The 72,089-nt window shown below is 38.1% G+C and overlaps 1 protein-coding gene across 2 annotated transcripts; it reads right to left on the bottom strand.

The window, feature by feature from the left end:
* Nucleotides 1-19,109: 19,109 nt before the first annotated feature.
* Nucleotides 19,110-69,041, bottom strand: ttc39b.L (tetratricopeptide repeat domain 39B L homeolog). Of its 2 annotated transcripts, NM_001094701.1 has the most exon segments (19): nt 19,337-19,756; nt 21,280-21,396; nt 22,245-22,362; nt 24,057-24,168; nt 25,436-25,556; nt 26,142-26,233; nt 26,963-27,124; nt 28,029-28,088; nt 28,788-28,855; nt 28,996-29,104; nt 29,619-29,684; nt 30,759-30,867; nt 30,949-31,013; nt 33,070-33,137; nt 34,950-35,026; nt 35,557-35,688; nt 36,726-36,830; nt 52,471-52,505; nt 68,906-69,041. In NM_001094701.1, coding segments are annotated over 19 exon segments (1,761 nt in total). In that variant the 5' UTR covers nt 68,942-69,041; the 3' UTR covers nt 19,337-19,647.
* Between the last annotated feature and the right edge of the window lie 3,048 nt (nt 69,042-72,089).

Here is a 72,089-nt window from a genome sequence, read left to right as displayed (position 1 = left end):
ATGAAATATTATGTTTGCGCTGTGTTTCCTTGATTCTCTTTCATCTGATTTTCTTCTTTACTTGAAACAAATAATAATCAGGTGATTTCATGCTCGCTGGCAAGAACTCTGCCCCACCAACAAATCGGGATTTACTGTGTTATCCTAGTGAAGAATAATAACCATGGAAACAACATTCTATTGAAAATCTTTGGACATTTTATAAATATTAAATGTTTTTTTAAGGGCAAAGTTTATTCCAGGTCTACTAACCAAAGCTATGCGTATTGTCCTTGAAGCCCCTGTTCCAAGGACAAGTTGCCCTTCTTTGAATAAGGTACAGTTTATGCTTGAATTCTGAGAAAAGAGCTTCATTGTGGTAAAAAGTGAATGGGAAGCTGTGCTCATTTTATTGGCCTAGCACTTTACCCCATTTAAAGGAAAAATATACCCTCCCCCCTTTTGACAATCAGTTCATTTGATTCAGTTAGGTTTATGTACATAAACACTATCTGAACTCCCAGAAAAAAAAATGTGAATTTATTTTTATACACAGGTATAATGATTCCACGGATTAAAAGGAAACCATGATACTCTTGACACTTCCTTAGGTCAGTGCTGTCCAACTTCTTGGTAAAGAGGGCTGGAATTTTTCTTACCCATGTGGGGGAGAGCCAATAATGGGAGCTTGTGTTGACCATTCCCTGTTTTTAAACCACACCCACTTTAAACAACATCTATGTTAACACAAGTACTTTAATCCACATTAATGGTGTTAACACACCAAAAAAAAAACAAATGATTAATGCTCACTGCATGGATATCACTCATATGTGAAACATATAACAAGTTATATTAAAACAAACCCTAAATTCACATGCCTCCTCCTCCCCTGTGTATAATACAGCACCCCCCCCCCCCCAGCACATGACTGAACACCTTAGGGGCTCCTAACAACAAATTACAAATGCTAACAAACCCCCAGAACAAATCCTACCAGGCTCACATCCCACAGGTAGTGTAGGTTAGGCAGAGTAAGGCACACACACAGGGAATATAGAGCAGACAGATTATGGAACACACAGGCAGAGTAGGGCAGGCAGAGTATGGCACACATGGGGAGAATAGGACAGGCAGAGTATGGCAAACACAGACAGAGTAGGGCTGGCAGAGTATGGCACACACAGGTAGCATAGGGCAGGCAGAGTATGGCACACACAGGCAGAGTAGGGCAGGCAGAGTATGGCACACACAGGTAGCATAGGGCAGGCAGAGTATGGCACACACAGGCAAAGTAGGGCAGGCAGAGTATGGCACACACAAGGAGCATAGGGCAGGCAGAGTATGGAACACACAGGGAGCATTGGGCAGGCAGAGTATGGCACACACAAGGAAAATAAGACAGACAGAGTATGGCACACACAGGTAGCATGGGGCAGGCAGAGTATGGCACACACATGGAGCATAGGGCAGACAGAGTATGGAACACATAAGGAGAATAGGGCAGGCAGATTATGGCACATACAGGGAGCATAGGGCAGGCAGAATACAGCAGAAGACAGGGTCTACAGTGACACTGCTCATGGGCACCATCAGCAGTTTGTGTTGTGTTGAGTTGTGAACAATGTGGGCACTTTGTCTGGGTTTGAGGTGTGAACAGTACAGGGCTTTAGGGGTGTGAACAAAAGAGGTGTTACAGGTGTCAACAATGCAGGGGGATTACAGATGTGAACAATGCAGGAATGTACTGTCTGAATTTGAGGTGTAGATTATGCAGGAGCCAGTTAATCTCAGTACTCCTACTTTTTAATGCTAATACAAGGTAAGCAGTCGGCAGGCAGGCTTTCATGTAGGGGGCCACAGAAGGGGGGTCGTGGACCAGATTGCGCTCAGTTGGACAGCACCGCCTTAGGTTAATAGTGTAATGCCACCCCACCCCACCCCCATAAAGCTTACAGTGTTATGCAGCCCCCTCCCTCATTTTGTTTCATTGTGAAGTGATGGATTCTGGGATCTGGAGTCCCTCTGCTTGTAGTCCAACAATCCATCACTTTACAATGGAACAAGGTGCAGGTTGCATTACACTTAAGGAGGTAGGGTTTAAACCTGTAAACAGAGATAGACTATCATGGTTTGATATGTTTGTGTATAAGAGATAATTTTATAATTTTTTCATATAGTGTTCCTGAACCTTCTCTACATAAGCCCAGCTGAATGAGCTCATGTCCAAAACAAACATTTTTTGAGTTCAAATGACTTTATTGAGATAGTAAAAAAAATATATGGCATATCAGAAACAATCGTAATCCTAAGTAAAATGTTTCCAGTCTTTGTCAATTCCAGCTAAAAGTAATGACAGCCTCCCCCTCTTTAAAATTAAGATGTGGTCTCAAAACATTGTTTCAGCAAACATCCCAGAAAATGATCACATTCCTTACTTGCATTCAGATAATACACTTTCATGATTTAAATTCTTTTCACAAATGCCCATGCCTTTATTTGTACTACTGATTTATTCCATGCACTGCAACTATGGAGGCACATCTTCTCCTCTGGTATCTGTTTAACATCTACATTCTTGTCTCACAGCTCAGCTCCAGCTCATTTAACATCTTTGCCCTGAGGAATGTGGGAAGCCGTGTCTTTTAACAACAGTTTGTATTAAAATGTAAATAACTTCTAAAAACTAAAAACTTCTAAAAACGGTTCAAATTCTTTGGTCTAGGGGTGTGGACCAATTGGGTGGAAATTGCTGAGGAATTTGTGATTTGAAGCTACTAGAATTTTACAGAGACATTAAGAAGATGAGCAATAACAGAGGTTTTATACCTATATATATATTTTACCTAAATTAGTGCAGCCTGAACATACCTAGGGTACCAAAGGTGAAAGGGTAAGACAACTTGCAACAAAATTCAACCAAATTACTATTATACAAGTGAACAGAGCTTTAACTAAATCTACAAATCAGGAAACTTCGGGCGACTCTCGAAAACGAATCGCCGCGTGGGATTAGCGCCGCCATTTTTCCAATTTAGCGGGCGCAGAGTCAGGGAAGGCGTTTGTGGTGATTGGTCACCGCAAAAACGAGACGATTAGTCGCCAGGCGACCAAATCTCCCCAAAACGCCCAGTGTGGCCTGACCCTTAAGATGGAAAATTTCCTGTACATCACGCATTGTGCTTCTGAGCCAATCAGTATTCACTGTCCTCCCCACCCCCAGAGTTCTAACCGGGCCCCGCTGTGCTGCAGCTGCAGGGTCTGCATCCTCTATAGTTATCCATCTGATAGCTGAAGTGAACATACTTCTTCTGTATATGGAAGTAGGGATATTCTGAATACATAATTCTTAATTTTGGGGGTTTGGGAGTTTTTTTCTACCTTGAATAAACTCACCACTGGAATGTTTGCTTATTTATGAAAAAACTCGAAAAACTCGATTGAATGCAGGCGGAAAACTCGAATACTTGAATTGATTGCGCTATCGGCGAAAAAAACTTGAGTACCTCGAATTGATTGAGTTTTCAAGCGCAAACCACGACAAAAACCCCAAAATCGTGAAGGCTAAAAATATCTTCAAATGGTTCAAAGGAACTCTGCCATTGAATTTTTCGGGAAAAACACAACTCAAACTTTAATATATAACCCCCTAAATGTTGTACTAAATTCAAACCTTACTTGGCTTATTTTAGGGTACTTATAAGGGGGTTCTTATGTGCATTTGACACATGTTTGAGACTCAAATAAACTCATCAGCTAACTGATTCCATACTATTCTGCCTGATTGTATTTTTGCATTTAGAATTATATTATATCACAGTTGCCTTTAATTGCATTTTTTTAAATACAACATATTGCATTTGTCTTATTTTGACACGCATAACATTGTAAATAATACAGTAAATACAATAAAAGAGAAAGATGTGCGTTGAACTTACAAAAATGTTTATAAATGCAATATATGTGTTCTCTCACTCTAAACATGCATTTTAAAGTATATGAGCCCTTCAACTTGTGCAGAACCCCCCAATGCATAATTTTAAATACATTTGCTGTATTTTTTTTAATTAAAAAGTTCTTTAAAGTAATTTCGTTAACATGATTATAACAGCTAGAAATTGTAAAACTCCAGACTTTTTTGTGTAACTCCTCCATGCCATGCTGGCCTTTTGTGCTGACCCGTTCTTCTAAAATATTTCTCCATCTAATCACTTTATCCATGGTGTGGTTTAATTTACAGCAAATAAAAATGAGTGACTTTGGCACTGCCCTGAAGGCACAAGAAAATCATTGTTCAGCTCTATAGCAAGAAAAAAACATGGCTTTTTTGTAGGATTCTTGCTAGAATTGACTTTCAAGAGATTTAATTGCGAAAGGAAATAATGTGACCTTGCCCAGGAATAGCTTTAGAAGCCTTGCTAGAACGCATACAGAGTTAAAACATTAATGGTTGCTGAGGAAACTGGTCTTGTTTTATTTGGCCCAGTAATTATATACTAGATCCCCAAAATGTTAATTACACTTGCACTGTATCAAATGGCTTTGTTGCTTTTTTTAAACAGCTAGAATGAATTCCTTAGTAAAAGAATAAGGGGGGGGGGAGTAACTCATTTTAGTAATAATACATGGACCTGTGCTCAGCGTGACTTTTTTTATATTTAGGAACAATCCAAAAACATAAAGAAAATTTGAGGGACTTGTGAATTCTCCTTGAGAGTAGATTAAAAAAAGATCAGAAGCCTTTACTTAAATGTTTAATTTTTGTAGACCTAATTCCTCAAAGTATCTCCATGCCAAACTTGAGTTGTCTTCAATGGAAGGTGAGTCTGCTGAGCTAGTGGAAAAGGCAAAGGGAGTGTTTGAACTAGGCATGGATTGGATTAATATTATTATGAACATGTATTTATATAGTGCCAACATATTGCGCAGCGATGTATGAGCTAGAGTATTATAAAGGAAGCTAGGGTAGACGGGCAGTGGGATTAGTAAGGGGTCATTGGAGTGAGGAGGGACAGTTTACCAGTGAAGGAGATCCCTCTGTTACAAGGAAAACAGGCTAATAGTAACCTTTTATCTAAATCTCCAATATGAAATATAAATATAAGAGGCAAAAGTAGTAACCTGCAAGTTGGATACCTGCACCCCCCCCCCCCAGCAGCTCATCATCAGAACAATAGGAAGGTAACAATATAATAGCTCCTGCATTGCTAAAAATGCCTCCATGGCCCACTTAGTGGTCAATATGAGAATAGCACTCAATAGCGAAATACCTAAGTTCATCCCTGACTCTTCCAGGAGAAACAATAGCTCACCTGAAAACAAGTGTTAACTCTTTCTGAAAGCACAGCAATATTGCAGGAAAAAAAATACATTTGCTGGTTCAGGAATAACATTTTATATGGTAGAGTAGATTGAATCATGACAGTATCCCTTTAAGTACACCATATATATATATATTATTAGGAAAAATCCCAAGTGTTATTTGTTCTTCTCTTTTAGTTTGCCATTTGTAAATGAGTTACTGTATGTTTCAGATTTAAATACTGTGAGATGTATTGTACCAACTTAGTCTATGGTGTGCCATATTAAAGAGGTGGTTCACCTTTAAGTTAACTTTTAGTATGTTATAGAATGCCCAATTCTAAGCAACTTTTCAACTGGCCTTCAGAATAAATTTTTTATAGTTTTAGAATGATTTGCCCTTTTCTTCGGACTCTTCCAGCTTTTAAATGGGGGTCACTAACCCCATCTAAAGATCAAAGGCTCGGTAAGGCTGCACATCTATTGTTATTGCAACTTTTTATTACTCATCTTTCTATTCAGACCTCTCCTATTCATATTCCAGAGTCTTATTCAAATCAATGCATGGTTGCTAGGGTAATTTGGTCCCTAGCAACCAGATTACATTATATAGAAATAGCAAACTGGAGAGCTGCTGAATAAAAAGCTTAATAACTCAAAAACCACAAATAAGAAAAAATGAAAAACAATCGCAAATGATCTCAGAATGTCTCTCTCTACATGATACTAAAAGTTAACTCAAAGGGGAACATCCCCTTTAAGCACTGCACTATTCCATCATCATTGCCAGGGATTGCAGAAGTTTTACTGACATGCCCGGTCCAAGTTTTATTGTTATGTCTGGCTATTCAATGCAAAAGGTATTACAATCCAAGCCATGAATACCATATATATATATATATATATATATATATATATATATATAGAGAGAGAGAGATATATATATATATATATATATATATATATATATATATATAATACTCAGGACCTTGTGTTTTCTGGATAATGGATCTCTTTATAATTCTGGATAAACTAATCTCTCACACTATAAGTTTACTAGATAATCATGTAAATATTTTCTACAGTGCGAGCTGTAGGCAGGTGCAGCTCTGGCTCCCACTGGGTTTTTACCTGGTGTCCTGCGGGCCCAGTCAAACCCTCAATACAAGGTACTGTTTTATTGCTACAGAGAAAAAGGAAATCATTTTAAATATTTTGTATTATTGGGATAAAATGGACTCTATGAGAGACAGCTTGTCTGTAATTCGGAGCTTTCTGGATAACGGGTTTAATGGGTTTCCGGATAACGGATCCCATACCTGTATATATACCTGTATATAACAGAGCTGTTGTTTTTATAGCACACCTGGCCTGGCTAAGCAATACGATATGGCACCATAATAGACAGGACACGCAGTTTTACCTGTATACCTGACTACGCAATGCTTTATGGTGTTGTAAGAGGTAGAATATATAGTCGATGATTTATTTCTGATAAAGAGTATATATAATATATAAAAATATGGCAGCACAGAACATTATTGCTATGCCTACTTGGTAGCAAGTTATGACAAGAGTTACACTATATATTAGAGGGTATATTTATCAAACTGTGTAAAATGTTTTACAACAAAGAACTGGCGTCAAAGAAAAGTGCCGTTTATGAAGCTGTGATGTTCTTCTTACGCTTGATTTCATTTGGCACCTAAAGAAGGTGGTATTGCAATCAACAGTCCAGTGTTTAGTGACTGAGAAAGAAAAAGAAGCTGCAGTTCCGGCTGTGAAGCAGAAGGAGGGAGAGAAATGATAGATAGACAACATGGCCTGCCTGTCATTTTGATGACCTTCCAGAGAATGAAACTATAGTGTAAAAGAGTGAAAGCTTGATGCATCTGTTCCCATTGACTGCAGTACAGAATCCCATAAGTTTAGATTTTGTTTCAAGGAGTGCAGAAATATGTTGAGCTATTGGTGGATGGCCCCCTGCTGTTGCTGTTCCAAGAAAGTTGCAGAAGGAAAAAAAATTGAAATTATTCTGAATAAACAAATAATACCAGATAAAAATGAATTGAATTAAATGATCTTATAATGCAACTTTGTACTTAACACAAAAAGTTACTTTTTTCGATGAACTGACCTCTAAAGGGACAAAATCGCTTTTCTACAGTGTTTAGTTTGGTTTGTCCTCTGAACTCCTGTTAATGCTGCTCATATATTATCTGGCTGCAGTTACCCTGTTTATGTCTTCATAATTTGAAAAGTGCTTTAGGTCCAAAACAATATCAAACGCAGTTTGAACTCTGGGCTCTCGGTTTTTTTTGCACCACTAATTATTAGCTATAAATCAGTTGACTAACAAGGCTCCTGAACCAGCCTGCACACATAAAAAGAAAAGGGCAATTATGGAAGTATTTCAATTGATAGCGGTGAAATATAATAAAAGCCTGGACGATTAAGGAAATAAGAATTCATTGGCCAGATCATTTGCACTATGATCATTTTAATCCGGCACCTTTCCCAGTACTTTCAATGTACTTCAGTTTATTCCAAATGGAGGAATTTAGCTGCACAATAAACATAAACCACATGTCCCCCTTCGAACCGGTAATTAAATGGCGCGCATTTGTTTGGATGATTTTTTAAATAACAAATCTGGTACCAGGGTTACAACATATAGTTTAAATCAAAGGGGAACTGTCAGCAAAATATTTTGGCTGAACGTGGGAGGAGGTAAAAGCAAAACATACTACAGAAACTCAAATGTCCGCAGTCTCTTTATAAAGACCATATGGAGCTCTAATAAACAGCAAAGGTCATTCAAAGCAAGAGAGGTACTTAACACTACAGAAATGACTTACAGACACAAATTATACCATAACTGTAGGAAACATAATCCATGTTTACAGTGCTATGCCCTACAGTTACATCCTGGTTAGTGATGGGGAAACGTCAAAAATTCACGAAACGGCGCCGGCGTCTCGTTTTTGACGAGAAAATGCATCGGCGTCCAGAAAAACCGAAGTCCATTTTTTGTTTACGCCAGCAAATTTTTTAGAATTAAAAACCAATTACAAATTGTTTCAGAAAATCACTCTCTGCATCATAATAAAAGGAACCCTTTAGGTCTATAATGATGTAAACATTAAATAAACCCAATAGGCTGGTTTTGCTTCCAATAAGGATGAATTATATCTTAGTTGGGATCAAGTACAAGCTACTGTTTTATTATTACAGAGAAAAAGGGAATACTTTTTAAAAATGTGGATTATTTGGATAAAATGGAATCTATGGAAGTCAGATTTTCCATAATTTGGAGCTTTCTGGATAACCGGTTTCTGATCCCTTCTGATACCTGTACTAGAAAACTTCAAAATGTGCCATGGTGCTCTTTCAACTTCTGGTAGTGGGTGCTGGGTAACTTGTGGTACTTCTCATTCTTCTTAATAGAAAGACAAAAGGTGACTATCAGTGTTAGAAACACTGCAATCAAACTGTTACATGCACTAAGACTTTTAGTCAGTGGCATAGGTTGCGATTTCATGTGTTTTTTTGGTGAAAGTAACTGGCTTTCCAGCCAAAAAGAACAGAACCCTTGTTTTTCTTACTTTTTTAGTATATATATATATATATATATATATATATATATATATATATATATATATACACACTAAAAAAGTAGTGTAGGTCCCTGCCAAAGATCTTATAATCTATTAGGATGAGGCAACAACTAGAGATGTCGCGAACTGTTCGCCGGCGAACTTGTTCGCGCGAACATCGGGTGTTCGCGCTCGCCGGAAGTTCGCGAACGTCGCGCGACGTTCGCCATTTTGGGTTCGCCATTGTTGGCGCTTTTTTTGCCCTCTCACCCCAGACCAGCAGGTACATGGCAGCCAATCAGGAAGCTCTCCCCTGGACCACTCCCCTTCCCTATAAAAACCGAAGCCCTGCAGCGTTTTTTCACTCTGCCTGTGTGTGCTGAAGAGATAGTGTAGGGAGAGAGCTGCTGCCTGTTAGTGATTTCAGGGACAGTTGAAAGTTTGCTGGCTAGTAATCGTTTTGATACTGCTCTGTTATTGGAGGGACAGAAGTCTGCAGGGGTTTGAGGGACATTTAAGCTTAGGTAGCTTTGCTGGCTAGTAATCTACCTTCTACTGCAGTGCTCTGTATGTAGCTGCAGTGGGCAGCTGTCCTGCTTCTGATCTCATCTGCTGACTGCTGCAATAACAGTAGTCCTTGTAAGGACTGCTTTTATTTATTTTTTTGTTGTTTTACTACTACTACTACTACTACTACTATAAGAGCCCAGTGCTATTAGTCTAGCAGTGTTGGGGAGTGGGACTGGTGTGCTAATCTGCTGCTCCTAGTAGTTCAGCAGCACCAACTTTAATTTTTTTTTTTTAATATTCATTTTTTTTTTATTTTACTTTTTTTTATTTTACTACCGCTGTAGTAGTGTATAAGTTGACCTTTTAGGCATTATTTGCCCTGTAGGCATTATTTGCACACTGTTTTCTTCAACCCGCCATCGAGCTGTGTGACCTTGTTCACATTCTGTCTAAATATCCATAATATTACCGTCTCCAGAAAAAACACCGGAGTCACTTTTTTCAAGCAGCCATAATATATTTTACGTAATCCGTATCCACCGCTGTAGTAGTGTATACGTTGACCTTGTAGGCATTATTTGCACACTGTTTTCTTCAACCCGCCATCGAGCTGTGTGACCTTGTTCACATTTTGTCTAAATATTGATAATATTATCGTCTCTAGAAAAACCACTTGAGTTACTTTTTTTCAAGCAGCATTCATATATTTTACGTAATCCGTATCCACCGCTGTAGTAGTGTATACGTTGACCTTGTAGGCATTGTTTGCCCAGTTTTTTTGGCCACAGCCACTGAAGCACAGAGGCCAGAAAAAATATGCCATATAAATGCTGAAAATAGTCATTTTTTGCCATACGTTGACTCAACGTATATGGCAAAAAATGACTATTTTCAGCATTTATGTGGCATATTTTTTCTGGCAACTGTGCTTCAGTGGCTGCAACCAAAAAAACTGGGCAAACAATGTCTACAAGGTCAACGTATGGCGAAAAATGACTATTTTCAGCATTTATATGGCATATTTTTTCTGGCAACTGTGCTTCAGTGGCTGCGTCCAAAAAAACTGGGCAAACAATGCCTACAAGGTCAACGTATGGCAGTTGTTTAAAGAGAACAGTAGATTACTAGCCAGCAAAGCTACCTAAGCTAAAATGTCCCTCAAATCCCTGCAGACTTCTGTCCCTCCAATACAGAGCAGTATCAAGCAGATTACTAGCCAGCAAACTTACTATCATCTGTCCCTGAAATCACTAACAGCTCTCCCCCTACACTATCTCTTCCAAGCACACACAGGCAGATTTTTCAGATACATTTTTGCCCTTGATCCCCCTCTGGCATGCCACTGTCCAGGTCGTTGCACCCTTTAAACAACTTTAAAATCATTTTTCTGGCCAGAAATGTCTTTTCTAGATGTTAAAGTTCGCCTTCCCATTGAAGTCTATGGGGTTCGCGAACCGTTCGCGAACCGCTCGCATTTTTGCGCAAGTTCGCGAATATGTTCGCGAACTTTTTTTCCGACGTTCGCTACATCCCTAGCAACAACAAAAGAAATAAAAAGGGGGTAGAGAGCAGGTGCATAAAGGGGTTGTTAGTGCAGAGGATGTCTAGCTAAGTGCTTCCTCTAGGAAATAACATTTAAGGAGTAGGTGTTAGAGCAGGGGTCCCCAACCTTTTTTACCCGTAAGCCACATTCAAATATAAAAATAGTTGGGGAGCAACACAAACATGAAAAAGTCCCTTGGAATGCCAAATAAGGGCTGTGATTGGCTATTTGGTAGCCCCTATGTGGACTGGCAGCCTACAGGAGGCTCTACTTGGCACTATACTTAGTTTTTATTCAATTAAAACTTGCTTTCATGCTTGGAATTCAAAAATAAGCACCTGCTTTGAGGACCCTGAGAGCAACATCCAAGGGGTTGGAGAGCAACATGTTGCTCACGAGTTACTGGTTGGGGATCACTGTGTTAGAGTCTATTTTTGTTTTTATCCTTTCAACACGAAGTTTATGAAAAATACACTGCATTCTTTAATACAGGTTTGTTGATTCCATAATAACACAGCCACTTCCAGTGTACAGATGTTGGTGATGGTCTATTCCAGTGCACTTATTTAGTCATTCTATTTGGCTGTTTGGTCATTTTTTGCCACCAGATGCCTCCCATCCAGGGTTGAACTGGACCTGTGGAAAAAACCCAATAGGCCCCACGATCCAAACCCGATTCCCACCTGCCCTCTGCTGTTGTACCCCAGCTGACCTCCACAAATCCTGCCAGAAGTAAGTAAAGGTGTGAGCAGGGAGGGGACTGTCGGTGTCTAAGTGGCCGCTCGGTGGGGGCTCCAGAGGGGGTGTGAGGGCCCCTGGGGTAGGAATCCCAATGAGCCTGTCACACCCCAGTCCAACCCCGCTCCCATCCACTTTAGCAAGGTCATAGACTTATGTTATGACCACAATCATATATCTTTTCTGTGCAGTTAAATCAATATACTGAACTGTATGGCCATCTGTTCATGTGTGACTTCCTTAAATAATTAATGTGGCCATTTATTCTCGGGAGGTAGAGTAACATTCAAAATAGAAACCCAGTTCAACTGATGATGTGCATATTTATATCAGGTCATTGGTTTGCACTATCCATGATGCCTTCAATATGATTGGGCAGCTTGGGCTAATATCAGGCCCACTGAATGTTGACTTGGATATTCCTCTTCTCAGCCCATGTGAGACCAGCTTTAGAGCTGCATTTCATCAGTAGGACTCTTTAACATCTGACATCTTAGCAAAGCAAATAATTGGAGACAATGGAAGCAGAGTGCTCTCACAAACACGTTCGTTTTATGGAATTCAGCAGGATGTAACTTATTAACTTTATAGAACTTGTGTTGTCACTTTTTTCCTTGCACCTCATATAAGATCTGTGTGTGTGTGACCTTAAAAGTTAACTGACTCATCTTGCTTTGTTCCCATAGCAGACAGCTTTCATCTGAAACTCATTACTTGGGGTCACTGCACACTGCTGTTTACATTGCTCACTTCACTTCAAAACCTGCAAATGCAGCTTCCCTCTCATATTATTGATATGTTAAACATTTTAACTGATTTGCTTTACTTCTAGGGAATGCACCCCACTGCCGAAAAAAAACAGAAAATGTCCTCAATTTAAGGGAAACAAGATTTATAGAGTAGGGGGCAGATTTATCAAGGGTTGAATTTCGAATTTGAAAAACCTCGGAATTCGAATTCAAAAAGACCAACTGAAATTAAATTGGTTTTTTTTGGCCGTTTTCGATTGAATTAGAATCATATGAGAATCATATGAAACCTTAGATTTTTCCACTAACTGATACCAAATAGGTTCTAGGAGGTCCCCCATAGAATAAAACAGCAATTCGGCAGGTTTTAGATGGTGAATGGTCGAATTTTTAAAGAGGCAGTACATGATAAATTTCTAAATTTGGACTATTCCCTAGTCGAAGTACACAAAAATTAGCTTGAAATGTGAATTTTTTTCATTTGAATTTTCACTTCGACCTCTTATAAATCTGCCCCTAGGTGTTTGTTACAATACTGCAGTCGTTTCCAGACTGTGTGGTTTCTATCCTGGAGGGAGAGGGAGGTTAAAAAAAGTGAATGGGATATCCTCAGAATCATAGAAAGGTGATTGAAAGGTGCAAAGGGATCCCCTGACCTATATTTAGTCATGGTACTCCTTGATCACTTCTAATAGGCTCATATTTTACAATAGGAGGTACATTTTTGTAAATATATATAGTATATAATAAACCTAAAGGGGTTCTAAACCCTGCTACATTTGCACTGCTCAACCAAACTTTACTAAGTTGTGGCTGGACTACAAATCCCAGAATACTATACTATATAATGAAGTGAAGGAGAAGGTAGGATGAAACTCTGCACACCGTATAGTAGGGTAAAAGCCAACAATCTTTATTACCATATATATTTGAGTATAAGCCGACCCGAGTATAAGCCGAGGTACCTAATTTTACCTACGAAAACTGGGAAAACTTATTGGCTTGAGTATAAGCCTAGACACAACTAAGACCGTTAGACAAGCAAAACGGTATCTTCAGCACTAGGCTGCCAGTTGGTGCCTGAGGCACAACAAAGACTGACAGGCAGGCATTTTACTTATTTACAAAGGCTTGGTATTACAGGTTATGATACAGAATCAAACAAACCTATCCCTTTGTAATCGGATTGTAGGTCTACTACACACCTATCATGATCCAGTTGCTTCTTTCTCATTATGACCTGAGAAAGCCGAGATAGACTTTTTCAGCACATTTTGGGGCTGAAAACGCGGCTTATACTCGAGTATATACGGTAATCAATTTTAAAAGCATGCTGCATAGTAGCTTGACGCGTTTTGGGCACAGCTGCTCTTAATCATAAGCACTATATAATGAGGCATGCTGGGAGCTATAGTCCAGCACTATCAGGGTTGTTTTCTTAAAGCAACATTGCACAATTCAATTTTTCCAAAACTTCTCCCCAGATAACCATGGCCAGCGGCTGCATTAATATGCAAAACATCCACCAATGAGAATTCCAGCTGATCTGTATAACTCTGGCTCTATGTTCTTTGTTCCAGCAATTTGAGTTGGAAGCTTTAAGCAGAGTTTCCCAACACTGACCAAGTCTGTCCTTAATTCCATGTCTGATTCCAGTGTAATATAATGAATAAAAAAAATCTCTATATATAAGATAACAGGACATGCCTGACATACTACTGGAAATCGGCATTCTCATTGGTCAATTCTCTTGAATTGAAGTTATTTAATCAGTAGAATTCTCATTGGTGACTTTTCTTGCATCTATAATTGTTCTTTAGCAACTTCTTTTAAAAAAAAAAAATAGGGGGCGCTGTGGGACAGTGTAACTAAACTTTGTTCAACAGTATCATGGCCTACAGATGCCTACCTGATAAGCCCTATTTATAGCCCCCACTGTGACTTATACTGCGGCAACTTTTATCCAATTAGCTTGCAGCCCAGTTTTCCCACGTGATTTTTAACAAGACTGGCTGTACCTACTGTAATTACCCCTTTTTTCCTCCATCCTATGCATGCTATGTGCCAATATTTTTGGCTCTTCGCTGTCCTTCTTCTCTTCCTGGATCTTCATATATTTGCGTGGTCCCCAGGAAAACATAAAAGCAGGGTTCCACTGTATTGTTAAATATCAACAACTGTAGTATAGTATAAGTACAGTATTACTGCTATACATTTCAGCAATAGTGGATAGGTTTAACAGTTCTTTTTTCTTTTATAAAATGCCTATCTGTGCAAGTCAATGACACTGAGTAGTGTTTTAACCCTGTCCTGCTTGTAATAAAGTTGAGGACCTAAAGCACCAATCTTTCTCACTTATATGAGCTTAAATATGAGCAGTAGCTGGAGAGTGGAGGCTATTGACTCGATGTCATTTATTAAATCTGAGTCACATCTTTAAGGGCGCCATGTAGAATAAAAATGTTGCATTTTGCAATACCAGCTTGAAGGTGGTACTAGTAAAAAATAACTGATTTTTCCAGTAAGGTGTTTTATTACATGCGATGTATGACGGCGCAATTGAAACCCATGTAAAGGAGTGTTTTCCCTGCTGTTTATCGTTACCTGTGAATCGATTCTGGTGAAATGTTTTATCGTAACTAACAAATTATTTTGGAATACAGGGATCTAGAGGTCTGTTTTCTTCCTCCAGTCAAGCAAGTAAGAATGAATTGTTACCTTAAATATCAGCATATAACCATCATGATACCATTGCCTGTGTTTACATGTGACATTTCTGCCATCTAGTGGATAGCATTGCAAATGGAGTGATTTTCTGAACTATTTGGTAGGTACATAACATAGGTGCTTTGTAACAATTACATCGTGGCATTACTGGCATAAATAGTATATTTCAAATGAGGAATAGTATATGTGCTGATAACAAGTGCAGGGGGGATTGTTTTACCTTCCCCAAATGCAGAAAGTACTATTTAACACATTTTGACCCTGTCAAGTTTTCTGGCCACACAGCAAGTTTCAAGTACAGGGGCATTAAATACTGTAGGAGTGTACTACTATGTACTACATAAACATGGCATTTTTATTGCTAATGTAACTTGCATTTAAGTACCCCCTAAACACATGGGCAGCAGTAGTCTTGTACCTATTAGAGGGATTGCATTCAGGTCCATTTTAAATGCTGTAAACATACTGTGTCTATGTGAAATGTGATTGAACATGGCACAATGTGCCCAAATGTGTTTGATGTAGGTGCAGTATTTTTACTGTGTTTATAAGGCACCAGGCACCCATAAATCATACATTGAAATGCTTGTATGCTGGCGAAGGCCTAAAAAGTCAGCATTAGGGAAATTGGGTACTAATGTTGGGGATCAAGCCTGGCCCACATCAGTTTTCCAATTCATCCCACAGCTGTTCAGCTGGATTGGGGCCAGGACTCTGTGCTTCTTAAGTTCTGCAACTTCCATTTCAGCAAATGCTTTCTGTATGGACCTTGCTTTATGTGAGACTGGCAGTGCAGTGCCAAGTCAGTCGGGCATCCTACACTACCCAGCTCACCCCACACCAGTCTCACTCAATAATGAGTATACATGTGCAGTGATGTTGAAGCAAGTGTGCATGCGTGCTGACACTAAAAGTATCAGGAGACAGCTGGCAGCCAGGGGAGTAGAGTCTGGAGTACGGTTAAGCAAAAAGAAGAGCTATGTACCAACACACTTCCCACCATTACACCCTACCATTGCACCCTAGGCACATGTCTCTTCTACCTACCCCTATTTCTGTCACTGCAAGGGAATAACAGAAAAGCCAAACTGTTCCCACAAAGTAGATAATATGGAATTTTCAAGAATGTCATTGTACACTGTAGCCTTAGGGTTTGCTTTCACTAGAATTGGGGGTCCAAACCATGAAAACCAGCCCCAGACCACTACTGCTGTGGCAAAAAAAAGAAGGTGCACTTTTTTTCTTCACTGGCTGATAAATAATTTCACATTTTGCCAATACGCCCTCAGTGAATGGTAGTGATACCAAAGTTGCATTCACCCAGCTTTTGCTAAACCACCAATCATTCTCAAAGAAAACCCCACTGAATGTCTTTGGCTCTCGAATTGCAGCTTAGGGCCACGGGTAAAGCTGTGGAAGCAGGAGAAAGAGGGATCAGGCACAATTCACATCACATTAGAATGTGAAAGGAACGAGTAATGGAATAGAAGCAGGGCTGGAACTAGCGGTAGTCAGAAGAAACACCTGCTTAGGGCACAAAGATAGGGGGGAGCTGGGCAATTAGCTGTCAATGGGTCTTCTGCCTACCCCTAGTCGCTCTCCCCTCTGCTACTGGGGCATGCGGGGGGCGGGAGCGTGGTGTTCAGATCAGAAATAACGTATTTTTACAATTACTTTCTATTTTCTATGTGTCGCCGTTTTTCTAATATTGAAGTGTAATATTCTAAAGCAGCTCTGGGGACGTGGGTCGCCGACCCTGTAAACTGTTCTAAATTGATACGTTTAGTTGATACATTTCTTATCTTTGTCCCTGCTGAGCAGAATCTCTGGGTTTCATTACAGTCAGCTGTTAGAATTGACACAATAGTTGCTAATACTCCAGAGATGCTGCTGAAAAATATAGCAACTAAATGTTGCAAAATTGTAACAGTTCAGAATCTGCGCCTGAATCACTGAACTGAACAAAAGAGACACGAACATTCAACTTTATACTTCGATTCTGAAAAAACTAAAAAATAAATAATTTTAAGTAATTGAAAAAAAGGTTTTTAATTCTGGGTAACAATCTTAAAATAATTGAACTGAAAAAAGTGTGAACAACCCCTTTAAAGGAGAACCAAACCCTTTTATTAAAATCACCTAACCCCCTACCCTACACAGACCCCTCTCCCTGCCCCCCCCCAGCCTAAGTGTTACCTTGGGTAAATTCCCCTAATTCTTTACTTACCCCCTTGTTGCAGATTTAGGGCATCGGAGTTCACGGGTGCCATTGTCTTCTTCCGGCGCTTTGGCCAATTCTGTGGCTTTCGGGGGATTCACAGTTGTTTGGGATTGGATTGTGCCAACAGCGCATGTGCCAATACACCGCTCTCTTCCCAAAGAGAAGAAGATAGCACCCATGAACTCCGATGCCCTAAATCTGCAACGCGGGGTAAGTAAAGAGTTAGGGGCATTTACCCAGGGTAACAACTAGGCTGGGGGGGAGCAAGGAGGGGGTCTATGAAGGGTAGGGGATTTTAATAAAAAGGGTTCGATTCTCCTTTAAGAGAGTTCAATATAGCATCACTGTGCATAGCTTTATACAGGCTGTACAGCTATATCTATAGCAGTAAGGATAATAACATTGTATAGTAGCTAATGCTACAGGGCTTTTTAGTTTAGATGTAGAACACCATGGTCTCATGGTGCCATTATTAACATGTATTTAGATAGCGCACACACATTTTGCAGCTCTGGCCATGCCATGTAATGTGAATCTCAATTACTTATCAGTGAATGTGAATTTCAGTTTTTGTTTAGTACAGCCCAGAGCATATGTCCTAAACCAGCAGAAAAGAAGATGATGAGGTGTTTCTTGGGGCAGCTCATTAGGTACCGATGATGAAAAAGGCTATGGTGGTCTTCAGGTGCCCATACATGTTACAATTACGATATTTCATCGCAACCATTGCTTTTCACTACAATTGTGCAGAGATGAATTGTCAAATAGGTTGAAACAATAGATTTCTACCTTTATCGGATGATTCAGCAGTATCCCCTTGCTGTTTTTCACAATCCAAATTTTGCATCTTGGCAATCGAGGAGACAACAGATATCCAAGTCTTTTGTCAATATCAGTCGCCTCATCTCCCACCACGCTAAACTTAGTTTCATACGATATCTGTGCGTGTATGCAGGGCCACCATCAGAAATCACGGGGCCCCGTACAGCAACATTTTCTGGGCCCCCTAGTCCCCACCCACCCTACCACCACAGTTAAAAGTCCATACCAGTGTTAAAACGGTAAACCCCCTCACTCACAGGTTCAAAAAAGCCATTGGTGGTCAGGGCCCCCTTATAATAAAAAAAAAAATGGCAGACAGGGTCCCACAAACATTTTTAAAAAATCATTGGTGGTCAGGGCCCCCTATATGTCAATAAAAAATGTTGGCGCCAGGGCCCCCCTTACAAGTTAAAGAAGAAAAAAAAAGGCTAGGGCTTTAAAAAAAAAACAAAAACCACACATTGGTGCTCAGTAGAACTGAACTCGTGGCTTTAGGACGTGAACTTCAGCTCCTTGCATGACATCGGGTCTTTTCGCGGCTCCAGGACTTTATATTCGGCTCTTTTAGGGACTTTGGCTTTAAGACTTCAAGTTCGGCTCTGTTCGTCACTTCAGGTCTTTTCACGACTTTGACAGTTCGGCTCTTCTCGTAACTTCAGTGGTTCAGGAAGAGGCGGCATGGCTTCGGCGGCTCTATTTCAAAGACTGCAGCACAGCTGCAAGTCTTTGCCCGGGGCCGGTACAATTATACCCCTTGTGCCCTCCTGATGGCGGCCCTGTGTGTATGGCCACCTTTAGGCTGGAATAGAAGTTGAAAACATAAAAGTCTAGACTTGTTTTTTGTTGACCTTTAATTATCCAGACAGATAGATGTGCAGCTATTTTAAATGAGTGGTTGCTTAAATGATGTAGTTCACTTCCAATTTTTCAAGTTTAATTGTTTTAATATTCAACATCAAAAATAATGAAGTATCATTTTTCAGTTGCTTTCTTTTACAACTCCTTTTCTATTTTAAAAACTAATTTGCCTCATTTTCCTCTCTCTGCAGTTTCCAGAGGCAGCTCAGAAAGCCAGGTTGTAGCTCTACATTGTAACAACTGGCGACAGCAGAAACATAATAACTAATTGCCAATGCAAACATCACAAATACACGTTTATCTGACTTTATTGCAGCAGGAAATGTCGGAAATATTCTCTTTCAAGTCAGAACCAGCATAAATTTATCTTTTGTCATGAAACAAAATATATATATATATATATTTTTCACTCTTTTAAGTATCGTACATAGATATAAATGTCTATATGTATGTCTCTATTATACAATTACCATTGGAAAAGAACAGCTACACACGACACCAAGAAAAAAGAAATCACACAGGATAACAGTCATTACATTAGAATTAATATAGGTTTGCTTTCTCCTCTTTATACAGGTGTTTGGTCTTTCTGATGTTCAGCGTTTACGATGGAGTTGTAGGAGTTGAAACAGGTGAGCCTTTTAAACTACTGAGTGCTGCATGGATTCTGAAATGTAGCCTGGACTCCAGGGAATAGTCTTTGTAGTTGCCCCTGTAATGTAAGATTTACTGGTTAACTGTAGGCATTTCAAGCATTCTATAAAAAAAACAGTCATTCTTTAGATTTTTAGATTTGTTAGAGTGATCTTACTGTATACTGGGCAACGGTAACCTTTATAGACTTGGGATTAGAACCTTTTCCACACCAACTCTTACGAGCTTTTGAGATGAGGTGGACTATCTGCTAAACATATTTTGGGGTGAATAAAGTAAACATCTTTTCTGCTTTTACACAGGTGCAACTGAACCTGGTCAGAGTGGATAGGGGCATTTTTCAGTTGGGAATGTTTGGAGATATGGTATTGTGAGAATTATTTCCAGTGCTTAAAGGGCAAACCAACCCCAAAATAAAAATGTGTCTAAGAAAAGAAAGCACAATTCTAATATACATCTATTACAAACTTTCAATGGTTTTTAAGTTAATTGTATATGTATTTCTATTGAAATCAGTGTCTATATTCTCTGCGCTGATGGCTCAGACTGTTGATACAATGTAAGACAAGGCAGCTGTCTTTGCTGGGGAACCAAGACTTTGTTTAAAAAGTAAAGCAAATGCAGCTTTCAATAGCAATTGTTTTGACAAAAAGCCTTTAAAAGTGCTGAACATTTTTAATACACGTGTATTGGAAAGTTGCTTAGAATTATGGTTTCTTTTATTCAAATTTTTGTTTTTTATTTTGGGGTAGGCTTTCCCGTTAAAGTTGAAGTTTGTGCATAAGATACCCATACAGTCTATAGGAAAAGCACTGCTTATAGAAAATATAAAACAATCAGCCAGCAGTACTGAACTCTGTGGGGCTTAAATAACATTTCAAGTGAATTCTCATTAAGTATGTATTTATAAATACAGGTATGGGACCAGTTATCCAGAATGCTCGGGACCTGGGCTTTTCCGGATAATGGTCTTTCTGTAATTTGGATCTCTATACCTTAAGTTTACTAAACTAGGGACGCGCCGAATCAGCTAACTTTCCTTTATGAAAGATTTGTCTGAATACCGAAACAAATCCTAAATAGCATATGTAAATAAGGGACACAAGGGGGAAACAGAGAGAGCGCAGTTAAAAAAATGTTTAACTTCCTTGGATGTGTGATAAAGTCATGTGATTTTTTGATTCGGATTGGCCAGGTACTTTGATTTGGCCAAATCTGAATCCTGCAAAAAAAGGGTCTTGGCTGAATCCCGAACTAAATCTTGGATTTGGTGCATCCCTAAAAAAAAGGAAATAATTGTTTCTGAATTATTTAATTAAAATGGAGTCTAGGGGAGATGGCCTTCCCTTAATTTAGACCTTTCTGGTTAAAGGGTTTCTGGATAATGGATCACATACCTGTATATAGAATAGTTTTTGCAATTGCCAGGATGATGACACTAAGAATACTGCAGTATGCTCATTTTTCATCACTAAAAACAAGTATTAGTACTATATACAGCAATATATATATATATATATATATATATATATATATATATATATATATATATATATGTGCTTTTTTCCTCAGAAAACTTACTTTGCCGTTTCAATGTAACGTATGGCTTTATCTCTGTCGCCTTGCTCTTTATAAAGCAGTCCCAGTTCATAAAATGTGAATGGGATTAAGTAGTGGTCGTACTTCACCCTCTTTTCACTGTCAATGAGAGAATCAAATCATTTAAATGTTGTGGTTTATGAAAAATCCCGTCTCGATAATGGAAAACAATGGAAATGGAAAGTCAACAGAAAAAGTGTAAACATTTGAGGAATTCCCCTAGAATAGTGTGATGTTTGGTACAGGTGAAACTATTATGCGCTACAGTAGTAAGGTCATTTAAAATAAAGATTCAAGTGCAGTTCGTGTGCCTTTCTGCCCAGTGCCTAGCATTATATAGGTAGCAAAGAAAACAGAGTTTATTCTGGCTACATGGAGGTATTTTGATGGCTCCTCCAGGAAAATCTCAGCCTTTAGGAGGAAGATCCCCTTCTGTTTAAGCAGTAGCATTTTTTATTTTATCTGCAGTGATAAAATGACATTAAATACTTCCTACTTGATGGGGAAGCTGAGCAGATTATTATTATTATTATTATTATTATTGTTAAACTGCATTTCCTATAGATCTGTTATTCAACTCTCATCCTGTAGGATTTACAATGAAAGTACAGCTTCCCAGACTGTTATTTCTCCAATGCCCCTTCATCACTCTGTTCCAGTGTCCTCTCCCCAGCCTATTCCATTGCCCCCTGGAGAATAGTTTCTGCCATGCTCAGCACCCCCTGGATAGGGGTTTCTGCATTGCCCAGTGTCTAACCCTGTGTCAGCTCTCGATCAATACGGTCTCTGCAGCTCCTTAACCCCAGATGTCAACCCTATCTAACATAAAATATAGTGCTTTTGGGTACCTTGAATAATCTAGCAATCTCAACAACATAATACAAGCTTAACTCTAAATAAACACTTAGAGGTGATCAAATGATTGATAATTAGATTTGTTCACTTGCCTCTGTATCACCTGATTAAAACAAAGTTCTGCCTGTAATAATCTACCGAGGTGTTTCAAGCAAACACCCTTCAGTAACTGAACAAGACACAGGTCATCTGCAAGGTATTCTGTTACTTCTGTAATAAAAAGGGAAAGTAGTTATGTATTTACTGCCCTTTACTTATATTCACCTTTTACACAGTGCTTTACAGAGTATCACATCAGCAACTGACCCATTTAAGTATACAGCCTATTTTCAAGGAACAAAAGTTGAGAAAAAAAATGTAGTTTGAGGGAACAGAACCAGGTCTAAAGAGTTGTCAGGGTTGTAACCTACTGCACATTCTCCTAACTATTAAGACAGTAGCTGTATGTTTCTTCAGTGCAGATACCTCGAGAGATACACATCTCCTTTAAAGGAGAACTAAACTCTAAATTCTAGAAAGCCACATTTTAGAAACTGATTTTACTACACTAGCCTTAAGGTTCATAATCTCTACCACAGTAATTATCCCTTACTTCAATAAATGCCACAGGAGCTCGCCATACTGTATTCTGGTAGAGGGCTAAGTGAAACTGCATGTGCTCAGTGTGCTCTGGACAGCTGTTCATGACAAATCATCAAGCAGAATAAGTGACAGCAGCACAGAGCATGTGCAGTGAATCAGCAGAAAAGAAAATGAGGAGCTACTGGGGCATCTTTGGAGACACAAATTTTTACTGCTAAAGGGCTGTGGTTGCCTCGGGCTGGTATAGAAGCTAAAAACATACATTGTACAATATTTCTGCCCAAATTCTATAGTTAAGCTTTAGTTTTCCTTTAACAATGGAAATCTTCTTAAAATGTGTACAAAAAAATCTGGTTTGCAATTAACCATGGAGATGAATATACTTTGTGCACATTAGTCATCTGTTTAAGGTACTGTGGACAGGTTTTCTATTCTTCTAATGGCCTCTACCCATATCACTATCAATTGGATCACGTTGTGATCAGACATTTCCCAACAAGATTTTCCAAGCTTTCCAGTCAATTCTTGATCTAATGCTGGTCTGGGAGGCCATTGTTGTGGTCTCATAAATGTGTTCCCATGTAAGGCCAATCTCTTAAGATGCAGATCCTCTATATTTTCTACTGTTCCTACTGTATGAACAATACAAATATGGTCATACTACATGGGTATGACGCAGCGTACCTCGTACTACATGTGTAGCCACCTTTAGAGGACGTATGACTGATGCTCAGTAACAAACTTTGCCTGCACCCCAGTCAATTGAGTATTACAAGTATATAGGGATGCACCGAATCCAAGATTCTAATCCTTCTGCCCGGCCGAACCGAATCCTAATTTGCATATGCAAATTAGGGACGGGAGGGAAATTGTGTGACTTTTTGTCACAAAACAAGGAAGTTAAGAATTGTTTCCCCTTCCCACTCCTAATTTGCGTATGCAAATTAGGATTAGGTTCGGTATTCGGCTGAATCTTTTGCGAAGGTTTCGGGGGTTCGGCCAAATCCAAAATAGTGGATATGGTGCATCCCTACAAGTATAGGGTCGGCTCAGACACACGAAAGAAAAATACTCCTCTAGATATATACCAAATGTCCCTGTAACTTTCTCAGATTCAATTTTTGTTTCAACAATAATCTACCAAACACTAGAATTTCAAACAGAAGCTCTTTATCAGATGAAAGGGTCATTTTAAAAGAAACATTTGCCCGTGTTAAAGGACAAAACAAAGCGCCATAGAGGCTGAACATTAAGCTCTTATTGAAAATGAACAATTTAATAACAAATGTATGAGTTGACGGTCACTTAAGGTCATCACTTACTTGTTTCATTCTGTAAAGCAACCTCTGCTTTTTCGATGGTAACTAACACATTTTCTGTTAGGTCAGCCCTTTTACCCACTATTGTGAATCCATTCCATACATACATCATTTCCTGTAAAATAAAAACAAACAATTAAACTTGATTTTTCTGGAACCATTACCAGCTAATACAATGTCAGGCCATAACTTTTTTTATATATAATGTAGCAACTTTAAAGGAGAGGGCAAGGCTAAAAAATCGAAGTAAGCTTTATCAGAAAGGTCTATATAAATACACCAGTAAACCCTCAAAGTAATGTTGTTCCGAGTCCTCTGTCAAAAGAAACACTGCATTTCTTTCCTTCTATTGTGTACACATTGGCTTCTGTATCAGACTTCCTGTTTTCAGTATAAACCTGAAGGGCAGGGCTTGAGCATGCTCAGTTTGCTCCTCTCCCCCTCCTCCCCTCCCTGCTGTAATCTGAGCCCAGAGCTATGAGTAAACTAATATGACAGCTGCTATCCTGAACAGAGAGCATCTAGAGCAGTTTACTCAGGTATGTTAAGCATTCAGCAGATTAAATAAAGTGTTATAGCTTGCACTATTGTGGCTTATCTATTGGCAATAAACTGCTTAGGTAGCTTTCCTTCTTTAATTACAGTAAAAAGTATAAAAGCAACATGAAGTGGGAAAAAACATTGCTGTGCAGTATAACATACTGTATGTCCATGTGCTGAACAAATATAGTAGAGTTGAATGTAAATGTCAGTTGTAAATGCACAGTGCAGTCTCAAATATGGCATCCTCTGCTTCAACTGTAGTGTGCACCATTAAGCAATTGGACAGATAGATAAGCATGTAGTGTGCTCTAGTATATTTTCTTATAGCTTATACTCACAGTCTATTCACTGTTGTGTATAAAAAAGTATATACACTGAAAAAAATGCTTAAAAAAAATCCAATATAGATAGAACAAGTTCACCCCCTCCTACACTACAGATCCATCCAGAAGATGTAAGGATGACAAGCCCAATTTATCTTTAGAAAGGGACTGCGGTACATTAAGATAGATCTGGTCATCTGGAGTTCTGGGGGCATGAGGGATTTTATGAAAATGTAATGGACATTGGGGCATTTTAAACAGCTACACAGGTAATAGGCAGAACTCGGCAGAATGTCATGAGAGCTACCTTACAGTGTAAGCTCTCACTTGGGTAAGATCATAAAGACATAAAATGTTTAGTGTACACTAACTATTGGCTTGTACAGGGCCCCAAAATATCTGGAAGCCCAGAACATTTCTGTTGACATTGCACAGACATCTTACTAGACTTGCACATCTAGAAAGACCACAGACCCAAAATCGAATGAGAATATGTACATATGCAGCGCATCTTACCAATGCAGGCAGTGTCAGTTTCACGGGATTGTCAGAGATATATCGTCGGGACTTCCGCACAGCAAATTTTTCTGTTGGGATGGACTTTCCTGCAATCCGTTGTTTCAAACTCTCTACTTGCCTTAAAAATGGAACTTCAGTAAGTATTATGTATTTGTGTACATATATACAACGTACAAATATACAGTATATGTACAGTATGGAGATCCAACATATTATTTGCACATATATTCTTATATTTTGTTTTGTACATGTCAATACAAGTGAAATGTGCCATATGGTAGCACTCAATGTTGCTATTGAGGTTCTTTACAGCAATGGTGTATGTCAGGCTGTAAGCACAGTTTCCTCTATGTACACTAAATGAATGTACCATAGTAAATTCAAGCAGCTACATGGCTCCAGTGGATATCCTGGGATCTAAATTACACATCATGTGGTAGTGGCAAAGAGAGCTAAAGTGTAGACTGAATTTTACCCCAGCTGGAGCAGTGATTCCAGACCCCAGGTTTTAAGAGTTAGATAACCCTGCACTGCCATACTTTAAAGCATGTCCATTTGTGGTTGTGTGAATGGTGAAACATATGCAACTTCTGCTTTGCAGTCTACCAAGTTTCCCATTACTTGAAATCAAGGTAGGATTCAGAGATTTTTGTAATATACTTAACTAGATATATCTTTTCACATTCAGCATGTTATTCCTTACCTGAACAAAGCAACGATATCCTCTCCTGTTGTTTTAACCACGTCTTCTGGAAGCATGCTCAGGAGTGCTGCTTTTTGAAACACATATGTTGCCTAAAAAGAGGATTTGTTTTACTTTAAACCAGAATTAGTCAGAAAAATCTTGTTGGCACGGGGGCCAGGAGCACTACAAACAGATTTCATATTGATGGAATACAGTTTTCAGCAGAAGTTAGGGGGCAATGCTAAGAACTGTAGTCACTAAATATCTGTGGCACAGTTGCATACTCACAATAATCTCATGCCATTTAAGGGGCAGGAAATATTCCCCTCCCCATGAATGCAGTGCTGCATTCACGGGTAAAGACAATGGGTGTTCATGGTGCACAGTATAAAAAACATGGAGGCTTGTGTTTATTTCCTAAATGAGCCCATCAGTCTTATTATTCTAGGTTCAGCACATTCCATGCTATAAAAAGACATACCCAAAAGTAATAAAATGAATCTTGTGTATGACATATATAATATACCCATTATATGAATGGTTTTCTTCTGTCACATAAGCTTTCTAGCAAAAGGATTGGTAGACAACCTCACACACTTATTACAGTCTATCCCCTGAACTCACCCATTCAAAATATCACTACTGAACTTATAGTTAGTATTACAGGTATATGCAACATCAGAACTGTAAAAACACTGTCTTTCAAACAAGAGGCTGAAAATGAAAGGTGATTTGCAAGCTGTGCTGAAGTGATGTTTAAGGGGATCAAAATGTTTAATGAGGCCTTACAACAATTTGATTCACGCTGCTATAAAATGCATGTACCATTTTACACATACCTTAGACCATTTGCTTTCTTTGGAGAGCAGATCTGCATAACGATATGCCTGAAGCCAATCTTGCTGGAAAGAATGGCACCACATTAGCTCCCAGTAACAAAGATGGTGGATCTGCTTCCACTCTTGTTGAGAAACAATGCATTTCTGGAAAGTCTCCTGTGCCTGCAGATTGAAAGACAATAAAAGGTGAAAAAAACAGAATTCCATTAAATTCTAAACATTGTTATGGTGCCCCAAGCAAATCTTATACCGCGAATAATGACACAAAACTATACTGCTAAATCATGTTATATTATTTTAAGGGGAAAACTCCAATAGTAACATATGATTGCTGCTGCTGAAAATGATTTATAGCTTCTATAGCTTTTTTAACCCAAAGTATAACTTCTAACAGATTTTGTTCAAAGGCATTTTTACTAATCATGCAATTTTTCCAAATATCAAACCTTCTATAAAGGATTTGTCTGAATCCTAAACTGCATGTGAATCATATTTTGTATGAGCATTATTCAGGGATGGGAGTGAAGATGTGCATGCACAATTGACAATTTACTGAACCGCATTACTAAGTCTCGTGATTTTAAGGGTTCAGATTTGAATCAGCCAGGTGCTTCAATTTGGGCTGGTTGTTGTCTTTTTGTGTGCTTTTCCCACTGCGTGGGGGATAACGTGTAGAATATTTTCCCAAAGCAATTTTTTCTGATGCTTACCATCTTCAGGACTGGATTTACATAACTAAATTGGATTAAAATAATCAATTTAGAATACTCATACAAACCCAGATGGCTGGATTGAAAGTAATCAACATCCTTACAAAGGGGATGAAAAGTTAAAGATTAGAGATTGCAGCATTTACTCTGCAGTTGCCAACACTACTTTTGTACATCAGGATGTTTAAAGCAACTGCTGGAGGGCTACAGTACAGTAAAGCTACAATCTGTTTTTATTTGGTTACCCTAAAATTCCTCATTTTAGGTCTTACGCCTTTCTTTATAATGTCTGCTTTAATCAATTTTCACCCTTAAAGCAAAAAAAAGAAATAAGGAAAAATTACTGATCTATATACCTGTTCAAAACGTCCTTTAAGTATGTCTATCCTGGCAGCATAAAACAGGATTATAGAACCCTGAAAAGCAAGGCAGAGAAAATATCCTCAAATGTTTAGCAATAAACATCCATTGTAATATAATATTTACTGTATAATAATATGATACTAACTATAGAACTACACCAATGGCTAAAAGACACAATATGGACATTATATTTTATTTCTCCCGTTCTAGTATCCAGTGATCGGTGATCAAAATAATCAAATTAAAGGGGACCTGTCACCCAGACAGAAAAAGTTGTATAATAAAAGTCCTTTTCAAATTAAACATAAAATCCAAATAATTTTTTTTAAAGCATTCATAGCGGTTTAACTCATTTAAAAATCTCAGCTGTCAATCAAATATTTCCTGGTCCTCCTTAGGCATAGAACAGGGCAAGTAATTACTTGCACTTACTAGATTTCACTGCACTCCCCCGTTCTCTTAACCATGTGTAGCCAGGGCATGAGGATGGATATCAGGCCCCCCATTCTGGTGCACAACAAGATTTTGAGATGCTGCAAGGCTTGCCTTATTAACAGTGTCCACAAAATGGCTCCTACCGGCTTTCTACAGTTATGAATTTCCAGACTGAAGTAAACAAGATTCAAATGATTTATATAGTTTAATTAAAGTTTCTTTTGTTTGACTGAAAGTGATAAAATAAGATTTGGAATATTTTTTTTTTTGAGTGACAGGTCACCGTTAACCAAAGTTGAGAAGAACAGATCACATACATTGGGAAATTTCTTGAGGTAGGGTTCAAGTAGAGCTTCCGCTTCTTCAAGATTGGCTTCCCCAGTACCTGAAATACAGGTACAGCATTTTAATAAAGCAATATTAATGGTTTTGTATATTCACACACATTTTTTAAATAGAAAACTATCAATCTATATTTACAGGCAAGGATTTGCACAAGAAAAATAAAGTGTGAGAAAGATTTACCAAGTATTAGTGAAATATAGGTATGATAGAATAAAAGGGTAAGGACACATAATATTGCTCGTATACTACTGCCAGATGCCCCTTCACGTAGCTGGGAAAGGCCAAGTTCCTAAAAGACACAAAAAGAATAGGAATATTGCATAGAATGACTTAAGTTGGAACATCAAACTATTATTGTTTTTTTTAAAACAATGTGTTACAATTAGTAAAGCAAAGCAGCATCAGAAAGTACTTAACAATTACTTGATTGATTAAAAAGTAATTCTGTGCTTCAATTGAGAAGTGTATTTTCTGTTACAACACTGTGTCTTTTGTGTATTATAAGGATTGCGGGCCGAACATCAAAAATACAAGAAAACACATTAGAATTTAGTGATCATTTTGGTTACTGTACAAAAACTCTGGTTACTGATAATTATGCTTTTTCTTTCTCATTACCCCCTGCTGAAAACTGTAGAGCATAGCAGGGCATCTCTGGAAATATTTAGTTTATAAGATGTACATTATCCAAACTATAGCAACATATGTTATTATATGTTATCAGCATATTTTTATAATATTGAACACAATCTTAGAAAATACTTTGTTGTGCTATTATATAGCAGTAATGATTGGGAAGTTACCCTGTTGCCTGAAAATCCAATGAATTCCAGAAGTCTGAGAACCCGTGAAGGCAACAGGGAAAGCATCTGTAGTGGGAAAAGAATGAATATATTAAGAGAAAGAACACAACCTAATGTTAGGCAAGATTATCCCTGCTTAAATTGTATTTGAGTTCAATACTTTATAAATGCCTTTGGGTTGTGGTGTTTGTGGTGTGTGTTTTGTTTTAAAGTAAAACCCTTACTTTGACAAAGATTTCATGTAGTACATGGATGCATACTATAAACTGAAAATTCTTTATTACATATTGTTTAATATATATATATATATATATATATATATATATATATATATATATATATATATATATACACACACACACTAATAATATTTAATAAAAGTGGTTAAGTTCAAGTCCTGGAGTGTGCGCTATCTATATTTTTGGAACTGGGCCCTGATACCTAGATAATGCCTTGGTGCTCTATATGTTCATAAGTATAAAAATATGAGAAAAAAAAAAATAGAGAACTCATAAGACTAGTTAAACTGTTTTTTTTTTCTATCTATGTTTTGGTCCCTCAAGGGTCTGAAACATTGCCTATATGAACCTTTTTACCATTTACCTTACCACCATATTTAATATTAATTTAATGTTATACTTAATGTAATATTTAGAAATAAAGTTTATTTGCTAGTCCAACATTTTGGCCTTCCTTGAGACCTTTGTCATGAAATCAGTGCAAGGGCAATGTAAAAGGAAGAAGAAAAGGAATTGTGGAATAAAAAGGGCATTGCCAAGCCACAGACAGATTGAACAGGAAAAGTCTGGTGTACACTATGTCCATCAAATGCAAGTTAGTCTTTATGAATAAAAAAGAAATACATATATAATCACTTATGGGACTTAATAAAAATAAACCTCTTGATTTTCTCACCGTTTATAAGGTGTGAAAATTTGTGTTCTGCGAGAACATGTTTACAACTGTGGTTGCTCAAAAAACTGCATGTATTAATACCACTTGTGCATAAACCCACTACTACACACCAACAAGCCAATATTACACAATGGTGACTCAAAAAAATTGATTGATATGTTCAGGAAGTTTCATATAATGCCCTCTTAATGCCATTCGGACAGAAATGTACAATGTATATCTTACCAAGTTAAATGCACCGATTCCTAGTTTGACGCCCCCTTCAAATTGGTAGTGTGTGTCGCTGCACATTTTGCCCTGAGATGCTGCTAAACTGTACATTTGATGACACTCCCTTTTGGGAAAAAAAAGTTACAAGAAATGATTTGCATTTAAGTGCAACGTTAATCACAGCCAAATAAACAGTTTTACCCACTTGTATATTTGGTAACTGGTCCTGATTTTGATCCCACCCTTGATAAAGTTAATCATATTTTCATCCTGGAAAAATCAAAACCACTTGGTGATTAGTGCTTAAAGCAGGACATATTTTACTCCAAAATGAATCATTCCTAAACACTGTAATATTACTATTATTAATAGGGTTATTATTATATTACAGGTATGAGATCCCATTTTCCAGAAAGCTCATCTCCATTTTATCCAAATAATCCAAATCTTTAAACAAGATTTCCCTTTTCTCTGTAATAATAAAACAGTACATTGTAGTTGATCCAAACTAAGATATAATTTATTCTTACTGAAGGCAAACGCCTATTGGTTGTAATGTTTACATGATTTTCTAGTAATGCCTTTTATACTAATAAAGCTAAATTAACATAAAAAGTCCAAACTATACATTCTTTTATTTTTTTTTTTATTCACATGGGGATATTTGTGGCAATATAGACTTTCAGCCCAGCTGTTACAGTAATATATATTTTATTTTGCCCAGAAAACATAATTTTCCATTAATGTACTATAGTGCCCTGTTATTCAAGCAAAGTTTTTCTTACATTGTGCAATATGGCTGCCAAAGTTAAACTTCTCAACCATCACTCAAACTGGGGTTCTCTAGTCAGCAGTTTTGACATACCATCCCATGCAAAAAGTCTGTTTATCCTGAGAGCACCTTCCACACAATAAGAGGTGAATGGTGTGCAGAGTCAATAAAGCACGAAATGTAGAACAAATAGGAAAAAAAATAACCCTCCAGATTGCACCATCCCATTCAAATCCCCTAACTAACCAGTGAATAATAAATCATTTTTATTTAATATATTTAAAATAAAGATTATTCCCCAAAAAGAAAAGGTTTAAAAAAGTGACATGGCAAGGGTCTAGCCATCCTTACTATTCTTAATTGTAGGAAGCAGTTACAGGAATGTGGTATGCCTCTTGCACTGCAACCAGGTTAGCCACTGGGAAAAAATTCTTCCCTCAACCACCCTTTTTTGCCCACCACCCAAGTTCCTTTCCCGGATGGAATTCAGTGCCCCAGTTTTTACAAAGTGTTCTGACGCCCTGCGTTTTGCTCACACACCCACAAGCTTTATCAAAGGCAAAGGTCGTCTTCCGGGTTCCGAAGAAATCTATATAGCCGCATAGCCAGAGAGAGGCTCACATCATCGCTTGGTCATCAGCACTTAAATAAAAGTTGTATTTTATCATTCACTGGTCAGTCAGAGAATTTGAATGGGATGGTGCAATCTGGATGGTTCGTTCTATTTGTTTTACATTTTATGTCTGGGTGTCAAGTCCCCTTTAAACCTACAGCTAAGGGGGGGGGGAACTAAAGAAATATGTATGAATAACACTACAAACACTAAAATATAAAATACCAAAATATTTCTGCTGGCTACTGCCAGATGCCCTGTTCTGTCTCTGTAAGCTAAGACAGTAATCTGATGATAGCTGGCACAATCAATGCTTACTTATCAAGTGCTGGTTAATGTGTGGTTTTATTGAGATTCTGTTGTACACAGTCTATACCTATCCATAGCCACCCAGTTACTGTAGCACAAGACAGGGGGCCAAAACAATATTACTGCAGTAAGACCTGCAACGTCCTGCAAATTGTCTCAGAATATCACTCTAGTCTACACCATATTAAAAGTTATTTTAAAGATGAACAACCCCTTTAACTTTTTCAGGAATGTCAGCCTTTGTTAAGGTCAGTGACTAATATTTTACTTTGCAACCTATTTTTAATAACAGCATAATATCTGATTTTCTTCAAAAAGAGAAATGTTTATTTTTTAGCAGTCTGGCAGGCTCTGATAATAAAGAATATGGACATTTATATATTATTATTGAAAAGGCATCTATTACAACAATCCTTGCTCTAAAATAGATCAATAAAAAAGTCATTAACTTAATTTAGAAATAAACAATGCTTTTCGGTGGCAGCTTAATTTATATCTCACATACAACCAGGGGCTTCAATGGGCTATCAAATGGCTGAATATGTAATGCTCAAGGATGAACTTACTACATACAACAAATGCTTGGTCACAAGTTCAGAGTGAATGGATAGAGGTGGTGAAACATTGATTACCTGAACAAATGTCAGTGCAGCCTTCTGCAGGAGACACTCTGCATAACAGATCTCAGCATGCATCTCCTCTAGGGGGGGAACATTTACAATGATAGAGAACATGGTTAGAGGGTGCAATAGACAAATTCTAATTTAGGAAACATCTTAGGAAACAAAGTTTAGGGATCTTTTAGTTGTTGCTTTTAATCTGTAATGGATCGGAAATAAATATGGCGAACACTGACTCAATGGTGAAGTCACTTGCAATGTGTTTCTAATACTGTACTTATAGCCATGGTCCTGCCGACAGTTAGCCACATGTGTTGTTAAACACTATCTATTAATTCTGACAGCTGGCTAGAAAATATAGATCAAACAGATGTAAACATGTCCTTGGTTGGGTGATAACCACATACACAAGGGAGTGGAGGTCATCAGTTAATTATGTTTTCTAATTATATCTCTCTGATACGATTTATTTATTTATTTGCAATAGACCTGTGTTAAGCCAACCCACAAAAAGATACAAGTTTGATCAAAAATCACTAAACGGGTTGATCTGCTTGCTCTGTGTATGCAAGTTTAACCTGATGAGGAAAGAACATTGCTAGTGTTTCTTAAAATTAAGAAAAAAAATATTTTCTTTAGGAATTGCACTGCTAATCTGAATTGCTTCAGTATTGGAATTCCTATTTTATATAGAAACATGTTTTAATGCAGACATGCATTCCTTGATGTTAGCCCTGGGGAATGGAGGTACACAGTTGGCAGATTTTATCAGCCCATGTATATTAAGTCAGTGTTTAAGCATGGGGTGTAATACACCTCTACTTAACTATAGTGGTTGTTAATGCAGTGATACTGTACTTTTAGAACTAGAAAAATATATAAGTGAATAATTATGTAATGACTATTTATCCAAGTTTATCAGTATATCTAATTAGCATACCATTTAATTTTTACACAAGCTTAAATAGTGTTTTGTTATTATCCCTTACCTAAGAGGTTCAGATTTCATATATTTAAATATAACAAATCATGCCAGTGCTTTTCTCGTTTACCAGAAAAGAAGCAGAATGGCTAGAGTACCGAGGAATAGATTCCTCCATGCAAACGACACTACTTTATAAAATGTTACACTTGGCAGAAAACCCCTAATAAGCCTGCCACATAGAGCCTTTCTGTACGATAATAAACAATCAAGGGCAAATTTAGATGTGTAAATACAGTGTAAAATACACCAAACATCCCCTTGAGAAAGGAGTGGGGTGGGGTGTCTCATGTTTTTGCACAATGTGTCTGCTGTAACATATTAAGCTATTTTGCACTGTGAACATTAGTGGTTTATTTATGCTTTTGTTTGTAATATAGATGCATTGTTATATACATGTTTAAATATATTTAAGCATTTTTTTCACTTTTGCATTTACCATGGTGTACTAAATGGGCTATTCTAGAAGTTGTTACGTTTTAGTCATAAATTTTGCTAAGGAAAACGGCATGTACATTCACACCTGTAATAATATATGTATATGTTTGTAATATGGAATATAAAAAAAAAGTAATTTACTGTATAAGACTGCCCTCCTTATTTTAGATTTTGTCATAGGAAAAGGCTAATGACAGCATTGGGTCTGGTTCTCAGCTTACGTTTTTCTGCGACCTAGAATCAGCCCTGTGTGGTGTTAGCCTTAGCTTACCAGACAATATGGAGTCATGCAGACAGCCTCTGGGAGGTTTAAAGATGGACAAATAGCAGGCTCTGGAAAACTGCAAATCATGCCTCTACTGTTACATATGTTTATTTTCAGCTGTTGTCAGTGAGTAAAGCGCTGTTATATTTTGCATTCATTTAGTAAACAGAAAAACCAAGCAGACAATGTTGTGTAATCTGCCAATACCTTCAGTTAACTGGTCCCCTGACTGCTTTGATACCAGATTGGAGAGTGACTCTACAACAGTATTTCTCTTCCTGAACCTGCAGAATAAATATTAAAAGATTAATGTGAAATTCAATGGAAACTTTTATTCCATTTGTGTTTGATGTACAGTTTTTTAGCTAAATCTTTATTTCAATGAAGCTGTACAAATGGATATTTCATTTCCCTGCATTTGGTGTTGCAATCCGATTTGTTTTTAAATCGGTTTAATATGTGATACACGATTCTTTGACAGGTATGTTACTAGGATATAAATGATTTGTTAGTCATGTTTCATTCAGAATGTCTAGTTCTTCTTTTACACAAAAATAGCAGACTTGAAATAAAATGAAAAAAAGTCTAAAGTTTGACCACATCTACTAAACTATAGCAACCAACCAAAAGTTGTTTTAAAAACAAACATCTAAAGAAATCCTAAATGGTAACTGCTGGTTGGGTTACTAATCAAGTAGCAAGCATGAGACCATTTTACATTAAGCCCTTAAGGTTCAATAAGAAAACCAACCTGTCTGTTACCAATACCTATCATACTACAGACCAACATGTATGGAATTTTTTAAGGCATTACCTTTGGCAGGTCTGTAATGCTTCCTTCATTGTAGTAATTCCCATCTGGACATCCTGAGGTTCAAAGGTCATAGCTGACTGCATAACCAAGATAGTGCTGTAACCAAGAGCATGGTATATGCTCTCTTTTGCCCTATACAAGACAAAGTACAAACTACTTACTGCAGAAAATGGATATTGTAAAAAAACAAAAAATAAATAAAAGAGACACTATATAGTGTTTTCCTTTAGGCCTCAGACACACATGAACAGATTAGTGGGTTCAATGTTTTTTTTGTTGTAGAATGAAGATTCATATAATACACAAATAATTATAAGGGGCACTTTTTTAGGTATGATTACAGGACCTCACCATATCTTAATCCCTCTGAACTTTGTTTTCACAGATTTAGCACAATGAAGTTCATAAGTACAATACAATATATTTTTATATATAGGGTGATCCTTCTTATACACCAAAGCCAAGAAAAAAATCCCCTACTAAATACTAAAAAGAGAAATAGTACAAAGTTTACATGTATTCCTTTTATAAATACAGGTATGGGACCCGTTATCTGAAATGATCGGGACTTGGGGCTTTCCAGATAAAGGATCTTTCTGTAATTTGGATCTCCATACTTTATTTACACATTAAATAAACCCAATAGTAGGGATGGGCGAATTTTTTCGCCTCGTTTCGACGAAAAAATTACGCCCATAGACTTGTATGGCGACATGCGTCAAAAAAAAAAAAAGACGCGCGTCAAAAAAATAGAGAGTTACAAGTATTTCTTCAGGTCATTAAAGGGTTGGTTCAATAGTATCCCCATGTCCTGATAGGATTATTATCCAGGCACTTATTTAACAAATTGACACATTTATAAAAGATAACACCTGTTTCATTTTGTCAGAAGGTGAACGACTTTAACAGTCAAACACATTTGCATATATTGAGCGATAGCGGTCAGTGCCAAACATTATCACCCTTAAATATCTTTGCTTCCTAATTTGTATCACATGCTAGAGAAAAGATAAGGGCTAATTGTTTTTCAGAGCTAAAATATCCTGATAATACATGTTTGGATCTGTGAGGTTTGATGAAGTCTAAAAGACTAAAGATACAGTATGTCACCCGCTAAGTCAATATTTATTGCTATATATGTTTAAGATATTTTATTGTTTGTGTCTTACCAAGGACGCAGTAGTTCCAATGCTTCAGAAAATTTATTGTTGAGAAATAGGTTGAGAGCCATAGTGCACTCTTCCAGTGCACACCGCAGGTCCATCTTGGATGCCCTAGATAGGAACAGAAAGCATGCAGTTATATTTTTGGGACTGACTGGGGTTCAGAGTAAAAAAAAAAAAATAAATAAAATAAATAAATAAATATAGTTCATGCTGTGCTTTGCTAAATAATTAGCAGAGAAGCCAAAAGTGAAAAATTAATTGGCACATAAAAGGGGTTATTTTTCAAAGGTTGAGTTTGTGAGCTTCGTGAGGTTTTTAATACCTTATATAAACTTACAACACAAATGTTTTCTAATTAATGAAAAAACTCGAATGTAAAAAACTCCAATCAATGAATTTGGGGGCGGAAAAAACGAATACTCAAACGAATCGAGTTTTCCCAAGGAAAACAACTCGAATTGAGTTTTTGAGCAAAACTCACCAAAAAAAAAAAACCAAAACTCTTTACATCATGAAGGCTATTTTCAAATGGTTCAAGGGACCTCTGCCATTGACTTCTACATGACCTTGACTTGTTTTAGCTGGAGTATTTTCAGATTCAAGCTATTTCCAGCTTCGGGGTATAATAAAACTTTGTTTTTTTTTTTAAAACCTGAAAAATTCAAGTTCATTTTTTTTAAATGAAAATTTGAGTTTTGACTGAAAACTAACCTTGAAAAACTTGAATTGTTTGGGAAAACATAACTCGACCTTTGATAAATCTGCCCCAAAGTGTATCAAATGTTTCTTTTCTATATTACAAAACTATTAAAGACTTATTAACCCAATGGGATATAAAGTATTTAACTCTCCCCACCAATTAGGCTAAAAAAAAAATCTATACCACCAACAATGCAGGTCACTATGAAAATGTATTGCATAAAACAGCTCATATGCTTCTTTATCTATATAAACCGTTTTCATAAAACATTAGTTTTTTAGTAGCATGTGCCACTGGGTAATCCTAAATAGAACATTGCCATTTAAGTACTAAATGCCGCTATGATTCAAGTCCACACAAGCAAACAAGGGCAGACATACATCTTACCAAACTGGAATATATATATATATATATATATATATATACACAGTCATATGAAAAAGTTTGGGAACCCTTCTCAGATAATAATTTACTCCACGTTTAAACAAAAAGAGATAACATTGGTATGCAGGGCCGCCATTGGAAATCACGGGGCCCCATACAACAACATTTTTGGGGCCCCCTGGGCCCTGCCCCCGCCCACCCTGGTGCCCAAGCCCCACCCACACTGGTGCCCAAGCCCCGCCCACATCACAGTTAAAGGGGTTGTTCACCTTCCAAACATTTTTTTCAATTCAGTTGTTTTTAGATTGTTCCCCATAAATAAAGACTTTTTTCAATTACTTTCCATTATTTATTTTTTACGTTTTTTCCAAAATCTAAGTTTAAAGGTGAATGTTTGTGTCTCTGGTGTTTAGAGTCTGCACCTGAATTACTGAGCTGCCAGACTCAAACTGTTACAATTTTGCATCATTTAGTTGATACATTTCTCAGCAGCATCTCTGGAGTATTAGTAACAATTGTATCAATTCTAACAGTTGCCTTTAATGAAACCCAGAGATTCTGCTCAGCAGGGACAAAGGTAAGAAATGTATCAACTAAATGTATCCATTCAGAACAGTTTACAGGATCGGCGCCCCCCCTCCCAGAGCTGCTTCAGAAGGAGAGAAATTACACTTTACACTTCAATATTAGAAAAACCGTCACACATAGAAAATAGAAAGTAATTGGAAAAAGTTGTTATTTCTGGCGATCTATCTGAAAACAACTAGTTGTTTGAAGGTGAACCACCCCTTTAAAAGACCACACAGACAGCAGCGCTAAAAAAGTAACCCCTCACACACACAAGTTATAAAAAGCTATTGATGGTCAGGGCCCCCTTATAAGTTTAAAAAAAAAATTGGCGCCAGGGCCCCTCATAAAAGTTTTTTTAAAAAAAGCATTGGTCCCAGGGCCCCCCCTCAACTAAAAAAAGATTGGGGCCACAAAAAAATATTTCTTAAAAAAACATTGGCGACAGGGCCCCCCTTACAACTAAAAAAAGATTGGGGCCACAAAAAAATTTTTTAAAAAAACATTGGCAACAGGGCCCCCCTTACAACTAAAAAAATATTTCTTAAAAAAACATTGGCGCAGGGCCCCCCTTACAACTAAAAAAAGATTGGGGCCACAAAAAAATTTTTTTAAAAAAACATTGGCAACAGGGCCCCCCTTACAACTAAAAAAATATTTCTTAAAAAAACATTGGCGATAGGGCCCCCCCCCCCTGATGGCAACCCTGGTGGTATGTCTTTCATTTCCCAGGAACTTCTGAGTACTGGGGTGTTTTCTGAACAAAGATTTTTAGTGAAGCAGCATTCAGTTGAGATTAAATCAAATGTGAAAAACCCGCTGTGCAAAAATTTGGGTACCCTTGTAATTTTGCTAATTTGAATGCATGTAACTGCTCAATATTGATTACTGGCAACACCAAATTGAAACACCAAATTGATTGGATTATCTCGTTAAGCCTTGAACTTCATAGGCAGGTGTGTCCAATCATGAGAAAGGGTATTAAAGGTGGCCAATTGCAAGCTGTGCTTCGGTTCGACTCTCCTCTAAGGAGTGAAAGCATGGGATCCTCAAATCAACTCTCAAAAGAAATGAAAACAATGATCAGTATCATGGTTTAGGGGAAGGCTTATTATTCAAGAAGTCCTTGAGAAAGTGGATCGAAATGCATTGGATAAAAGTGAGCAGCCCAAATAAGGAAACCACTCCAGGAATAAGTGTGGACTTGAGAGAGCTTGAAATCCGGATCACAGGAGGACCAATTGCCGGTACAGAGCACTAAACACACACTGAGTGGGACAGTGAGTGAGACACTAGGAAAGATACGGAATTTATTTATTTACACTTAGAAATGATTCCCTGTCTTTTGTGCTTTTATTTTTTACTACATACTAAAGATAAATTGTAAAATCATTTTGCAATTGTTTTTCTCAGAAGAGAATATAGATTATATAATTATATATGATCACGTACGGTCTTCAACCAGATATTAAGGGATAAATACATTGGAAATGTTGTAGGATGGTATTGGATCAACAGAATGCATCTGATGTAGTCGCATTGGTCAAAATATAATGGGATGGATACAAAAATCTAATGTGTAAAACTACAGGGAAAATTTGCCATGGAACATGACAACTGTTGGATGTGTTTTGTGTAATGCCCAACAGCAATGCCCTACACAATTACAGAACCAGAGGAGGGAAGGGCATTGTTTAGAAGTGCAGTGACATATAGGACTTGCTGAATGGAAAGTGAAAGTATTTGACTGCTCCACCTCTATGCCTCATTCATAGAGGCGGGGCAAGCAATATATGATTGGCAGCTCAGATATTTAAACACCTTTATAACAGGTATGGATGTTTTAATGAAAAAAAAAGACTTTGTGTTTCATGTTTAATTTGGAAAGGATTTTTATGTGTAGGTGACAGGTCCACATTAATAAATAACACCCTGAATGTCAGAAGAAGATGCACGAACAAAAAATACACCATCTGACTTTATCTGATCTGACTTTAAATTATAGCTATAGAGATCAGATTTTGTAGGATACAACGAAATCTTGAGTTGTTGCGTGATGCTGCGTGGCAAGATCAGATAAAATCTGACCCATGTAGTTAAGCCCTAATATTTCTCTTCAGACTGGTTAAGATGAACTATATCTAATTGTAAGCTCAAATGTAAGTTTAACATTAAGTATATTAAATTATGTTTAAATTAAGAGAAAAGTGCAGTTAATCTGCCCTGCAAGCAGCCAGGAAGATAGACGTGAAAAGAGAGAGATAGAGGAAAAGGTTTAAGAATATGAAAAGAAAGATCAGATAGTTCCACCTCCCACCAAACATTTAGGACAACAAGCCAATGTACCCCACATTTTCTTCATTACTGAATTATATTTCAGAGAATTGATGCATCTAGGCTACTTTAAATGCATGTAACCCAAATTATTTTGTGCTGAGGTATTAGGATTTAGTCATGACAATTTATCTCCTACAAGAATATTACATCCTGTGGCCAACTTAAGCCTTCCGGATTTGTTATTTCAAACCAGCCTAAATGTGTTTTTACTGTATTGATTCATATTTATTGAGTTAAAAGGGAAATTAAAAATGAAAGTGGAAATGGGTAAAGGATCATTTGAGGTAACCACTAAAGCGTTAATGAAGATTATGGGCAGGGCTATGGAGACTATGCTGCAGCTGATCCTCCTTGTGCTTCCAGAGGATCTATAAACAATGGTGAATGTTAATGAAAACTTGACAATCTGAACCATTTTACTGTTGCAGTTAAAATGTAAATGAAAATGTTGTATGTAAATGATATTTTGATGGTGCTTTTCAAATGGCTTTCCTAATGCAAAGCAGAGCGTGTACCAATAGGTTTGTTCTGCAACCTACTGTACATACAAGGGAAATACTAACAAAGACAGATACCAGCATTACTGCATCTGCCTGTAGTGTTATTGCAAATCAGTTATGCTTTCCCTTTTACTAGCATCATATGTACCCTTAGAAGCAGGTCAAACTTGTTTTTTCCCCATATTGCACTTAAAAACCATACCCATGAATCAATGCCCTTTATACATTTCTATAGATAGTTCAGTGTGTTTGACTGCCTGAAACAACCGTACTTACATTTAAAAACTGCAGATTATGCAAATATTATATGCAATGGTTTGATTCACCTTCATTTTTTGCACTAGGGGCCTTTCAAGAGAGGACTCGAGAATTTGAACTACTAAGCTGAGAAAATCAGCTTAACTTTTAACTCAGAGTATTAACAATTTTGTAACAAAAAAAAAAAATCAGGACACAGAGATAAACAATTAATCCCCATCTGTTTAGTTTTTATTGGTTATTTATATATAGTGCTGATACACAGCTCTTTACATAGTTTATACATCTCAGAGAAACCTACGCAGACATGGGAAGGATATACAAAGTCTTTGTAGACTGTATCCAAGCAAGAATCAAACTCAGGACCCCAGTTTTGTAAGGCAAATGTGCTAATCACAGAGCCAGCGTGCAGCACATGTATTACCATTACCCACTGTTATGATCATATTATAATCAGAGATTGCTTGAATGGGCCAGTAACATGAAGAAATAAAAGTGCCACAAAGGCATTTACATAAATGGTTCAAGGGTAGACTTAAAGGCCGAATTGGACTTCATTAGCATTATACTTGCAGATCAAATTGTACCAATTGTGAAAAAAGATTTCCTGACATTCTGGGAAATGTCATGATTTTACTTTATAAAAAGCCTTCCCCATTGATTTGTTCTGCATACAGTATTTGATTAACCCTCATAATGCAGCCCACTGTAGGTTTTATGGTTCTGGATTTCCCTTTGCTGCAGAATATGTTTATAGAAGCGGATGTGAAACAGCTATATTCCATTCTATTACATATGTTAGAAAATTGTAATTCTGCTTCTAACTGAATCAGTTGATCAATTCTCCAAAAAACAAAAAGAAAATAAATGCAGAGTGCAAATCCATGCCTAGTTATAGTAAACTGGCAAATTTTTCTTTGTATGTTTTCAGTGTATCTTCAAGAGAAGCCCGTACAATAATTATCTCTTCCTTACTATGCAGAAAAATGTATTTGTACTGAAAATCACTAATTTAAAACAGGGTTTGGTAAATTTGGCATGCCTGCACTTCTGGAGATTTATCACCATTTCTAGATAGCATGATATTTTAATCGGAATGCCACAATATGAAAAAAGGAGCAATTTACCAAGAGCAGGGACAGAAGTGCAAGAGGACCCCCCTGTGGTGCTACTGAACAAAGCACTTGCTCTGGATCACCTCACCATAACTCATAACACATGCTCAGGGAATTAGTTGGGAGAAGGAGAGGACAGACGCCTACATTCCTCCTTTCACCCCCCCTCCCCATAAATGTAGCCCTGACAAACACAATCAACTCTGTATTCATGGGGGTGGTCGCAGGTCTATGAGCTCCAGGACAGGTGGCAACCCTAGACCTGACTTTACTGCATTCTAAGGTTCTCCAAGGTGCACATGTAAAGTCAGTGGGATTCAGGAAGTAACACATGGACCAATGGACAAGACAACGTGTATGTTCTTGTAGGACTACCTACCCCACAATGAGGTGCTGTACTGACAAGTACACTGGGATAGTGTGTTTTTTTTTAATAGAAGAGTTCGATATGATACAATTTCAATATGAGTGTTTAGATTCACTTATGATTGCCTAATAAATCGGAACCATCCAGTAATTTATCATTTCATTGTCCTTTTTATTCTTGAAGCACTCTAATGTCCCTTAGGCCTTGAGTTTTAGATAATTGTTTTACCAAAAATAGATACTTCTGCCCAATCAAAGATTTTTAGCACAGCCATAAATAAACTGTAGAATGTACCCTTACCTACTGTGAGTAATGATGCCTTTGTGTCATAGATTCATTTAAAAACAATTATATATGAGAACATTAAAAGGCAGTTTGGATTTCCCTACTGGTTATAAAAGCAGGCCATTAGAAAACAGCCATATTCCAATACATGGTCATGGAACTCTTTTGCTTCTTCTGACAGCCCTATTTTACAACAATATTCCCCATAAATAGATATAAAGTAGCTACAGGAAGCATATCCTGTGTTGTGATGGTGTCATCCTGTTCTTTTAATATACAGTTTGTCACTGCTCATATAATCTGACACTTTCTGCTATGTGCCAAATGTGTTGTGTTATTTTATATTTACAGGTCTAAGAATAAACGTGAGTGGGGAAAACAAATTTATAAAAAAAAAAAAACCTGCAGACTCTCCAACATGCCTTTTTGAAAAGAACTATAATGCTTTTAGACAAATGTGAAAAGGCTATGTTACCATAAGAATGCTAAATGGTTCTCAGCAAGAAAAATACTCTCTCCTTCAGTGGTTCACAGCTGCTAGATAAAAGAAATATGTCCTAACAACGATGATATTGCCATAATGCTATATCCAGGAGTGATGCTTAGCAGGTTAAAAACAGGTTTGCTGCAAACTAACTGCAAAAATAATGTTCTTGTCAGTTCGTCTACTGAAATTGCTGCATACCTTGTGAAATTCAAGATACAAGGACACTGGGATTGGTGCTGCAAGATGCACTCACTAAAAATGCAGCACAAGGTGTTCAGCACAGTGATATCAGGTGCAAGGAAGATCTGTCCTAGGCAGGTGGTAAGTACAGGGGTCCCCAGAGCTTTTGGGCCCATGGCACTAGCTAGCTGGCTACCTATACAATAAGTATTCTTGTTTGGTTTATAAAATGGTTTTGACCTTGTGATTACATAAATGTACATAAATATACTATCTCTATTCATTTGTCTTCTTCTGCTGGTTAATGGGTCATTTGTTTAATGTTTCTCTGACATTGACCTTCAACCCTCATTTTAACCCACCAGCTACCCAATCTGACCTGCTACTGGATTATCTGCAACACAACCTGTAGTTGCTTGCCACCATGAAAACAGAAAAGCCATCATAAACCAGAAGTGCAATTGCTGCATACCAGAAGTGAAAACAGAAAAAAGTAATTAAAAATCAGAAATCTCTGGCATTTCAACCAGATGGCCCTATGGTCTTATAACTATATTCCAGGATGAAGGAAGAGAAAAGCAAAATAGAAAAAAAAATACAGTTTGCAAAGTTTCTATGACTAGATTAACTTCATCCTCACCATACGGATAGTTATGGACAGGTGCATTCCCCCTTTACTCTAACCACATTATGTAGATAGGTTTTAATATGTAGGGACTTTGCCTTAAAATACTTGTAAACAGGCTGAGACTAAGAAATGTGGATGCACTAATATTTTGTATTTATGTCGGTCAGATTCATAGCAGTCAATAAATGAGAAATTATTTGTGCATTTGCTTATCAAGACCTGGTGCTGTATAGCTGTATATTTATAGCTGTATATCTATAGTGAGCTGTCATCATACAGTACAATGTTTCAAGAGAAATACTGTTATGGGTCGCAAGAGCATAGTAGCTTTAGAAGACAGATGGCTTCCAATGTGCCTTTTTTAGAATGACGATGTTGGCAAAGCACAGAAGTCTCCCTTTTGTCCAGCCCATTGGTGCTGCATCAGAGACACTGGGTTCCAAGCCCAGCCTTATTTATAAACATCACGTTGCTCTTGAAATCATGGTGTTATCATTTCTGTTCTGCTTGCATCTCAGTGTTGACTAAGTAGCAAATAAGCATAATCAATGCACTCTCCCCCAGAACACTGATCAATACTGTTTGATGCACACATATTTTTACTATCTCACAAGACTTTTCAAAAGGCAGTGCATATAAAGCCATTACAAATGTATTTGGCAAAACACTAGTCAGTTATGCACAAAGCATTGCCCCTGAGAGAGCCAGCACTGCAGCAGAAACAACACAGTCAGCAAATATCAGCAAGCAAATATCATGCCCTCTGAATTATTACAAGCAATGGGAATAGCAGAGTAAAACACTGTCAAGATGAAAAAGGAAAGGGACGTAAACATAAAAAAATATGAGAGTGTTGGATAAGGATGTTGAAATTAAATACATGAGCAGATACATTAAAAAAACTCAGAAGAATAACTGAAAAGAATAATAAAGCGATGAACGATGCATTTGCATTGAAAATGTACCAAAATGGGCAAAATTTACACTGAAGCTAATACGAGGAAGGATGGTTACATTTTTCTAGGGCAGGCGATTTCAAGGTGAACAAAAAGGACAGAGCTTTTAGTGCAGTGAAAATGCTGAATCAGGGTTTGTACTTACAGAATGAAACAGGCAGTTACAAAATGCAGTTCCACAATGCAGATAAATTCTGCTCCTTCTCACTTCCCAAAAGCAAAACAAAAAGCCCCCGACACTTCCATAGGGATCATTACATGTGTGCGCCGGAATATACTTTTAGATCTAGATATCCATAGGCTGGCTGTGAATAAGTCATCAAACAGAAAACGATGAAGCTTTCACAAGGTAGCAGCTTGCTCGGCAGGGGCTCTCCATCTCAAGGAAATGTCAACTAAATTAGCAGCAGGTCGATGCTGGTACACAAGAGGAGGCTGCCGTTCTCGGTAAGGAGGGATGCTGGGGGATTTTACCTAGCAGTGATGCAGTACAATGCTAATCTGTCACTGTCTAGCTACACTGAAAGCATACAAGCACTGTATCTCTGCTGCCTAAGTATCAGCAGCATCTTTCTGCACACAGACCATGAAATGTAGGTTAATCCAGTCAGTGCGAGCTGCACAATTACACTACTGATCAAGCAGTTAAAACAGTGACTTATGATCAAGTAGTGGGGAAGCTAAGCACCTCTGTGAAAGACTCCTGCCTACACATTACTAGAAACATAAACAAATTGTTTTTAATGAATTCCAGTTACTGAGGCACATTAAAAACAGAGATGCAGGAAAAAGCTAATTATTGAAATAAAAGTTCAAAGTGCTCCAGCAAGCTATACTATTTATAAGGAGCTGGGACATGAAGAGGAAAAAAATTAGGCTACTTCAAGTGCCTGAAACAGCCCTGTCTGCTTTAATAGCAGAGATTCCCTAAATATACCAGCTCCCTAAATAGATGACACAGATATTCAGCCAAAAGGGTTATACTGCCTGTACATATTCTAACAAAACAGAATACCACACAATTATGCCCAAAATCTTGTAACTGCATTACAATTTCCAGCAAGTCTAATTTGCCAGCATCTGTCTCTCTTCATGCAGGAGTTGGGTGTCAGCTGTTGATTGACAGGTTTAAATCCTTTATGGGGGAGGGGGGCTCCGTTTGCCTAGAAGATGTATTAGAGCTCACTTATTTAAAATCACCAGAAACACTGTCTCTCCACATGCAGGATGGGTGCCAAAGGCAGTTATTTTGTTAGATTTTGTTTATGCTGGAATTGGTTGAATGAGCTCTAATACATCTGCTAGGAAAGATTTTCACAAATTTTGGCCATTTTGCCACTCCTGCTCCTGCTCCCACCCTGGCTGTTAAGCAGAAGGAGTGGGGGTGGTGGGGTGCAGACAAGGGAGTGGGAATCGGGAAAAGAGGTCCTGGTTCCCACCTGGCACTGGCTTAAAAACCTAGGGCAAACCTTGTATTTGGTAGTACAAGCAGTAGAGTGGAGATTGCCACATATTTGTCTCCATCATTTTCCTGTTAATGTTGATCGAATAGGGACATGCTTATATCCTTAATGAGCAATCAAAACCAATATTTGTCAACCATTGATGTTCCAGCCTTTCATCTGTTGGGAAGTATTTTGCTCCACCATTGACTGGAGGACCACATGTTGCCCATTATTGAGTGTGAGTAAACATTGTTTGGGGAAAATAGTGAAGATTAACTCAGGTTTCCTCCCATACTTTAAAACCATATAGGCAGGTTAATTGTCTTGAGAAAATTGATGATAATGTACATGGAAATATGAAAGGGACCTTCAGATTGTAAGCTTCTCTGAGGCGAGGACTGACGTGAAAGATGTAAAAGTCCTGACTAATATGGTAAAGCATGAAAATAATACTGTTCTATTAAAAAAAAAAAAAAAAAGACAGCTTCCATTGGAGCTTGAAGTATTACAACATGACATACTGTATTGTAAATACAAATACTCGCACACAGTATCATACAACATATCCAGTATAGCCCACTTTTTATATGTATTTTATTCAGCAGTCAAGATACCACTCAGACACATCCTTTTAAAGGGGTACATATCATCTTCTCATTACTTTGACTAGGCCTCTGGGAGATCTGCTTAAGACTGACCCTACCATTTTAAGGACTAGTGCATTGCTCTTTAAATGCCGAAGATTTATGCAATAGTCTCACAAAAACGGAGGTACAAAATGGAGTCAACATGCTAGGCTATATGTTGTTTCAATACTGTCATTGCAGCCATCAATGAGGCAGCTAATTTTATTCAGGGGGAACATGAAAGGCTTCATCATACATACATACATACATACATACATACATCTTGATTGGTCCTTTGAGCACTTTTGCATCCTATTCTAAGTGGTTTTAAGCATATTTATTATGCTGAGTAAATTGAAATTTTTCTGAAAAAATGCCATAAAAAGTGGTGTAAAATATCGGATGTCGTGTGTAATTTTACACTATATGAATGCCGTCATTTGACACTGCTTTTAGCAATTGATGTAAAAAACATCGTAAAACTTTGATGCGTTTTCTCTGGTTTTTACACTGCGAAGCATGGTGTATTAGTCCACCGTTTTTTTACACAGCATGATAAATATGCCCCTGAGAATTAGCTGTTTTACACTGCTAGACAGGTTTCAGCTTAGCAGCAAAGCATTACCGATGGCGTTGCCAAAAGCAACCAATCAGCAATTCGATTTCAACAGTTCGATAACAAAAACAAAGATCTGATTGGTTGCTATGAGCAACATCACCAATAATGTTTCACTCCACCTTTTAAGCAGCATGATAAATCGATCCTTGATGTATTCAGTTAACCCACAGGGGTATATTCATCAAAAAGTGAAGTTAGAGGTCTCCACTGTCCACAGAGTGAAATACCTCCTCTCACCATTGATTTCTATGGGATTTTTAAAGGCGTATTTATCAAATAGTGAACTTTCACTATCGCCCTTTGATAAAAACGCCTTTAAAGATCCCATAGCAATGAATGGAGAGAGGCGGTATTTCACTCTGTGGACTTTGGAGATCTCTAACTTCACTCTGTTATAAATATACTCCACAGGGTTTTGACTCTCAGTTAAGTCAAAAGCCTGGAATTGACGGTATAAAAATATAAATACCTCTAAAAAAAACTCTAAAAACCTCTACAAATAGAAAATTAATCAATACAACTGATTACAGGAGCCTAAGTAAGTTTAGATCTAGCAATTTTTGGGGGGTTTAGATCTCCTTTAGAAATGTTTCGAAAAAGTAGCTTGGTGAAGGTCATAATGAAAATGTATCAAATTAAGTTTACTGCAAAAGTTAATTATAATTTACAGACACCTACTGCTATTGCAGATTTTCTTGTTTGCTTCTTTCTGTGTCTGAATTCCATTGCATTCTTGCATGTCTCCCTACTGTACTCATTGCATTCTACCACTAGAGAGCATTGCAACCACAAGATGGAACATCTCACTCAAAATCTGTTAAAGGTAACAGCAATGAACAGTTCTACGAAAGTAAACACACATACTTAGTCATAATATGAATGGGAAATACAACATAAGCCAAAGCTTAAAATATCTCGAGCATACACAATAATGCAATTAGGTTTCCTAAATCATAGCCCTGCCAGAGACCCTAATGGGGTCCATCGATTAGCAGCTTTATTGTCAATTCGAATGCAGCATAACTTTACTTTAAGGTCACTTCTGTACAACTAAATCTGTTGGTGTAAATATTTAACCACATCGAAACAGGCTATATTTATAGAGTTTGCATTTTATATATTGTCTTTAGAGGGAAAGAAAATTCTTCTAAATATATATATGTAGTTTTGCAATTCCCTTTTTGTTTGTAAATGAAAGGTCTTCTCCACTGAAAAAAAATTTTTTCACAATGAAAAATATATTCTAAGCAACTTTCAAATATACATTACAGATTTTCAAGGCTTTTAAAACTATTTGTAAATGTAATTTCCACCGACAGCAGTGTTTGTTAATCCCTTTCTGTTCTCTAAATCTGACTCCTAAAACAATGTAGCAGTTCCAGTGCCTTTTAATCAGCTGGCTTGCAACATTATTTCAGAAGTCAGAGACAGGAGTGCAGGGAATGTAAGCTTGAAACTTTGTAATTAATGTAAATTGTAAAGTTGCTTAAACTGGCCATAGACGCAAAGATACTATCGTATTTAGATTTTCGGACTTTATATGGATTGTCCCTAAATTTTTTCGTGCCATGGCGATCGGTCGTTCAGTCGATCAGACGGGTTAAAAGATTTATTTTGCTAATGTATTGCCTATCTGACAATATAAATGGGAAACTGTCGCTATTATTTGTTGGATATAACTTTCATACAATTACAGTCTGTCACTTAATGGCCAGAGCATCGTGTGAGTTGTTCTTTTTACTAATTTATATTAATCTGAATGGTTAGTTGCAGGTTGGATGATTGGAATGGAAGTTTGTTCGTCCGATATAGCCTAATAATCTGCACGTCTATGGCCATCTTTAGAATCAATTTTCAACTTTCACTGTGCAAAAAAGCAGTTTCTGGGTAGAAGACCCTTTTAATGTTTTTTTTTTACAAAGGCTTTAAAAGTCTTGACTACTCCAAGAAGTACAAGTTAAGGAGGCCTCTACAATTTAGTAGCCATCTGCATAGTAATCTTTCTGTCCATTCTGTAAACAGTGCTGAGTGGATGAAGCTGCATTTACTGCTGCATTATTAGTAATACTTCCAATACAGTTAATTGCAGGGAAAAAAGGGGATTAAAAAGGTAACTTTCAGATCACTTAACATATGGGCACACTCTGCCTCTCTCAGCCTGTGCATTTTTGCAGCCTGAGAGAAGTGGATCTGCTTTGTGCCCCACCTCAATCTACCTGAATTACATCTGTCTGCATGCACTCACATGCAGCGGAAGTCTGTCCAAATAAACAAAAGGAGGAATCTTCAGGCTAACCTCTGCTCCACTGTACTGTATGTCACTACACGCAAGCAAAACTGCTTAGATGAATGGAGCATGGGCTTTGAGAGGATCCGCTTCTCTCAGCCTGCAAAAATACAAGGCAGAGCCCATGCTCCGTGGGCCTAAAAGAGACACAGTGCTGGTGCCAGAGGTTCGAAGCAGCTTTCAAACACTGCACTGTAGCATAATGACTAAGCACTAAAACAGAGTACTGCATACTGAACTTACAGAGTGGGGCAGACGAATCCCTATACAAAACTTGCAACAAAAAAAAAAGGCTTAAAAGCGAACAGTGCAAAACTATTTACATTGTTCAGAGGCTTCCCTTTTGGCTAGAACCACATAATAAAATTAAAACTACTATCCTCAGCACATTTGCAATTACATATTTTTTTCTTAAAGTTGATTCATACAGATTTCTAATTTTTGGCAAAATGATTTAATGCAGCTGACAGAGAAGTTCTCCTCGAGGGCACTAGAACATTAAGATGGTATTCAAGTGCACCTTGTATGTCAGTGGCATGATAAATGGTGAAGGAAGACATTACCATCCCCTGGCATATTTGGGCACATTTGGCAATGTGTCTTAGCTACATGTGTAATGTGTTACTGCTTGTTTCATTCACTTGGCATCAAATTGGACAGTTGTTCAAGGTGAAGGAGCATACCTTAAATAAGTATGCACAGTGCTTAGCATATGAAGTCTTAAGGTGGCCATACACTTAAATATATCTGCTTGTTTAGCAAAGGGATCTTTCCCAGATATGCCCACTCTGGGACAAAACAATCGAATCACTATGACAGCGATAGAGGCAATTGGGACGAGGGCCACATAAATGAGTCAATTCAACGAGAATTACAGACAGATATTACAGATATCGATAAGGTAGGCCCATCGGATGGTCCCATAAATGGGCTGACTAGGTTTGTTGTAAGTTTCATTGGCCCATGTATGGTCACCTTTAGCATGCCGTGCTTATCTGATGTAAAATGGCATTTTTTTACCTTCAGCAACAGAAAATCCTGGTGCACGTATCATCTAAGTTATCAAATTATAGCAGTTTACAGAGTTGGTGATCCCACTGCTGCTCCAGAGAGACAAAAGGTGAAAATGTAAACCTCTAAAAACAAAAAACCTTTAAAAAATAAAATAAGAAAGGAATTGAAAAATAGTGTTTGGTAGGTAAACCACTCCTTAAGGTTAGGGCCAGATGGGGCTGAAATCCGCTGGCTGATTTCAGCCCCCAGCAGCTAGCAGAATCTTCTTCTCTCTTTGCATACAGAAGCATTGTGTTGGCTCCGGTGGTAAAGACTGAAGAGGATAAGAAGAGTATTCTGCTAGTTGTTCAGCCATAGGCTACAATGAAAAGTCGCCTGCTCTAATGCACATGCGGCGATGCATTTTCTATAGTCGCCCGAAGTTGCCTCACTGAGGCAACTTTGGGCGACTATTGAAAACGTATTGCCGCTTATGCATTAGCGCAGGCGACTTTTCATTGTAGCGTATGGGGAAAAACGCTGAGGCCGTTCAGGGAGATAGTCGCTCAAAAGATGAGGCGATTAGTCGCCAGGCGACAAAATCTCCCCGAATCTCCTCGTGTGGACTAGCCCTTAAGGTATGACGATCCAAATAACAGAAATATTAGTTATCTGGAGAACCCCAAGTCCCCAACATTCTGTATAACAGGTCCCATACCTGTATATATAAGCTTTGAAAAGCTTTTCCAAACCAGAATTTATGTCCTATTATCAGCACTCACATTATTTATCACTGCATGTAAATAATAATATATACTTAAATAAATAGCTACAATTACATTTAAGAATCATTTATTTTTGTACAACTTTCATTGGCTACAAATTCTAGAGTTAAATTCAGGCTAATGCATCTTTCAGATTTTTTTTGTAATTTTAAATTTGTTTAGTTTCATCAAAAACATCTACACTCAAACTGCAGGGATGCACATATAAGAAATCTTAAACTTTACTCACACTGGGATATTTTCATAGGCATCTTCAAAGCCTTCCTGTAGAGAAAAAAAAAGTAAAGTTTTATGATTTATTTTCACAGGCCATTTCATGACAAAATAACCAAAACCAAGTGTGAATCATAACACCAAACATATACAGTAAAGGGTTATGATGTACTGTTAGGCTGCAGGGGTACAAATTGTGTGTTTGCTTTAGAAACTTGAATATCGTTTATATACACTTCTGTGTATCCATTGGATCAGCCAGCCATTCAAGTCAAACAGGGAAATAGGGCATATTAACATATTAAGCTGTATAGTATGGCTTTATTAATCAGCCAACTGATTTCCACAGAACTAATAATGAAAACTTTCATAAAACAGGACACTTGCTCTCAAGAAATAGTTTTAGAGGTGCTAGATGATCATAAACAAGACTTCAAGGGGCAGATTGATTAAATGTGAGTTTAGAGCTTAAATAAAAAAAAAAAAACTCACCCAGGTTCTATTCATTCCTATGGGAGTTTTAGAATCGTATTAATCAATGCATGAAAGTTAGAACTCGCCATTTGAAAAATACAGTTCTAAAAATCCCATAGGAATGAACAGAACATAAAATCCACTTTTAATATTAAGTTGCTCAAAAGTGCTTTTACAGTTGATGCTCATATTTTATTTCAAAGTTATTAAGCTGTTTATAAACTAATATAATGAAATATGTAACAGCACCACCTGCTGGTCAGTTTTTCCTACTGTACAGTAGAAGAGAACATGTTCAGAAGGAAAAAGAGAACTGTTCTGAAGTTCTTCTGCTCAGGAAATACATGAGAAAGTTCATCTGTGATTTCCGATGACTTTCCTGAGCAGAGGATCATCAGAAAAGTTCTCTATTTCCCTTCAAAAAATATTATCTTTGAATGTACGGTCTTAAAAAACGACCAGCTTAGCTTAGTAGCTTTGAAATAAAAAAAAAATAATGTTAATTGCAAATGAACCCCCTCAGCAATTTAACATTCATTTGTTTACGGTCTTTAAGGGTAAGCTTTTGGTAATTATACAAATGTATCCACATGAACAGCATTAGGGAGGAGACCTTCTCCACGTTTATGTTTATATTGGGATGGGATTGGCTGGATCAGGGGCATGGCCTGGATGAGGCCCCCATGATTCCTCTAAGTAATCCTTACTCCACTTGTAATACAGGTGGTGGTTGATTCTGAAGAGCCTGAGGAAATATGCTTTAGTATAAGAGGTCTGTAGGACTAGCTATTGTTAGGGCTATGATCTGTAATTGCTCAATGTAAGAATGAGAGATAGGTTTAGAACAATTAGTGCAGTCAGAATAGGGCAGAAAGAAAACACCTAGGGTGCTACGCCTAACTGCTAGAGACTGTAACACCATCTGTGCTCCTTTTATCGGAAATTTTATCAGAAATTTGTATAATGAATAATTGTGTTTAGTAGAGAAAATTTAATCAATATTTAAAATTATTTAAAAATAAAGCTCATTTCTAAAAACTCTGACTTTAAGATCAGAATGAGAAAATGCAAAGAGGTTCTGACAAGTCAGAATATATTCCAACTAGTGGTGCCTCCATTTTGCACCATAGTTTGCATATGCATCTTTTTCCATAACAACACTGAAGACTTGAAATGTTATTCATTTTGGATTGTTCACATATGGAATAAAGATGATTATTACTGCCTAAATGAGAGGAAAAATCTATACCAATGAACTATACACATGCAGTCTAAGTTCTAAATAAGATTACTACACAATCTTTCTTGAGTTGTTCACATTTCATTGTTTTCAGGTAAGAGTTCACACAGACCTTTTTATATTGACGCCAAGAAAGGAGATTGTTACAGAACTCAAAATGTAACTTCTTATGAGTCACAAAGATTAATAGCTACTACATGTATCCAGCTAGCAATAGATATCAATGTTACTTACAGATGCATAAATGATGCCTTAAACAGTTGATGATCTAACAGCCACCCAGGTTAAATCATAGCTAAAGATATCAAACATTCACATATAAAACTAAAAACATATACATCGTCAATTGGTATGGATTGTCTTTGATATAAAAAGTTAGGATATACCACTAAGGTTAATGTTTATACTTTTACTGTATATTGCAGTAAACACATTTTGCAGTTTTTGTTGATAACTATCTCCTTACCTCAAGGGATCAATGATACCTATGAGTAGTTACTACTTATTTAGTGGTGTGCAGGCTGGTCAGAAACCCACAACTTTATACCAACTTTTGTGGCCCAGGACTCACCCCACTATGCCGTTAACACCCTCTCCAGCTAACTTTCCCAAATAAACCTCTGCTGGTACATTCAATTTACATACTAGTGCTACCCTGTACCCTCTGGTTATATCAGAGATGGGACTGTCGGGTGTGGGTATATAAATAACCGTAGAATGTGGTCCCACGTTGGGATAAGGCAGGTTAGGGTCGGCATGGGTCAACAATTTTGAGCGTCACTACAACTATATTTTCCTCTGTGGCATAAGCAAAGATGTAAATATGATTATAAACCATGCTGCACATTAATAATTCTCACCATAGACATGTAATTATTGCTGAAGATTTCCTTCTCCTCTAAACAGTTTGGGTATATGTTTATATCAATGTTACTTTATATAAGTGGTAGTTCACCTCTACCCTTAATAGAAAGACAGTAAAAGGCAGACAGCTAAATCTCATATTTCAAGAATATGTTGTCAAAAGAGTAACAAGTACAACTGCTGCAGGGTTTTACAATGGTAACCAAGGTGTGAAAAATTCCTGTCTGTCTTTCATATATGTTATCAGTATATTAGATATGCACCTGGATTTTTTTAAAATATTTTAGCTCCAGCCTTGCAAATTCATTTTACATTCTGACACCAGTGATGGGTCTAAAAGTGCATGGTTTTCAGGACAAATGAGTTCACTTATAAATGCTGCTTCTGCCTTCCTGAAACTTTGACATATAATAGCTCATGAATTGTTCAAAATAAAGTAATAAGGCAGCGTGCAATTTGTCGCTGTAGATACATTCCTCAATCTGCCCAGGAAGTAGAGAGAACTTGAGCTGAGGTTTCACTATGGACAGCAGGTGTGTTGGAATGCTGATAAACTCTTTCATTAGTGTTGTAACCTTATTTCTGAATTTCTTTGTTAGTTTTAGTTAACAGCCAAGCAGCTTTAGGCAAAAAATCCTGGATTACAGAAAGCAGCTAATAATGAAGTTCAAGTGGCAGGAACAAACTTTCAGACGCCACCAAATATTTACCAGTTAGAAGATTATTTCTCAAAAAGAATATACACGCAGATTTGTTTATAGGTTTCAGGTAGAGCCTCGCTAATTCTCTTGAGTATGAAAGTCAGTTCCTCAACAAAATGAAAATTTATCTTGCTTGACCCTGGTGCTTATGCCTCTTCCAATAAGGCACATTAGGCTGGCTTCTGCTGCTTCATAGATCTATTTGTAGTAAATAAAAAAGAAACTGGCTACAACAAGTAAAATTATAAGTTAAAGTAAAAGATTCTGGAGGACCTATATATAATACAAATTGTGTGCCAAGTGTCTATATCTCAGAAAGCCCCATCTCTCAATGGGGACAAGTATGGTTTACTTATGGAAAGGATTTTTGATTTGGAGAAATTGAAAGTGAGGCAGAGTATTATGAACAAGGGAAAATTCACTAATCCATTCTGTTTATGAAAAACATTACTCACTTGGCTTACGGTTTGACATTTGATAGAAAATAATTTACATCAAAGGAAAAGATTTTGTTAGAGCAATTTTAAAATGAAAGGAAAGCGTTGTTCTGATAAGCAAGCTGAACATGCAAACATCAAACATATTGCAACCAAAGCTTTCTTTTAGGCCAATATAGATCCCTTTTTAATGTCACATGAGTAGGGTTCCCAAATGTCATTATATAAAGGTTTAGCTGATAACCTTGCGATATTTACCCTCAGTTCTTTGGTCTATTTTTTATTTGAAAAAAAATAAAACAATAAGGAGATGGGTGGAACAAGACATTTCAGCTATATCAGTGGTTCCCAAATATTGGGGCTTCCCTAGGAGAGATAAGCAATGGTTGGGGAGAGCCAAGCCCAAAGGCCAGTTGGGTTGAGATTTCAAGACAATTTGCTCTGCTAGATGCTATAGGAAGGTTGGTTAAAGCGAGATTTGGGCTAAACCCTTTTTTGCTAATTATCCTTGAACTTCTGATACCATAATATATTCATATATCTGTAACTCTGACTAAGTTTATAGGCAAATTTCACCCACCCTTTGAATGCCAGCAGTGCTACAGACGTATGGTATTAAGCTTGCTACAACTCAGTGAGTAAGTGTGCATAGCAAATTAAACCTAGTACATTTGATGATCAGTTACACCAAACTCAGTACCTGAGCCTGCTGAAACCCGAGTAACAACACAAAGGTTAGGAGCTGGAATGTTAGGTTGTCAATACATGGTTACGCAGAGCCCATAGAAAAAAAAAATCCACCTAGACAAGTTATACTACAATACACATACCATTCCCTCACACAATTAGCTTTCACATTACAAACCCGAGCAAACATTTTACGCTTTTCGTAATTTGTTTGATATTAGGCTTTTTATTAAGAAAAGTCTTGAGTAAAAACCTGCGAACTTACCATGGGGCAAAACTAATTATATTGCTTTTGACACGAAAAGTTGTTCCATATACTCTTGGACTACTTCTCTGCTTGACTTTGCGTTGTCAATACAATATTTTATATGTACTGACTGAACCTTTAGAAGAAAACCCTCTTTCTACCACCTTGCATACCCAAGCATGCTGAATGGACTTGACCCAGACAGGGAAGGCCTCTGTTAAAGGAACAGTAACACCAAAAAATTTAAAGGAATGACAATATAAAGTACTGTTGCCCTGCACTGGCAAAACTGGTGTGTTTGCTTCAGAAACACTACTATAGTTTATATAAACAAACTGCCATGTAGCCATGGGGGCAGCCATTCTAGCACAGGATACACAGAAGATAACAGATAGGGTCTGAAGGATCCCAATGTATACTATAGTGCTTATCTGTCATCAGTTGTGTATCCTGTGCCTTTTCTTCTTTTAACTTTGAATCGCTGCCCCCGTGGCTACACAGCAGCTTGTTTATATAAATATTTTAGAGTTTCTGAAGACTCATGCCCGTTTTACCAGTGCAGCATGGCAGTACATTATATTATCATTACTTTATGAGACTTTCATTTTTGGTGTCACTATTCCTTTAATCTGACTCCTCCCATGTTCTGGACCCCAACATCCTCATTGCAAAGAAGATCCTCATTTATTCAGCAGCTCTCCAGTTTGCAATTTCAGCAATCTGGTTGCTAGGGTATAAATTACCCAGAGACTGGAATATGAATAGGAGAGGGCCTGAATAGAAAGATGAGCAATAGCAGAAATAAGAATGCAGAGCATTTGCTTTTTTCGATGGTGTCAGTGACCCCATTTGAAAGCTGAAAAAAGAATCAAAAGAAGGGGACTCGCATGTCTGAACTTGACCCACAACTGGGAGATGAAAGACGGCTTGCCCAGCTGCTACCAGAGAGCGCTGAATAACTAACTGAATGACCCAACCTATGGGCAACCTACATCTTTACAAGTAATTCCTATGCTGATCCCTACAGAAGGGACTTTACCAATAATTTAGTATAAATTATTGGTAAAGTCCCTTCTGTAGGGATCAGCATAGGAATTAAAAAAAGAACCTCAATTTCAGGGCATAACGTTCTGCAAATTGACTTCAGCTAGGCACTTGGATTTGGCTGAATCCTGATATAAAAGGCTTAGATTTGAGCCAAACCGAATGCTGGAATCTGACACATCCCTAATCTGTACAATTGTGAATTTAACTCTTCATAGTGCATCACCAAGTAAAAAAAATGGCTGTGTAGACATTTTTTGGGTTAAACGTTTTCCGCCTTAAAGGGTAAAGCAACCCCGCTAAACCATATGTTATTAATTAGTTATCCCCCTAGGCTTTTTACAATCACTAACTTCATACTGCCCTTACGCTTCTGTTATTAGATGGCGGACAAATTAATTCAGTGCATGAGCCAAATTTTTGCTGCTTCAGATAAGTCATCAACTGCGCATGAGCAAAATCCGGCTTGAATTATCTGCACAGGTCTTGATGTTAGAGTACTGCATTACGGGAAGTTTACTTTGTGCAAGTAAAAAGAATTTTAAACAGGTACAACTATGCTACTGGGAAATTGTGCAGGATTAAAGGTGGCCATACACAGGCAAAGGGGCTATAAAATCCTCAGTATAGCAGCAAAATCTAGCTTCTGGTTTAGAAGTCTGGCTATTGGGAAGACATCCAGAAGAATGAGTTTTAGAACAGTTTTTTTGATAAAGCATTAAATGTAATAAACTTTATTCAAGATAGAGCTGTTGTTGAAGCAGGGTACAGTGGATTTCTTCCATAAATTTTTTTGTGTTACTGTTCCTTTAAACTGCCAATTAGGGTCCTTTAGACATATTTGGCAGTGTATGGGGCGCTCCGATGGGCCTCCCAGACCATTATCTGGCCAAAAACCAGCCAGAACTCAATAAGGCAGGATGGATTTTCCCGCCCGATTAAGGACCGAATTGGTTGATGCTGTCCTCAATTGGTCGGCTGGTATGCCAGTCATTGTAATCCAATTGTTTGGCCGTAGGGCCAACCGAGTGGAATAGCCCGCTATCATCCAACTTTTGGTGGGCATATAGGGGAAAAGATCCGCTCATTTGGCAACCTCAACCTTGCTCACCTTAAGAAGAACAGAGCTGTAAAGCATCAAAGCCAATACTTTGATGCTTTACGTTTATTGTGGTTGTCTTGTCCTAAAAGAGCAGCAGCTGCTTAGAAACGACGTCTAAAAAAAAAACCAGTAATCATCTAGCGAATACAGGTTTTTTTTTTGTTTGTTTTTTTAACACATTTCTACTAGTGCCTATTGGCCCAAACTCCTAAAAAAGCAAACACAAATGGCTTTTCCTCACAGCTCCTGTTTTCTCACACACACATATATATACAATATTTATATTATTTTATTTTATTTTTTATTCATTTATTTTTCATCTGTAGAGGTTGAACTTGATGCACTATTTTTTAAACCTAAATTAACTACGTAAACAATGAATACCCAAGAATAAAAGATTGCTTCTGTTTCTTCTTATCATAATATAGTGCTTGTAGTTTTCGGCTATAATCTTTCATTGGCAACAAGTATGAATGCAGTAATCTACTTCCTCAATCCCCATCCTAATTAGTCTCCTTTTTTTCCTGAAAGAGGTAGAGCCATGGGCATATTAGCTGTGATTATGGTCATGTGTTTTATAAGCTGTTATAAGGGCTTTAAGTTCCTCTAAGAAGGGGCCTGCAAATCAGCTATAACCACCAGTAAAACACTGGATCTTTTCATTTTTCAATGTAGCATTTGCTGTAGTTTACTCTCACTTAAGAATAAAGCCTTTATTTGTGGGAATCACACCAAGGTAAGGGATCACAAGTATTTTTTTTCTATATTAGAATGACGTTTAATCCTTCTGAACATGATTTCTTCCATGTGAAATGCAATAATGCTTGCATCTACATTCCATTAAACAAATTATCAGGAATGTACAAGGGCACACTGTTGTATGTAGCCTAAAACTGGATACTGGTGGGATAAACCTACCAGATAGATATGTAGAGTTAAGTGGACATTAATGAATTGCTTCAAATCATGTTGTTTATAGATTTTTTTTTTTTTTTTTTAAAAACTTACGTTGATGACAAATCAATCCTTTTTGATAAGGTGTTCCTAATTACACATCCCAAGCAACCTATAGAATAGAGGCCATACCTGTAGCTCATTAGGGAGTGGTATTTTTGTTTACAAATGTGCACTGATAAATCGGTATGAAACAAAGTTCTACAATGAACAGAAAATCTTATAAAAATTCAATCTTTATAAAATTCCATGAACACTGCTTTTCTCTTTTTAAAACTAGCAGCAGTGATAGATAGCCACGAATATGTTTTTCCTACTGACCACTTGGACCATACTTCCTTGATTTGTATGTAAATGTCTTCAATGTGATTTATATTAGGACTTATCGTGAACCACTTCAAAACAGTCCAGCATTTAGTCTTTAACCATATCATGATTGCTTTTTTAAAAAGGTCTTCAGGTTACAGTCGCACTGAAAGACCCATGATATGTGACAGAGATCCAGCTTTGTGACACAAGGTTTAATACTGCATTACAAAATACTTTGGTAATCTCCCGATGCCATATACAAATGATGCCATATACAAACCTTTCCCCCTGTAAACAACGAGATGTTGTGCTTGACTTTAAAGCTCTAATTTCATCTCAACTGTCCACAGGACATCCTGTCTGAGGGATTTTGTTTTTTTGGGGTATGTTTTGGCATATAGTGCGAGTTGCAACTGTTGGACCTTGTTTCTGAAGGTCATCTTCAATTTGTCGGACAACTGAACGAGGTTCTTTTACTGCAATTTGGACAATCTTTCTCTGCAGTCTGTAGTGTCATGGGCCTCACATTTCTTGGTAATATTACACAAGAAGGACACAATAATATAATGATCTCCTTCAGATGTCCTTGCCAATTTTCTATCTCACCTCCTAAGACAGTTCTTTGCTTTCCTTTCTTTTCTCCAACTTCAGTGTGGTACACAGACAATTCAAACTGGTTGAATGTGTGCTTCTTATATTCCAGGCTCAATTAAGTACAGGTAAAGTTGCTTAAAAATGTAATGTGAATCATCTGCTCAAATCCAAAATATTTCTCATAATCTTAGATGCCACTAATTTTGTGCAGTGCAATTATTTGTGAAATAAAATAAGATTTAATTATTTTGTTCTGCTTTTTTCTGTTGTGTCCACATCAAACAAAAGAACATATAGCACTTACAACTGGTGCATTATTTGAAGAAGAAAAGAAAAATTAATCTTTTTATCTATGCATGTAGATGGGTCAATCCACTTGAAGGACAGAATCTTTAAGTTACTCTGTATAGTGGAATACTATGAGTAACCATTTGACATAGATATATACAAAAGGTCCCCTGCACTCAGCCCATTATCAATATATTAAGGACATTGAAACATTTTGTGATACCAAACCACATGTTTGGCAACCATGTTTGGGGGTTTAACTTTGAAAGCAGCAAGTATATTGAGTGCAGAGAATCCTTTGTAAGTGTCTATATGAATTTTGTGGTCACAGCCTCATTGCACCCTTGCTTGATGCTTTTAAAAATTAGTGGAGAGGACAACTTTCCCTTGTTTGTTAGAGTGACCATTTTAACCATTGTTGATGAGATTTTCATTTCATTGCTATGAGTCTTTTTGAGGAGAAGTTTTAAGCATTAGCATTGTCTATGTCCCGGTCAGCACCATAAATCCAGAACCAGTGCTAAGCACCCTTTTCTCGGCTCTTGCTTCTGCTTTTAACAGCCGCCTTTCACCTCGGGAGGAGCCCTCGAGCAAAAGGGGCACGACGGTAAAGCACAAGTCTTTTCGGCAGAAGGTCACAGTACAAGGCATAGGCAGAAAGCGTAGTCAATCAGGCCGGGTCGGGGCAGACAGAGTACAAGAGGAATCAGACAGGCAAGGGTCAAACCAGGAGATCAATCAGAAGGGAATCGGATACAGAAGTCGGTAACCAGGCAGGGTCAGGATTTTAGAAGTCAAGATTGTCAGTAGCAGTCAGGGGTCAAAACAGATAATCAGATCACAGAATACAGAAGCTTTAAACAGCACAGAGGCACCAGGAACTCACAATGAGGAAACCTATAATGGGCAGTGAAAAAATCAAAAATGTCTCTCTCTTTAAATAGATGTACTTTCGCGACATTGCGCGATGGCATCATTACGCCAGCGTGCATGCGCCTTTAAATATAGAAGAGGCGAGCCACACCCTAGTTACGCGTACTGAAGAGGAGCGGCGTGGCGGGTCCCCGCCGCACCGCTGGACCACCAGGGCAGTAAGGTATTACAGTCTTATTTGATTTAGCAGTAGAATTTGTGGGTCATGAGGAAGTATTTAGCAGGAGATTAATAACACTTAAGGCAACCTTTAAATACAGTATGCTTTATTAAGGGCAATCTACTTGGGAGTATCTTCACTAGCTAGCACTACTCCATAACCAGCAGACAGAACCAGGAGGGAAAAAAATGAATCTTTATTGTACCATTAAAGTGGACCTGTCACCCATACTCAAAAATCTGTATAATAAAAGTCCTATTCAAATTAAACATGAAATGCAATTTGTATTTTTTATCAACGCATTCATAGCTGTTGTAAGCTCATTTAAAAATCTCAGCAGTCAATCAAATATTACCTGCCCCTACACCATGCCTTAGGCCAGGGGTCAGCAACCTTTACTATCAAAAGAGCCATTTTGCCACCTCTTCCACCAAAGAAAATTAGCCTGGAGCCGCAAAAAACATAACATAGCTTATAAACTTTTAAAACACTGAATAGCCCTATTAAATGCTAGTGTTCTCATCTGTTTAATGTGACTTCTGTTTCTAAAGCTCCATGCTGATCTTCCCTCCCTCTCTTGTCTTGAGTGTGTGACCGGGGTAAGGTCCATGAGGAATCATCTTGCTGCGGCTCAGTCTTGCCTGTCACTCCTGGGACGTCTATACAGCCCTCGCTCCTGCTGGCGGCTTCCTGAGTGTGCGACTGCAGTAAGCTAACCGCTAGCTTACCACGGTCGCGCACTCAAGAAGCTGCCAGCAGGTGTCGGCTGTATAGCCGACGTGACAGGCAAAGCCGCAAGACTGAGTCACAGCAAGCAGGATGAAGAGCCACATGAGGCTCCGGAGCCTCAGGTTGCCTACCCCTGCCTTAGGCAGACAATTACTTTCACTTTCCATTCAGCACTTCCTAGATGTCACTGCACTCCACACATTCCCCCATACTCTCCACCGCTTAATTGTGTAGCCAGGGCATGGTGATGGACATCAAGTCCCCCATTCTGGTGCACAAACAAGATTCTGAGATGATGCAAGACTTGCCTTAATAACAGTGTCCACAAAACGGCTCCTGCCTGCTTGCTATAATTATGAGGAAACAAGATTCAAATAATTTATATAGTGTAATTATAGTTCATTTTGCTAAATGTGTAATTAAAGTTCATGTGATAAAATAGGCTTTTGAATATTTTTTTTTTTTATTTGCCTTAGTAGCCATTTAATAACCTGTCTTGAGTTACACTGCTGGTTATCCCCAAGATCCTTCTCAATTAAGGATAACTCCAACAAACTACCACATAGAGTAAAACTAGCATTCCTGTTATTTCTACCAAACTGCATAAACTTGCACTTATCAAGGACATGTCCCCACAGGATTCACGAAGAACATTTTGTTTAATTTACCACAAATCTGGTTAATCTATCAGGTATCCTGTCCCTTACTACCCCTTCCAAAAGCTTCCCTACGACTGATCTTATACTAAATGGCCTAAAGTTTTCAGGCAAGTTTGACAGATGAAAAATGAGAGTTCAGAATCTCTGCTTTTTCCTTGCTCTCATCAATCATTTAGCCTCCCTCTGATAATAAGAGACTCACCCCTTCTTGCTTCGTTTCTTTTATGATTTACATATTTAAAGAATAGTTTCAGATGATTTTTTACTCTTCATTACAATATCCTCTATCATTTCTATTTTAGCTTGTCAGATAGCTTATGTACATGCTTTTTTTTTACTTGATAAAAATTTCCACTGCCCCTGTTAAGTTGAATGCCTTTCAAACACTTCTATCAAACCATAAAGGTTTTGTTTTGTTATGTCTTTCCTTGCATACAAAGGGCATATACTGACTTGTATATCTAAGCAGCATTTTAAAAACGTTCCATTTCCTTCTGTGTTTTACCCTTTTAAAAAGCCATTCTCAGCAAAATATTGCAGAAAAGACCTTATACTGCCATGGTTTGCACATCTGTTATGTTTTAGAGTACACCATCACTACCATTGAGGGATTTCTTAATGGCAACTGCTCTCAGACATTAATATGAGGATTATAGATCATTTTCTGAATATCATTAATGGAAGTGCCCATCTCTTTTTCAGTTTTGAGAGAATCCCAGACTAGGGTTGGGGGGTGGATAAAGTAGAAATTAGTAGGGATGCCTTGAATCCACTATTTTAGGATTCAGCCAATATGCAAATTAAGGGAAAGAAAACCGTGCTCGCAGCAGGTTAAAAAAAGTTTTGACTTTCTTGTTTGTGTGACGATTTGTGATTTTTTGGATCCAGGTTTGGTTCAGCCAGGCACTTGGACCTAATATCAGATTTGGTGCATCCCTAGCAATTAGAGAGGAACCCTCAGTGTAAATCATGGTTACAATCTTTTGTTTTAGCTTTTTATTGCATTGTATGAATAATGAAGCAATATAATTGGCCATGGATTGGCCATACCAGGGATGACTTTGATGCAGTTGGCCATCTTAAATATATTGCAATATATGGACAAACAATCCCTGTTTTGTTTAAAGGGTAAAATATTCTCAATCACACCAATAGTTAGCCAAGATGTTAAAATGCAGGGACAAAACTACAGGGGGGTACAATGGTTGTAGCCACACCAAAAGTGCCCCTAAACACCAGAAGTGCAAGCTAAAACAGCCTGCACTATGGATGGGGGGAATAAGTTTTTTTTTTCAGAAATCCTCCCTCTGTTTCCAGCACTGGAAGAAAGAGCACTTGGTGTGGACAGCTCCTTATCTTGCACATTATGTGATTTTAGCTTGGGGGTTGCTTTTGACCGATCCTACCTCACACTCACATAATGAGCAAGCTGGGGCACGTGCTTATAATGCACATGCGTGTGATCCAACATAACCGCCTGCAGTGTGAGCTCCCACTATGGATGCCAGAGCACTCCCGAGGGGGGGGGGGGAAGTGGTTATTGTATAAATAACATTATTTCTTTAACCCAGAGTGCAAACTCTGTTAGCCAGCACATCCAGTGGGGGGAAATAATTATAGAGTGATAAGTGCCCTTTAAATGATACAAGTGGATAGTTAATTGGGGATTTGCAAGCTGCTGTTTATACAGGGACTGAGTGTTGGGGGCAACAAGAGGGGAGCCCTAGCCTAACTTTCATAATGTCAAAGATAAGTTGCAGTGCTTCCTAGTACATTACATTCAACATACTACGGTGCTTTGCAGAAACATTTCCTAGAAAGTGCAGCTTTATCAGCAGTTTGGCCAATGTACATGATTTATCAAGCTACTGCTGTTACTATATTCACAGCAGGGTTTTCATTTTATACTGTCGTCTTTTGTAATTTGGTGAAAATTTGCAGTGAAAGAACACCACAACACTGAGCTGGCTCAGATTACAGAAACCCGTGACTAGTTAATGTTCAACTTGCTCTAAAAAGGGATATGTGTAACACAACTGGTGAACCTGCATTCACAACAATAGGTTATATTCACTATTATCGAGCAATACAAAGTTATTTTTGGTACTGTATAGTGTGACAATGAGAAATAGTGTACCCCCTTATACTATAAAGGCATACACGATATCACCTAACACTAGACTGTAATGAATACTCCTATGAGCCGAGAATGCCAAGCCACAGCAAAGTAAACAGGAAACAAAAGAACACAAGGGCAAATACAGCTACATTTACAAATAACTTTGAAACCAATTAAAATGTTAAATTAATAAACATTGGAAACAGACACCGAATCTGATAACTAATCTGCGAAATAGCTGCTTTCTAGCTTGTATTGCTCCAGGGTCATTACTTAGCAAAAGTCATGCTTTTTTTCCCACCTCAATAGCAAATGGCACAATTGAATAATTGTCACCCAAACATTTAATAACACAATCATGCAATATGTCCAAATGGATTTCAAGGGTAATTGCCTGGAATCAGAGGTATATCCGCAGGCAATGCAATGGTCACTCAGAAATGGCCCAATGCCTGAACGATATGTACACTCGTAGGTCCATGCGATTGCCACTGAAATCAAGAGGGAGCAATTTTTTACATTTTGTCACCCAGCCTGGCTGTAGACATAAAGACAGGCTTGTTTGGGGAGGTCACCAATGTGCAGATTTTTGCTGTATGTGCCCCCACCTCCCCTGCTGGTCCACACCGGGCTGATCTCTTAATGAGTGTCTGTATGTCAATCAGACAAGGACCAACATGACTGATTCAAACTTTCACCAACATTCAACAAATATTTGTTGGGCTGGTCATACCAAGACCCATTCATGTTAGCTACTGCCGCTTATATCAGACCATGTATGACCAATTGAATATCTTGTGGATGTGTTTTATTACCGTTCAGTGCATTCAGTGTCATCAGGACATCAAGATGACATCTAGCATAAGAAAAAAATATATATCTAGAAAAACAATGTATATCTACATACAGTAAATTAACACTAAGGAATACACAAGCAGATTTTTGGTTTGTTTCTCCTTCACCTAAATACGTAGCCAGTGTTCTCGAACAGTTTCTGCAGTAACAAATATTGATTTAAACGTTTGCATTCTTTCATGGGTATTGAAACCTATATATTTAATTATTCTAGTTACAGCAATTTACTACCTGCATCAAATGCCTAACCCCCCCCCCAAAACACTGAGCACAGATGGTCACAATAAAAGGGGTAAGCGCCCCACCAGCATGTTATATACATTGTATGCGACTCCTTTAATATTCTATGTAGCAGTAAAATATCCGCAACTTGGCAACCCTTAATATAATCTATATTTTAATGGTCTATTCAGTATTCTGCCTTGTAGAACCTTAAAAGCAATATAGTTAAAGGCATGAATGATATATTAAACAATCTTTTGGAAGGTTGGCTGGTGTGAAATATAAAGAATGAATGAATGAAAAACTGTGCTGCAATTTCAATGAATTTCAGCTGGCACAACTTTTTTTTACTGGAACAAGGAATGTAAGTAATAAATCTAAGGTCCCTGCATGTCTACAATATGTATATATAAATATGCAGTTGGAAGCCTGTTTGCACATTACTTTGGTAAAACTCACTGTGTTAGTCACGTATACAGTCACACTAGATGGCTGTATGAAAAGGGCTGTGTATGCCATTAACTGTAATGGTTGCATGGACATACAGCAACTTTTAAGACGTTTAAATCCTAAAGGAAGGGTTGCTGGGGCACTCAAACTTTACAGCCACTTGCATCAGAGCTGCGGCACACCACATCTTTGTAGCACCGGTGCAACTGGAAAACCTTGGTTGCAATACACAGCAACTCTCTGCAAACAGACGCAGGATACACCATGGTTTATCCATCATGTCTGCCCTGTCACAGAGCACTGGAAAGACATAAAAGTCATCTATGAGGTGTTTGCGTAGTCAAAGCCATGCGCAACAGTGACACAAAGGTTTCTGCTGCTTTATTGCTTTAAGTATAGTACATGATACATCAACGGTCACAGTGACAACAAGGTCCTACAATAAAGAGCATTTAAAGAGGGCATACTCGTAAAAGGAGCTGACAACCATTATTGACGTATTCTGAGAACAGCAACATGTACGGTATCTGTGCAATAAATAGCCTGCAGCGACTGTATCAGGGTTAAACATGTTTCCATGTACCAATTAGCCATCTGAGCAAAAAATACTCTCAAGGGGGGTGTCGTAATGCCCCAGTGGAATATTCAGAAATATATGTGAGGAGTGGGAGTGTGTATTTATTGTGTAATCACAGGGAAAGACAGAAGGATGTTTCTAAGCAATAATGGATGGCTCACAATGACAAGAAAAAGGTTCTCACTGACAGGCAGCCTTCAACCCATGGCCTTTCAGCAGCCACTGAACTACAGCTCCTATTGTTTAACCCTGCCTTCCATTGCCACTAGCCAATAAGATTGGGAGTTGTAGTTTTATTAACAGCTGCAAAGCCACAGGTTGGACAGCCTTTCCATGTGAGACTCAGTATGGCTGTGTGCGTGCATGAGAAAGCATCGGCGCAAAGCATTGCTTAGGAACCGGAAGAGTCTTAAATGTCAAAATGAAGGCGCGCTGCTCGCATTCCTAGAGGTTATTTTAAGCCGAGGGTGTCAAGCTCGTAGTCCTGTCCAGCTGTGTTTGCCCTGCACTCCCCCCGACACTGCTCAGCCTTGCCACGGACTAATGCCACAGAGCTCCGACATCGCCACTGACACCTGTTCCTCCTCGGAGCCGTAGCGTTAGTTAGCTGGCTTCTCTTCTAATGGCTAACTACATGGAACTGGGAAATAAATCTCATTTCTCTATAATAAATGGCACCTTCGAGCCGCTAAGAGAGCACCGCCCCGCGCCCACCTTCAGGCTTCTACTGCCACTAACTGCGCCCGCCCACGCACTGACAGCCCTGGGCATGGAGACAAGCTGCTCAGTTACGTTTATAAATGTACCTCATCCGCCTCGGTTCCATTGCTTACAAACGCCATGTTTTCTCCCCCTTCGTTTTACGGCGAAACGCGGTATCTTTTTGGTCCTGGTCCGACCAGTCAACGCTCAGTACTGATACACCGAGGAGCTGTCCCACCGCTCCGCACTTCTCTTGCCTCCTCTCTCCACTATATAGCACTCATCAATGTCTCCCGCACCCTCCCAGGGACACACCTTCTCATTAAATATTCAAATGACGACTGCTCCCTGCTGTGCTCGGGCTTCTAGCTTTCTCTCGCTCTGCTACACTCATGCAAGTTCAGCCTTAGGTCACGTTGTATGTGTTTTACTCATTTGTTTCGTGGGTACAGTAGCGAGGTGTAACCTGCACTCCTCCTGCTGTTCCACTACCCACAGACTAGTAGAGTAGAGTATAGTAGAACTATAAGTAGGCCACTTCTAAAATTGCAAAATGTTCTATAAGTACAACAGGTGTGGGGGTTGGGGTTTTCCATTTTGCCACCAATACAGATGTAACCTGTCCACACACTAGGTCTCCAAACAAAGCATGTCATTCCCCCAATATGACCACTCAAAGGGAATGTCCACCCAAAAAAAATATATATATGTTTCCCAAAACATAATTCTAAGCAACTTTGCAATATACATTCGCAAGAAATGTTCTATGGTTTTTAAGTTATTTGTTATGTAATGCTATTAAAAGCTGTTTGTCCCTTTCCATTCTCTGAAATGGTGGCTCAGACTGTAGATACAATGTAAGAGAAGGCGGCTGATTAACAGACCTGTCTTTGCTAAGGAACTAAAGGTGGCCATACACTATAGGAACTGAACCAGCAAAGGCAGGGCAATATCTGGTTAATCCCATAGTTCGGCCCTAGGTCCAAACAATCGGATTATAATGCTGTGAATAGGCGCCAATGGGACGAGGACCGCATCAATTAGCTGATGCTGTCCTCGATTGCAAAGAAAAAATAAAACCTGCACAATCAATATCTTAGTCAGATATCAAACTGGAGACCTGTTGCAACGCCCCCTACATGGGCAAATAAGATGCTGAATCCATCTAAAGGACCGATATCGGCAGCTTTAATCTGACCGTGTATAGCCACCTTTAAGACTTTTGCACAGGACCAGACTGGGGGACGGCTCTTGTGGGGCCCGCCAGCCCAGATCTGCTCCCTGTCGAATCTCCCTCTCTTTATCGGGCAGGTCGCAGCAAATACAAAGTGTGCGCATGCGCAGTGGGTGGCAGGCTAAGCAGGGGACGCGGCAGGGGGCCCGGCTCAGTAGGGAACCTGGAGGGAGGCCCTGCAACAGCAGCTTTCAATAGCTATTGATTTTACAAATAACTTTAAATGCTCTGAAAAGTTTTGAAATTTTTAATAAAGGTATATTGGAATGTTGCCTAGAATTATGTTTTCTTTTATATGGCAAATTTGTATTTTGAGGACAGCTCTGAACTGGCATGTATGGAGCAGGCTGACTTTCAGAGCACCCTAGGAGGTAGTGTCTTTAATACAGGTGGTAGGGGAGTACAAGGAAGGAAAGGCAGGTTTTAGTTATAAGGGTGGACAAGGATACTTCATGCTGAAAGGTCTACTGCTTGCCTGGTGCTAGGGCTCCGCATGTGGTGAAACGAGTGGACAGATTACTGAGTGGGGCTGGGGAAGACCCAGCGGTCTTGGTACACATAGGTACCAATGACCAAGTTAGATGAGGGTGGAAAGTCCTCAAGACTGATTTTAAAAAACTAGGTGAAAAGTTGAGGGCCAGGACTTCAAAGGTAATTTTCTTGATATTACCACAAGCAAGTTAAGAAGGGAGCTTAGTTAGATTAATGCATGGCTGAGAGATTGGTGTAGGCTTTTGCTCTGCACTAATAAATCTGCTGTGTTTGCTTCAGAAACACTACTATTGTTTATATAAATAAACTGCTGTGTAGCCATGGGGCCGCTATTTAAAGTAGAAAAGTCTCAAGCTACACAGCAGACAGCAGATAAGCTCTGTAGAACATAATTTTATTTGTGATCCACTATTTATCCTGTGCCATATAGCCTTTTTTCAATTTCCACCATTGCTACTCAGCAGCTTGTTTATATGAACTATAGTAGTGTTTCTGAAGCAAACAGATCAGTTTTACCAGTGCAGGGCAACACTACATGATATTTGCATTACTTTAAAATACTTTTTTGGTGTTACTGTTCCTTTAATAGGAAATAAAGGCATTTAAAAACTACAAGTCTGTGGGGACAGAAGCTGCATTTAACAAATATAAACACTATTATGAATGTTGTAAAACAGAAATCAGAAATATTGGAAATGAGGAGTACATAGAGGCAGAGGCTAAGAATAACCCCAAAAAGTTTTCTAAGTATATTAATAGTAAAAAGATGTGGGTTGAGGGTGTAGCTCCTTTAAGTAATGGTACCAGTATGGTTGTAACAGATACAGAAAAGGCAAATGTGTTAAATCAGTTTTTTTCTTCAGTGTATACAATAGAGGAGTCTGAGTTCCCAGACCCTGATAGTGACACTGTTGGCTCAGTTCAATCTAGTCAGTGGCTGACTCAGGAAATGGTTCATAAAGCTTTACTAAAAATTAATGTGAACAAGGCACCAGGGCCACATGAAATACACTTGTAAGAGAGCTTTGTACAGTTTTAGACCAGCCTCTATTTGTTATTTTTCAGACTTGCTTTCATCTGGTATGGTATCTATGGATTGGAATAAAGCTGATGTCTGAATCAAATCCATAATGGAAAAGGACCTTGGAGTCCTTGTAGATAATACATTTAGCTGTAGCAAGCAATGCCAGTCAGCATCTTCAAAGGCAAACAAGGTATTTAGCTGTATTAAAAGGGGCATACATTTGTGAGAGGAGGGGGTTATTCTTCCACTGTACGTGCGCTGGTAAGGCCCCATCTAGAATATGCATTTTTGAATCAGAATATTATTGAATCAGAGAGGGTCCAGAGAAGAGCTACTAAGCTCGTAATAGGTATGGAAAATTTCAGCTATAAGGAAAGACTGGCCAAGTTGGGGTTGTTCACACTGGAGAAGAGACGCTTAAGGGAGGATTTGATAGCTATGTATAAATATATAACGGTATCCTACAATGTCGTCTCTAATGCTTTATTTACCAGTAGGTCCTTCCAGCTGACAAAAGGGCATCCATTCTGATTAGAAG

The sequence above is a fragment of the Xenopus laevis genome, chromosome 1L (assembly GCF_017654675.1).
Source record: "Xenopus laevis strain J_2021 chromosome 1L, Xenopus_laevis_v10.1, whole genome shotgun sequence".
In the NCBI taxonomy this organism is placed as follows: Eukaryota; Metazoa; Chordata; class Amphibia; order Anura; family Pipidae; genus Xenopus; species Xenopus laevis.
Note: the sequence above shows the minus strand (reverse complement) of the source record. Positions and strands in the feature narration are given on the sequence as shown.

Coding starts and splice junctions, on each gene's coding strand:
- ttc39b.L (XM_041581856.1), bottom strand. CDS start 36,820: ATGGACCTGCGGTGTGCACTGGAAGAGTGCACTATGGCTCTCAACCTA. Junction 31,014..33,069: donor CTGCACTGACATTTGTTCAG/GTAATCAATGTT, acceptor TGATTTTTCCAG/GATGAAAATATGATTAACTT. Junction 25,557..26,141: donor GATATCGTTGCTTTGTTCAG/GTAAGGAATAAC, acceptor TCCATTTTTAAG/GCAAGTAGAGAGTTTGAAAC.